A 54,580-nucleotide genomic window follows, 5' to 3' on the forward strand; every position below is an offset into this window, starting at 1 on the left:
TATCTGATGACTGACAGGATCTGGGCCGCTGTGGTTGCACTCTTGTGGTCACCAAGCTGGTCAACACCCTACAAGTCCATGTATGGCTGTGACTGGTTCACTCTCCAGGTGAACTGGCTTCTCTGAGCTGTCTTTGCTGACCTCTGCGTGGCCTTTGTAGACACCTGGGAAATGACCTCCAGTTTGGCCCTGCCTGATCGCATCCACCCAGGGAGGCTCATCATCCACAAGGTGGACTTCCTCCTCTCCATCTGCCACACCTGTGGATAGAGGGCAAGGGGACTGGGACAGTTGTGAAGAGGACCACAGCCCTAATAGGACTTCTGGGATATGGGCCAGGTGCCATCAACTTCTCTCACCTGGAAGACTGCAAAAGCTTCCCAACCACAGCCCATTCAATCCTTGCTCCACTCTAACCTCTTTTCCATTCAGAACAAGAGTGTTTGTTTTAAAACATAAATGAGCCCAGGTCATCGGCCTGCTCAAAAGCCAAGGCTCCGATCTCAGTCACTCTGCAGTTTCATTTATCGCCACTCTTCCAACTCCATGGATTCCTGCTGCACAAGCAGATCAAGGGGTACAGCTTTCTCCTCATTCTGTTCTCTGATCAAACATCATCTCCTCAGAGGCTTTCCCTGACTACCCACCCCTCAGAACCGGATCCCCTTCTCAGCCTGATTTTTTCTCCTATCACTAACCACAACCTGTAGTTATTTGATTTAGTACTATTATTGTTGTTTGCTTGTCTGTCTCAATAGAATGTAATATCCATGAGGGACAGGGAGTTTGCCTGACTCGTTCACTGTTGTATCCCGGTGCTTGAGACATAGCAGGAGTTAAATAACTATCCATTGAATAAATTCATGAATAAGTCAGATGACTGTGGTGTTACTTCCATGCCCTGCACCTTCTCTCAGCAACCTGCAACCTCTTGAGAAATAAGCAACTAGCCAAAAGGTGTCCCGTTTGCTGTTGATTACATTTGCGTAACTGTCACTGTTAATACTTCATCTCCTTACATTTACATGAAGGCACTATGATTTTCAATGTAGTTTCCAATTTTTATTTACATTAAGGCACTATGATTTTCAACGTAGTTTCCAATTTTTATTTGGGAGAACTCTCCCAATCGTCTCCCATTTTGTTAATGAAACCCTCAGAGGTGGCACACAGCTGGTCCGTCCTTGGTCCGAGTTTGGCTGCTAAAATGGTGATATTGGTGACAGCGGTGGCAGAAGCGCTCTGTCCTCGCTGGGAGTGACCTGGCCCCTCCGACTCTGGCTGACTGGTCCTCTCCCAACCTAGACTTCAGTTCCCAGGCCGGGGGCTGGGGCGGGAGGGCCGCCCTCACAGGCGTCCGGCGTCTCCTGGGGCTCCTCGTCTCCTGGGGCGTCCGGCGTCTCCTGGGGCTCCTCGTCTCTGGCCTCGGGGCCCTCTGCCTCTGGATTCCAGGCCTCCCTGACCACCAGGAAGGGGGCTCCGTGGCCGGGCACGACCACGTCGGCTGTGCCCAGGACCCTCTTCCGGCTCCGCTCCTGAGCCGCCGGGTCTTCGCTCAGGGCCTGCCAGAAGCCCTCGTCCCCATCGCGTTCGAACACGTCGCCCACCACGGCCACGGTGCCCAGGGCCGTGCCCGCCACCACCACGCTCACGTCCCGCTGGCCCCCGTGGCCCGGCGTGGCCCACACCTCGAGCCCCGGCCCCAGCCGCAGGGGCCGCTCCTCCCCGAGCCCGTGGGGAAGGAAGCAGCCCCCGGGGAGGCAGAAGTCGTGCGAGACCAACAGAGCGGCCCTTGGGAACAGCCCCAGGTTCCCGATGTGATCCGAGTGTCCGTGGGTTCCCACCACCAGAGTCACGTCGACGGGGGCCACGCCCTGCCCCGCCAGGGCCTCCAGGAGCCTCTCCCGAGCCCAGGGGCCCCCGGTGTCCACGAGGATGGGACCCCGGGCTGCCTCCTCCAGGGCGGTCTTCGCCTCGCCGCCCTCGGACGGAGGCTCTCGGTGGCGGGAGGCGCGGGGCAGGATGAGGGTCACGGAGCCGTCGGCGCGCACGGCGCCGCCCGCCCCCTCGGGCTCCGCGTAGCCCCGAAGTAGAACCACCACGGAGAAGGGGTCGCCAGGCAGCCGCACGGGGGGCTCCCCGCGCAGCGGCTCGGTCCGCACCACACGGCTCATGGCCGGAGAAAGCGGGGCTGTGGGCCAACGTCCGGGCCCTCCGGGTTCCCACACTCGCCGGAGCCTCCGCTAAGTGGCACCTCCAAGTCTCAGTCCTTCCGCCCCCTCACTCTTAAAGTGGTATCGCCTCAGCCCCCTTCCGAGGATGGTCTCGCCCAACCTTTTCTTCCACGTGAAGCAGCGCGTCTTTCAATGTCTTCGGGGCCCCCGCCTTGCCACGCTCTCGTGGTAGGTCCACACTCGTCACCCTCCCAAGGAGGTCCTTTTTAGTTCCTTCTCTATAACCTACGCCGCTCTCTGCCTTGGACCCAGTTTTACGCCTCTAAGGTTCTAAGGGAAGAATGGAAAGCGGAAAAACGCGAAGGATTTTGTCCGCTGCGAGCTCCCATAAGCCCAAATATGGCGGCCGAGCCGACACCGCCCGCGGCGTTCTAACGCGGCCGCGTTCTCCGGCGTGCGCGGATCCGGACCCCGGCCCAAACGCCGTCCTCGGCCTGGGATCCCTGCCACCTGCCTTGGGCTGCAGCATTACCGAGCACCATTAGCTTCTAACGGGACGGCAGCCAGCAGCCCTGTTCGCTGGGCGGGGCGCTGCCACATCAGCCAGCTAGGATGTGTGCACAGGAGTCGCTGGAAATGTTGGTTGCAGCCGATACTTTTAAAAAAAGAAAGCTTCCTAGCGATATAGAAAATTTGGCACCTGTGAAATTATGTGGCGGGCCATCGGTGGAATGAATATAAAGTAGACTAAGTGCCTACTCCGCCTAACTTATCAGCATCACCCCATCCCCATCCAGCGCCCCCTCCGCGGTCACAGTCAGTTGGCACGTAGCCTTCGGAGATGTAAGTCGCAGAGAATGCCCTCTGGCTTCATCCTTGTAAGGGTCTAAACAAGGCCAAGTGACGTCCCCAAGGCCCCCAACTCCTATGCCATTGCTGACCTCTGGGTGGGGGTTGAAGTAGTAGAGATAATTAAAGGGGAAAGCCTTCAATGTCGTCTCCACACCTACAGCTGAGGGAGCTAGATGGCAGGCAGAGGGCTCATCCGTTGGGGTGGGGCTTCCACCTACTGCTCACACCTTTCTCCCCACAGCTATGCCATGCTGTACCATCAGGATTCTGCCTGAGACCAGATGGGAGAGAACAACTACAAGCTTAGGGGTCACACACACACACACACACACACACACACCATTAAAGCTGTGGGGTAGAGGGAGCTCAGGCTTCAGAGCCTCTCCATGACCCCTGCCCTTCCTGGGGACTCAAAAACAAGGGTCAAAGGTCCTCTGGGTCATGCGTGGGGTGGCCTGGTGCGCTAGTCATCTCTTCTTCCTTTTCCTTCTCCTCCTCTTGATCTTGCTCCTCCTCCCCTTCGGTCTTCTCTTGCCCTTCTGTGATCTCCTTTCCAGTCCAAGTTTCCTGTAGACATGCTAATTTGGGTGATAGAAAACAAGTTAGATGTTGGTCCTGGGGGTAGGGGATGTTGTGGCCTGGCAGGGAAGGGACCAGCCCACACACTTACCAGTTTCAGAAGCTGGGAGCACATGACCTTCACAGAGAAAACGCTGCAGGGGCTGCTCCTGATGGTGGAAGTACCAGTCTTCCACGACTTCTTCAAACTCCTCCAGCATTTTCTCACACTGGTCAAGTGGAAGGGTCAGAAGAGTACCTGCTCTGCTGGGCTTTGGGAACCTTCCTCTTTGCTCTTTACTACCTGTCTCCCCACCCCACCTTGGAGAGGCAGATAGCCAGGAGTTTAAACGTGGCTTACTAGCTGTGTGATCCCCATTCATTCAATAAACATTTACTAACACCTCCTCTACTGAGTAGGTTATTAAACTCTTAAGTTTCAGCTCCTTGTCTGTAAGATGGGAAATGGTAATTAGGTGGTTGTGAGGGCAAAATGAGGCAGCAGCTGAAATGTATATGGCTCCAAACTTGCACATGGTTGGTACTCAGTAAGTGGTAATGCATATTATTAGTCTCCATTATTACTTCTTGATATGCTCCGGGTGCATGTCAATCAATGACAGTCCTCACTCTGCCTTCTTCTCCCTGCTCAGAGGTAGACCTCCCTAGGATCTAGTTCCCCTTTCAGGTTCCCTTCTCACCTCCCTGGGCTGTATCCTAACCTACCTGCTTCTTGAGGAATGTGACCTCCACACTGGGCTCGTCCCACAGCTCCAGAGGGATCCCCAGATCCACCTTTACCCCCTTCTGCACCAGGCCTTTCAGCGTTGCCATGGTCTGACTCTGCCCCTGTGAGATGGGAATTTGGGATCAGCCCAGCCCACTACCTCAGCTTCTTCCTGTCCCTTCCCACCATATCAGTTTTGTCAAGCACCAGAGTCGGAAGGGTAAGTTCCATGAGGGTGAGATGTGGGAGTCTAAAGATGAGGAGGGGACACTGAAAGGCTAGAGAAGGGAGGCTCCAGAGGATATAGGCCTGAGCAGTGGGATCCTGCCCCGGGAGGAGTCTGACCTTGGCATATCTCAGTGAGCCCTTGCGCTCAGCATGAACACTGTAATCCAGAACTTGCTCACATAAATTCTCCAAGGCCTCTTCTAGCCTTGTCTCTCTGTGGGAAGAGGGGAAACAAAGACTCCTTGAATACTGTATGAGCTCCCAGAGCTCTTTCGGGGGTTGAAAGGTGGAGGAGCATCAAGGACTCACGAAACGCTGTAAGGGATGTGTCTTTTCCTCTTGCCCGTGTCCAGCACCTGCCCCAGCTCCAGCACCTCTCGAGATCGTCCAGTGCGTCTCAGCTGTTCCTGTAGCTCCAGACTCAGCAGCTTACACACTAGATGTCCAAAGGGACATGAGAGATAAACAAACATGCCAGCAACTCATTCTGCAGATGAGCAAAAGCAGCAGAGCGTGATGGTTTCAAATGCAGACTCTGGAGCCAGCCTGATTTACAGTCCTGACTCAGCCACTTAGTAAGCTGTGTAGCAATCTGCTGTGCCTTGGTTTCTTCACCTCTAAAATGGAGATAATAATAGTACCTCCTCATAGGGGTGTGGTGAGGATTAAATCAATCCATGTAAAGCCTTTACAATAGTGCCAGCACGAAGTGAGCAGTGTATAAGTCTTTGCTGTTGTTAGGCAGTCATTTATTGGGCTCCTTCTGGATGCACAATAGCAATAGAGAGCAATTAAGACCCACCATCCCTATCCATGAAACACTGCCAATGCAGTCGGGGATAGAAAAAAAGATGGCAAAATGGTGTGATGGTTCCTACCCTAGGGATTAAGACCCTAGCTGGCTTGGCTCAGTGGATAGAGCATCAGCCCACGGACTGAAGGGTCCCAGGTTCGATTCCAGTCAAGGGAACATGCCCAGGTTGTGGGCTTGATTGGGCTGGGGCGCCGAAGGAGGTGTGCAGGAGGCAGCTGATCAATGATTCTCTCTCATCACTGATGTTTCTTCCTATCCCTCTCTAAAATCAATAAAAATATATATATTTTTTAAAAAGACCAAGAGACTTAATCTCATTAGGAAATGCAAAATTCATCCAATGGTTACATATTGACTTCCTGCTAGCCTGGGATTTCCTTAAGGGTGAGCATTGTATCTGTTCCACCACTGTCTTTCCAGCACCTAGCATGTGACCTGGCACATTATGGGTCCCAAGAAAGGGAGTGGCCTATACAGAAGTGCCAAGTGAACTAAACACAGGAGCAAGTAACAAAAGTGCCTAAAACATGCCAGATACTGCTCTAAGATCTGGGAGACACAGGTACTCTCTTTCCCTCCACGGGTACAATACAGTGAGAGGAGACAAATACGAAAAGAAGGCTTCCAAAGGAGGTGACATTTAAATTGGATCTTGGAGAACAACATGCAGAAGTGAGAAGGTTATTCCAGGCAAAGGGAGAAGCAGAGGTGGGAAAAGATAAGGCAGGCTCACTAGCTGCTGAGTACAGTGTGGCTTCAGCATGGGCATTTTGGGGGTGGGAGTTTGTGGAAAAGAAAGAAAGGGGGGGGCATAAAACAAAGAAATGTGTGTTCTGCCCTAACAACAATGTTGGCTGTACTCTAATCACTGCAGGAAGCCTGCCCAGGTGTTAAAGCAAGGACTGACAAGATTGGGTCTGTGTTTAGAAATTCTGACAGAGGAGTAGGGGCACAAGTGAAAGGGGAGTAGAGATTAGGTCCAAGTGTTGAGGAACAGCGGTACTGAAATGCAGGTTAAAAGAAAAAGAATCCAGGGAAGAAGAGTCAGGAAGGCAACAAACTAGGGAACCAGTGCACGCAATGGCCCAGTTCTGAAATGCCTTCTCCCTATTATTGCTCTCTATTGCTATTGTGCATCCAGAAGGAGCCCAATAAATAACTGCCTAACACCAGCTGGGACCCACAAATAGTGCAACCACAGAAGATACTGCTTGCTGTAAAATCCATACAGCACACACACACCCTTTGGAAAGCCTCACACCTATGGGGAACCTCTGTGTGGCCTCCTCTTTCATTTATGAGCGTCAAGGGCTGATTTACTCATCCCCAAGCCCCTTCAGGAGAACGCGGGACCTGTAATTTGGGAGTGTCTCTGCCGAGGTGGAGCAGAGGATATCCACAAGGTAAGCCTAACATCCCGCTCCTGCAGGATCTCCAGAATGAGGTCTAGTGGCTTGGGAAAAACACACAGAAGATGCTCAGTAGCGTGGTGGTCCTGGGCGAATAGTCTCTGAACTACAATTCCCACAAACCATTGGGGCCCAAACCAGCCAGAAAAAGCGGGCTCTCTCTGGATGTCTCATGGGAATTGTAGTGCCATAGATTTTGGAAACCACTATAGGTTCCCTCCCTTGATCCCATTCGACTTCCGCGAAACTCCACCAAAACCTCCCTCAGGTCTTTAAGGAGGTTGAGCGACCCACCCATCACGGTCCATTTGGTCCGGCCCAAACAAAGGAGGTGGGGCAGAGGGATGCCAAAAGGGGCTATTCCTTTCAGATACCTTCGCATTTGCTGGGCAAGCGTTCTGTGTCATCGTCCTCCTCCTTCGGCGCCCCAGCCCAAGCTGGGACGCATGCAGTCAAAATGAAAAGCAATATTCCCAACGGCACAGGTCCCATGACAAAGTGCTGTCCACAACTTAACACCCCTTGCCTTCTAACCAACTTCGGGCAGGCAGCGGGCCCTTTTAATTCCGAGGCAACTTTGTCGAGCCCAGCACGGAGGCGCACGCGCAGTGCCGACCCGAAAGGGGGCGGGACCACGTCGCTCCGGCCTTCCCCGCCCGGGATTTGTGGCGCCTCCGGAAGGTCCTGGCCGCCGGGTAGTGAGGGGATACACAGAAGTCAGCGCCACAGAAGTGTTTGCTCCTGACATGTAGCTGTAGACACAGAGTTTTTACATAATTTCAGGCCGTGAGTCTAGACAATTTATTCCTGCTCAGAGAAGGGGTAGGGACTGGCTCCTTTTCTCTGCCAGGACCGGCTCCTTGGAGGGGGCGGGGCCAACATGGCGCCGAGCGCCGGCTGAGCGGGCGCTTTGGCGGCGGTGAGAGTTCTTCGTTCTTGGGGCGCTCGGCTGGCGGGAGGGGGTCGAGGGGTACCCCGGCCTAAACCCCTTGTCGGGCCTGTGCGGGGACCAGGAAGAGGACGGTTGGTGGCGTGTCCGTGCGCGTGGGGACTCTATGTGTTTGCATTGGAGGGATGATGGGGGATGAGGTGGGCTCCCGGCTCCTTCGAGCTGGACCCCCGGCCGGGGGACCGCGGGCCCGTTTTCCTGTTGGCTCTCGCTCAGGTTAGTCCTCGGTGAAGGCTTTCCGCCGACTCCACCGGCCTGAGGGGCTGTCGAGCGCTGTGAGCTCTTCCTGGCAGAGACCGCCGGGTGTTGAAGGATTCGTAGTTCGCCAGGACGCTGGGGCACGACCGCCTCCTGTACCCCGGCTCCAGGCGCAGAGTATGTGTGAATAAGTGTGTTCCCGGCAAATTAGACCAGAGTGGAGGAGGAGAGCTGGATGTGTAGGGAAGAACCAAATTCTCTTGGGTCTCCATCTTCTCACGCCCTCGGCGCGTCCGCCCCAGCCCCACCGACATCCCGCAGTCGCAGTCGGCCCTGAACACTTTTGCATCCGTTTTCCCAATACCAGCTTTACGCGAGCCCCCTTCCTGCTGGCCAGACAGTAGATTCCAAGCTTGGGTCTGTACTTGCTCCTCTGGATAACGCCGGTACCGAATATGTATTGAGCGCTTAGATCTCTCTAATCCTCACAGTTCGTTCGTTTACTCAGCAAATGTGTATTGAATATTTACAGTGTCTCGGGCAACAGTCTGCTGACTTGGAACACATCAGTGAACACAATAGACAAAGCTCTCTGTCCATACGGCGCGGGAGGAGGAGGTGTGGTGATCATCGATAAGAAATGATACAATATGGATTGGATGTTAGATGCCATGGGGAGGAAGAGGGTGGGTGGAGTGTGCTGTTAAATAGGGCGGTGGAAGTAGGCAGTCAGGCTGTCATCTGGGGAAGAGCATTCCAGGCAGAAGGAATAGCAAAGGCCATGAAACAAGAGCATGTCTCTCAGGTTTGAACAGCAAGGAGGGCAGTGGAGCTGGAAGAAGGAAGGAAAGGAGGTCAGAGATGTCATGCAGAGAGGGCCTTGTGGACCATAATAAGAATTTTGGGTTTTTCTGGATGGTAAATGGGGAGCCATTACAGAGTTTGAACAGTGACCCAATCTGACTTATAATTTGACAGGATCACTCTGGCAGCTGTGTTGGGAGTAGAAGTCAAGAGCCAGGTGAAAGCCGGAAGAGCTTCTCCGGGGGCTATTGAAGTTCTCCAGGTGATAGATGATGGGCACCTGCAGTGGGAATGGAGGAATCTGGCTGGATCACCTAGTGCAATGGTCGGCAAACTGCGGCTCGCGAGCCACATGCAGCTCTTTGGCCCCTTGAGTGTGGCTCTTCCTAAGCCGTAGGAGTGCCCTAATTAAGTTAATAACAATGTACCTACCTATATAGTTTAAAAAATTGGGCTCTCAGAAGAAATTTCAGTCGTCGTACTGTTGATATTTGGCTCTGTTGACTAATGAGTCTGCCGACCACTGCTCTAGGACATTCTAACATTAAGCAGGTGAGGAGGAAGAACCAGAAAAGGAAACTGAGGGTAATGGCCAGTGAGGTAGGAGGAAAACCAGAAGTTGGTGCCACAGTGGAGTAAAAAAAAAAGTTTTCAGAAAGTAGTAGTCAGCTATGCTATGTACTGCTTTTGAGGTGAAAGAAGATGAGGACAGTGGGCCTTGGATTTGGCAATGTGAAGTCATCCATGACCTTGAGAGTTTCAGGGACCTAGAGGGACAAAGGCCTGATTGGAGTAGGTTCAAGAGCGGAGAGGAGAATTAGAAACAAAGTTAAAACAACTTTTTGAGGGAGTTTTATTGCAAGGAGGAGAAAAAATGGGGTATATCATATAAAGTGAAATAAAAGATTTGTCTTAATGTTTAATTTGGTAAAATACACATAAAGCCCATCATCTTAACCATTTTTAAGTGTAGTTTAGTGGCATTAAATACATTCACATTGTTGTGTGACCATCACGACAATCCATCTCCAGAACTCTTCACATTGTAAAACTGAAATTCTGTCCCTATTAAACAATAACTTCCCATTCCCCCTCCTCCAGCCCCTAGTAACCACCGTTCTACTTTCTGACTCTGAGTTTGACTACTTTAAGACCCTCACACGAGTGGAATCATACCATATTTGTCCTTTTGTGACTGGCTTATTTCAATCAGCATAATGTCCTCAGGGTTCATTCATGTTGTAGCATGTGTCAGAATTTCCTTCTTTTTAAGGCTGTTTTTAAGCTAGGAAAAATAACTGCATTTTGTCGGCCGATGGAAATGATCTGGTAGGTTGAGAAATTGATGACAGAGGGAGATGGGACAAACACTGGAACAATGTTGGAGGTGGTGTCGGGCATGACCAGTTTCTCTGTAGTAACAGGTGGGAAGGCAGGTATGTGGGTAGAGTGCTACTCGGTGGGTGGACATGGTGAAAGCCTGGGGGTCCCTTCTGATGGTCAGAAGTGGGGAAGGAGAAAGGCTGTCACACAGGACAGAGGGAGACTGAGTCAGTGAGTTACACTATGCTTGTCTGGCAGGATTAAGGGCCCATTTGAAGTTTGTGGCCATGAATTTAAAGTGGCAATTAGCCATGATGGTTGTGTATTTTTCTCATCATATTGAATTGTACAAGCATATAGGGTCAGGGTGTGAGAAGTTGTATTTAACCAGAACTGTATTTGTGTCAAGTAATAATGCAAGAAGGGACAAGAGAGAGGAAAGTATGTGTAAAACAATCTTAGGAAAAAAGGGTCTTCCGTATTTTATGGAAATATGGAAACCCAAAGCAGGGACAGTTGAAGTAACCTGCCCTAGAAACACAGCACAGTAATGCTAGGGCTGGTATTTAAATTGAGGGTCAAGATCATTCCTACTGTGCCTCACGTGTATAGTGCCTGGCATAGAGTCAGAGCTCAATAAATTATGTTGAACTGGATCGAATTGCTACCTCCTTCTGTTACACCCAATGCTGACTCGTGCGGGGATGGACAGAAGGTACCACGAGTTCTTCCCTCCTCACATCCTCATTGTCCTCCGTTTGTTGTGGCCTCTCCTGAGCAGACAGCCCTCTACTTTGGGTCTCACATTTCTTTTTATCTCTTCTGCCCACCCCTTCCCCCCAGGATCTCCCATCTCTCCACCCTGGGGCATCACCCTTCAGGGGAGGGAGGAAGAGCTCCGGAATGGCTGAGGAGAAGAAGCTGAAGCTCAGCAACACTGTGCTGCCTTCGGAGTCCATGAAGGTGGTGGCCGAATCGATGGGCATCGCCCAGATTCAGGAGGAAACCTGTCAGCTGCTGGCAGATGAAGTCAGTTACCGCATCAAGGAGATTGCACAGGTAATCTGGCCCCTCCCCCAGCCCTGCATTGTGTTGAGGAGGATGCCCAGGCCCCTTCCTCGGTGTCTCAGGCTGACATTTGTTCTCCCACCCAGGATGCCTTAAAGTTCATGCACATGGGGAAGCGGCAGAAGCTCACCACCAGTGACATTGACTATGCACTGAAGCTAAAGAACGTGGAGGTGATTGGGACACACAGGACTGAGATGGGCAGGGGGTGAGAACAGGCCTCCCGTGGGCCCCCTTCTCATCCTGCTGTCTTTCTCTCTCTCTCTCCTGAGATAGCCACTGTATGGCTTCCATGCTCAAGAGTTCATTCCTTTCCGGTTCGCCTCTGGTGGGGGCCGGGAACTCTACTTCTATGAGGAGAAGGAGGTTGACCTGAGTGACATCATCAATACCCCTCTGCCCCGGGTGCCCCTGGACGTCTGCCTCAAAGGTTGGGGGAAAGGAGAGCGGGGGGCAGGGGAAGGAAAGGAGGGGCAATGCTTATGGGTTTAAGGAGACTCACAAGGATGAAACACTCAGTGTGAGATCCCTGGTGAGTGGCAGGAAGTGGGAACAGGAAAGAAAACACATGTTTCTTAGTGTGGAGTGACTCCCTAGTATTCATCTGCAGTTCAACTTGATACCTTCCTTCCTCACAGCTCATTGGTTGAGCATTGAAGGCTGCCAGCCAGCTATCCCAGAGAATCCACCTCCAGGTAACCTCCCTGCCCAGAGCCCATCCCTCTGTCTCTCCCCACCCCCACCCCCGCCCCTCCTTCTACCTCAACACTCTTGCAACTGACTGCTTTCCCACCAGCTCCCAAAGAGCAGCAGAAGGCTGAGGCCACAGAACCCCTGAAGTCAGCAAAGCCAGGCCAGGAGGAAGATGGACCCTTGAAAAGCAAAGGTCAAGGGGCTGCTCCAGCTGATGGCAAAGGTCAGTACTGCTAGGCCAGGCCTCTTCGGCGCTTTCCCCAAAGCCAGATAGTCACTGTGAATTGGGTGAGGTCAGCCAGAAAGCCCCAGAAGGGACCAAGCAGCGTAAGGGAAGCCAGGTCTCCCTGGGTAGGTGAGTAGAGGGTCAAGGTTTCTCTGATACTGAGGCCGCTTCTGGAGCTTTCTTTTTCAAGGCCATCTTCCCAATTTACACAGGGAAAGAGAAGAAGGCACCACCCCTCCTGGAGGGGGGCCCTTTTCGATTAAAGCCCCGAAGTATCCATGAGCTGTCTGTGGAGCAGCAACTGTACTACAAGGAGATCACTGAAGCCTGTGTGGGGTCATGTGAAGCCAAGAGAGCGGTGAGGCCCCGCCACCCTGCCTTTACCGCAGACCCTTCTCTTGGAGGCCTCACAGGTTCTCCCCGTGGTGTCTGCCCCACCTCACTCATTCCCCTCCTCCCACAGGAAGCCCTTCAGAGCATCGCAACAGACCCAGGGCTCTATCAGATGCTGCCACGATTCAGCACCTTCATCTCAGAGGGGGTGAGAGGATTCAGACCCCGCCTCTGCTCCCATGTGGTCAAGGCCCTAGAATGAGGTTCCCGGGGGTGAGGAGTTGGCAGGGGAAGCTCATCTAAAGTGTCTCCCTGCCCTGTCACTTCTCCCTCCTATAGGTCCGTGTGAATGTGGTGCAGAACAACCTGGCCCTGCTCATCTATTTGATGCGCATGGTGAAGGCACTGATGGACAACCCTACGCTGTATCTAGAAAAATACGTGAGTGGTCCTGCCTACCCACCTCTTATCCCAGGCTTTGGAGACCTCACCGCCACCAACAGTAAGCCAGTAACCATAATTAGCTGCCTTATCACTTTTCTCTCAGGTGCATGAATTGATTCCAGCTGTGATGACCTGCATCGTGAGCAGACAGTTGTGTCTGAGGCCAGATGTGGACAATCACTGGGCACTCCGGGACTTTGCTGCCCGCCTGGTGGCCCAGATCTGCAAGCATTTCAGCACAACCACTAACAACATCCAGTCCCGGATCACCAAGACCTTCACCAAGGTGAGCCAGAATAAGGATCATAAGCCCTTTCACATCTCTACCTCAGGGTTGTCACCAGGACAATGAGAGCAGTGGTGGTGGGTCAATTGTGGGTGGAAATTGAAAACAAGGGGCAGAGGGCAGAGGGATTGGGAATGGGACTTGAGCCGTATGCCATATATATTTGTAATGTCTTAATGATCTACAAGGAAAGTGTGTTTATGAGACTTGGGTCCTTACCAATTAGGCTTTCAGGCCCATTTACCTGGATTTATTTTCCATCCCCTTACAGAGCTGGGTGGATGAGAAGACTCCATGGACTACACGTTACGGCTCCATTGCAGGCCTGGCCGAGCTGGGACATGATGTCAGTGGGGAAGCACTTGGGAGGGAGGCATCATGAAGTCATAGTGGGCAATAGCCCACCACCTGGGAGACTCTGTGGTGACCCCAGGGCCCTGGCTTCTCCTCTTCCTTTCCAACAGGTGATTAAAACTCTGATTCTGCCACGGCTGCAGCAGGAGGGGGAGCGGATCCGAAGTGTCCTGGATGGCCCTGTGCTGAGCAACATTGACCGAATTGGAGCTGACCACGTGCAGAGCCTCCTCCTGGTGACCAGAGCCCCCTCCCCGCCCCCCTGCTTCTTCCCACTGATCCTCCCTCCCCCCCTCACACTCTCACACGCGCACACACACACACACACACACAGGTACAATGTTTAGCAAGAATGTGGTCTTTTATTCATTTATCCCATCTTTGCCTCATATATTCAGAGCAACCTCAGAGTCCAATACTATTTAGCAGATGGAAAAGACTGAGGCACAAAGGAGTTAAATAAGAAATAAGAGGTCTTAAATCTCAAGGCTTCCAGACTGCACTACCCTTCATGCTTCTGCATCACTTTGGCCCATTCTGTGTACAGCAAATGCCCTATGGACCAAAACTACCTCTCAGATATTACCAGGGTATTTAGCATGTTCTCTGTTCACACCAGTTGGTGCCTATGTTTTCTTATTAAGAAAAACCACAGCATTCCTTATACACACTGCTATGCCAGCAGTTTGGCCTTCAACAAGAACATACTGAAATGGTAATAGCCTTTTTCATGCCTTCACCATGTTTCTGAGAATCCCGACCCTCTTCCTACCTGCCTTTTTTTTTTTTTGCTTTATCTCTACAGAAGCACTGTGCCCCTGTTCTGGCAAAGCTGCGCCCACCACCTGACAATCAGGATGCCTATCGGGCAGAATTTGGGTCCCTTGGGCCCCTCCTCTGCTCCCATGTGGTCAAAGCCCGGGCACAAGCTGCTCTGCAGGCTCAACAGGTCAACAGGACCACTCTGACCATCACTCAGGTCAGTGACAGTCCAGGGAGGAGGAATGAAGAATAACAGGGGCGGGACAGAGCCCCAGTTTGCGTTGGGATGTGGAATTAACGGCATGCCCATGCTGAGCATGAATTTTTTAAAACCCGGGGCCCTCCGAGTCAAAAGTTTTGGAGGCAGCTAAACCCCCACCCCAGTGAGACCAACTCAGGAGCAAGACGAGCCCTTTTTCTTAGATGTTGACATTTTCTTCTTGCGTCTTCCTCCTACAGCCCCGACCCACGCTGACCCTTTCTCAGGCCCCTCAACCTGGCCCTCGGACCCCTGGCTTGCTGAAAGTCCCTGGCTCCATTGCACTGCCCGTCCAGACACTGGTGTCTGCACGAGCTGCTGCTCCACCTCAGCCTTCCCCTCCTCCCACCAAGTTTATTGTAATGTCATCGTCCTCTAGTGCCTCATCCACCCAACAGGTATGTAGAGCCCTATGGGACCAGGGATGATGGGAAGCATGTCACCATGCTGTCCTGAGAGACCCCAGAGTAGAGCCCAGTCACCTCTGGGCCCAAAACAGGAGCTAGAAGGAGCACTTCCCAGGGGCCCCGAAGGCCATAGCTTCTCCCCCTGAGGATGAATCAGAGGATTGATTATTTGGTTGGAGCAAGTGAGGTATTCCCCCAGGCCTGGGGAGCGGTGAGGATGCAAGATAACAGACACTGACTTTACATTCTTCTCCCAGGTCCTGTCCCTCAGCACCTCAGCCCCTGGCTCAGGCTCCACCACCACCTCTCCTGTCACTACCACGGTCCCCAGTGTGCAGCCCATTGTCAAGCTGGTCTCCACTGCCACAGCTGCACCCCCCAGCACTGCCCCCTCTGGCCCCGGCAGTGTCCAGAAGTACATAGTGGTCTCTCTTCCCCCAACAGGGGACGGCAAAGGAGGCCCCCCCACCTCCCACCCTTCCCCAGTCCCTCCCCAGTCCTCAGCCCCTTCCCCACTTGGGGGCAGTGCCCTCTGTGGGGGAAAACAGGAAGCTGGAGATAGCCCTCCTCCAGCTCCAGGGACTCCAAAGGCTAATGGCTCCCAGCCCCCTGGATCTGGCTCGCCTCAGCCTGCCCCTTAATGCTGTCACACATCTGCCAACCTTCTCTTCCCAAGACTCACTCTCTCTCTCTCTCTCTCTCTCTCTCTCTCTCTCTCTCTCTCTCTGCGCGCGCACACACACACACACACACACACACACACACACGCTGGGTGGAAGGAAGTAGTCATCTGCTTCCCTCACCTTAACTTTCTTTTTAGATATTGTACAGCCAGCTCCTCGTAATAAAAGTTTGATTTATAAGTTCTGATTCACCTCAGTCCTTCCTGTGTCCGATACAATGGAAGGATCTAACCTGTTGAGCCCTCGTGGTCTCTAGGACTTGGGTCTCTTCCAGCCAGATCCATAACCACAGGCCAGAAGGATGGAGAAGACAGTATCGTCCTCCTGCTGAAACACAGGCCACCGTCTTTTCTGCCCATGTCCTTGTTTGGGGAGCCTCAGATCCGAATGACATAAGCATCACTGTGGCTTAGGTGTCGCACCCACTTGTGGGGGTTGGCATTGCTGCAGTGTCTGAATGCCAACCTGAGGAAGCGAACCTGGAGGCCGGAGCACGTGTGCCGGGGAAGCTCAAAGGAGAGGCTCGCAGGGCCCAGCCCCAGAGGAGGGGCTGAGGTGGAATGTCCTTGACCAGGAGGCCCGGGCAGACCTGGGACTTCCATCTGTGGGGGACAGAGGCAGAGGGATGAGTGCCGAAGACAGAGAGGAAGGTGGGGAGGGGAGCCGTGGGGCCAGGAAGGTGATTATATTAGTGGGAACAACGCAGCAACTATATTAGGAGACATGAGTTGGGGCTGAAAATGGAGGGAGAAGTGGGCCTTAGAGAATCAGCAGCTGATACCTGGAAAAGGCCTGAGAGCTGAGAGCCTCCTTGCACGCGAGGCAGGTCCCAGCGAAGGGCTCCATCCCACAGCTCTGCCTTCTGCTCTGGGCTACTCAGCTCCTGAGACAGGCTAGAGTTTGGAAAGGTGCTAGGCTCAGCCCGACTGCCTCAGGGGCAGACCACTTCCACCCCCGCAGTATATACTCTCCTCCCCAGTGCCATCCTGTTGTCCAGGGAAGCTGGTAAAACCATAATGCACACACACTAACCTGACCACCCCTCGAGGCAGGGGAAGATGAAGCCTGATATTGAGAGCCTGGCTGCAAACATGAAAGGAACAGAGTCAGCCCCAGAAAGGTAGTGACTTGTCTCCACGCTTCATTAATGTCACAGCTGGAATTCACCACAAGTTCCACCCACCCCCTTCCCAAACTCTCCAGCCTCTAACTAAACTGATTCCTAGGCTGGTGGCTGCATCTGAAAGCCATAGCGACAGGTATCTATCTGGGCCCTTTCTCCTACTCCCTATAGCTGAACTAGTCTTGGCTACCCCCACTCATACCTCTTTGGGGGCAAGTCACATCGTAACTTCAGATAAACCTGGAGCCTGGATGAGAGAATACGACACCGTTACTCTAGCCCAAGCATGTCAAACTCGTGGCCGGCATGCAAACGAGACATGCGGCCTACTGGCCGCGGGTTTGACATGCTTGCTCTAGCCATATCCTACTGGCATCTCACCAGCCCCCATACATGTACTGAAGGAAGGCGAGAAGGGCTGAAATCTACTCAACTCTGTTAGTCACTAGTGTTCACGGGGCTGAGTCCACTTGGAGGGAGGGTGCCTTTTTCTAATTTGTAACCTATACCACTAACCACCATACCTCCACAATAAATCTACCTATTGACGTGGGTTCCAGAGAAATTCTAGAACTGGAAATGGTCTCACCTGCCTGAGCCTCGATCCCACTGCACAGAGGGAAAGAGCCGGAAGGGAAGCGGGGAGGGGAGGTCATCTGAGAGTTGGTACCGCATCACAGTCAGCTAAGATGAGGGAGAAACGGAGATCAGTTTGGTCCCCTCACACCTGAACTGCCTCGCTTCCCTTGGGTAGATGGAATATGCTAGGCCAGCCCATCCTGACCTCGCCCTGAGGTGGCTGCAAGCGGAGTATTCGATGAGACTCAAATTCATCCAGTTGCACCGAGCTGTGAAATGAGACTTCATCCACCCGAATTCCTGGCCCATAACCTAGAAAGAAAGACTCCTCTGCTAAGCCATATTTTGGGAGAGAAGAGCAGGGATGGGATAGGGATCTGTCTCTAACTTCTCTGCATGAAGCTTCTGGTAGGAGAGAAAGACCCACTTTTTTCTCACCTCTCAGTTCCGACTTCCCCACACAAAATTCTTCTGTCAAGCCAATGCGCATCTCTGCCAGAAAAAAAGGACATCAGAAAAGGCCACCAAATACCACCACAAACCCCACCAAGAAGTCTGTCCCACACCCAACCCTAGGCCCACCCTGCAGACTTCTCACCAGAGCCACTGGGAAGAAAGCTCTTGAGTCGGATCTCCCCCTGCACATCCACCTTCAGCAGTGAGCCCTGGAGTGGCAGAGACGTTAGTGCCCAGAGATGACCTCCCCAAATGTGTTTGCCAGATACTACCTGACCCCAGCTCCAGGGCGGGGGGCCCAAACTTACATTAGATGCTATCAGTACGGACAGTCTCTCAACCACATCCAAAAACACTTCATTCTTTTGGCTCTGAGGAAGAGAGGGCATTTGGGTAGTTGGAGGCCGAACAGCCTGTATTCTAAAATGGACAGAGCGGTGGACGCTAGGGCCAGGGTGGGGGACACGAGGTATGGGAAGGGACTGGATTATCCAAATCTAGGAGAGGTGGGAAGATAGGCAGGCATCTTGGACTCTGGGATCCCCTAAAACAGAATCAGAGGGTCTGAACCTGTTTAGCGTCCCTCACCTGGTCAGAACGGCTGGACAGGACGGGGCGGCTGGCTGCACTGCTGGGGGCCACTTTGCTCTGTTGTGTCTCAGCCCCAAACTGCAAAGCACCCGAAGCAATCAGTCCTCCAGGTCTGACACTCCCGGCCGAACCTTCTCCCTCCTGGTCCTCTGTCCCTCTACTCACCAAGCCCACGCTGCTGAGATCGAAGAGGCTGAAGGGTTTGCTGACCACAGCCTCGGTCTGGATGAAGTTCCTCAGCATCTCTGTGGATGTGGTCTGCACATAGCCATAATCCTACCGACGGGGAAGAGCCGTTTTAGGGGGGCCCGTGGAGCAAAGAGGTGAGATGGAGTGGCCTTGGCCTCACCATCAAGGAACAGCTCTTTAGGGAACAGGGCCAACCGAGGACATCTCGGACCCTTACCAACACCTCATCCAGGAGTTCATAGACGAGGGCCACGTTGCGGGAGATGGTCCCCTCTCCCAGGGAGCCGCAGTAATCGCCCAGGAGGGTGGCCAACCTGAGAAAAAGAATGGCGTGTGCCTCTCTTCCTCCTCTCGCCCCCAACACCCAGCTGCCCCGCCCTGCCCTCCTCACCGAGAGAGCAGCTCTAGGAGGCTGAAGGGAGAAATGTTTTCTGAAGTCGTGGCCACCAAGTAGAGACCACTGTGTCTGATGTGAACAAAATGCCGGTCATCGTGGTGCTGAGGCAGAAAAGGGGGGGGGGGGAGAGAAAGCGTCAGGAAGGGAGTTGTGCTTAAGGGCCCACGAGATTTTAGCTGGTACCCCGATTCCCCAACTGCCCAGCAGTGCGACCTCGGGCGAATCAGAAACCTCCCAAGGGCCGTCTCCCCAAGTGTAAAGTGGGGTTCATGAGAGTCCCTTCCTCATGCGAGGAGCTGTGCCTGCTATATCGTTAGCGCTCAATAAACTTTCCTCAATATTATTTGGAGGAATGCACGGCCCCCACCCCAGTGGGAAGCTCTCAAGGACACAGCCCCGAGGGGGAGGAAGCGTCCCCTCCACCCGAACCTGCCAGAATAGCACTCCAACCCCCTGTGGTTACCATGACAACCGGGGACTCTTCTCCAGGCAGTCCCGTCAGCTTCCGGTAGAAGAGCTCGGCCACATCCCGGCCTCCACTGTCCCCGCGGACTGACCGGTTGAAGGACAGCTAAGGAGCCGGAGACACAAGCTAGCTCTGGGACACTACTCCCACCCCAGCCTCCCCCCGTGGACTCGTGGGTCAAGGATACAGTCCTTGTAGATGAGTGGGTCGCCCTTGGAGGACAGGATGAAGAACTGGGAAATCATGGCCGTTCTGCAGAGTGGACAAGGAGAGGAAAGGGACGGCAGCCCCGAACAAAGGGACGCGTGTAGGCTGGCCCTTTAAGACCGACTCTCCTCTGACGCGGGAAATCCGGCGCCTGCCCCACCCCGCCCAACCTGTCTCTTTCATCACCCACGTCGCTTCCCCGTCACTCAGCCCAGGTTCGCCTGGTGATTGGTCCAGGCTGGGCCCGCGGCGAGAGGGCGGGACAGAGGACCTCTTATCGGATTGGCCCATACGCGGCTGCGCCGGTCACGTGTTGGGCGACGTTTCGCGCCAATTTCGGTTGGTCAGCCACAGTCTGCAGCGGGAACGTTCGCTGCTACGGGAGAGTGAGAACCCGAGCGCGTCAACTGCTGCTGCACGGTCCTCAGCAGCGATGGCTCTTAAGGACTACGCGCTGGAGAAAGGTGAGGGTCTGCAAGCTTGGGAGGGACGTCCGGCGCGGGAACTCTCCCGGCCAGCACCTGTTGATGTGAGCTAGGGTCCTGGGGGCCGCTCGGCGCGCGAGGCCAGAGCCGGGGTCCAGAAGCGGCGTGGCTAAGGCACACGGTGCCTGGGAGGCATGTGGAGACCCGAGGTCGGAGAAGAGCTAGTGATGGTGTCCGGGAAAGGAGTGGGGGCGGCGGATAGTCCCGCTGGGGGTTCGAGTGGAGACGATCGCGCCTGGGCGAGACCGGGACCTCGGAAGGCCTTATCTAGGGCGTAGAGTCGGGCCCCGCTCGCCCCGCTACCTTCCGCGCGCTTCGGCACTCCCAAGCAACCGCCTTCTCCCGGGATGTCGAAGCCCCGGGGGCGGGCTGACCCGGGCCGCTGCGCGCGGGGATTGGCCATTTTAGTCCAACCTACAAGCGGAAGTGAAGGCGGGCGGAAGTTGCGCGACGCCTCGGAGGGAGCTCCGTGTGTAAACAGTGTCCTTCCGCGCGGTAGCCTCCGAGAGGGCTGCCGAGAGCGAGGGCGGGCCTGGAATGAAGGGTTTTAGTGCGAATCATAGAGGAGGTAGTATGGGACCAAGAGGGGGACGACGGAGTGCCCTGGACCAGCTGGCCAGTTGCCGGACCGGCTCCCCCGGCGGAGGAATCCCGCGCTGTGAGGCGGCGGCATCTGGGCCCATGTGCTTCTTTGTTTACTAAGAGCGGAAGCAGTGGCGGCCGAGGGGGTGGGGTGGAGGATGGGACTAGTAGTGGCATTGGTTTAGGGCACCGAAAGAAAACGGGGAATGCTAGTTATGGAAGAAAAGCTGAGAACCTTGAGACTTGAGTTTGCTGCTGGGAGTTGGGAGGCCTTTGGGAACGGGCACCGAGATTTCTAACGAAGGCAGACACTGAAATTACCCCAGGAGGAGGGTGTTGGGCAATTTTTCAACTGCCAAGTGCCCCCTTATTCTTTAGATAAAAACAGACTTGTGAAAAGGAGTTCTGCCCAGTTTGGGGAAAATTACGTGGGGTGGGGTGATTTAAATGTTCCTATAACTAATTAGTCACTTAAACAAGAGTGGGTTTCTTAGATTTCTGTCGGGGGTTTGCAAAAAGGTACCTCAAAGAAAGGAAGGTTGATCATCATGGTTTTATATTTACATTATAGAAAAAGTGAAGAAATTCCTACAAGAGTTTTACCAGGATGACGAGTTTGGCAAGAAGCAGTTCAAGTATGGGAACCAGTTGGTAAGTCTAAGATTGGAGGGAATGGCACCTTGAGCTGTAAGGTGGCCTGGCTTATTTCAACACCTCCATCTGTCTGTAAATGACATGTGTTTAGTGCGGTACCTGGTACTTGGTAAGTGATATGGTCCTACATTTGTGATAATTGAGGTGTTTCTAGGAGTTGGGGAGCTGTCTTTTGGGGGGTTAAGAAGTGAGTACTGCTGTCCCACACTATTTCTCCCTTGGGGAGACCTGGAATCTGTCCTGAGCTCACAGTGAAGGGTCCTTGCATGAGCACAGTAAACTTGACTCTGGGGTCTTCCCAACTCTTCCCACCCCAGGTTCGACTGGCTCATCGGGAACAAGTGGCAATGTACATAGACCTAGATGATGTAGCCGAGGAGGACCCTGAGCTGGTAGATTCAATTTGTGAGAACACCAAGCGCTATGCGAGGCTCTTTGCTGATTCTGTTCAAGAGCTGCTGCCTCAGTACAAGGAGAGGGAGGTGAGTGCAAGAAAATTCAGGGCAAAGAACTTTTCTGTTTTCTGAGCTAGCAGGAAGGAGGGATGATTTCTGCCTGCTGACCTTTATGCCCCATCCTGCCCCTCATTCTTCCCATCTTCCTTCCTTTGCCTGTAGGTGGTAAATAAAGATGTCCTGGATGTTTACATTGAGCACCGACTGATGATGGAGCAGCGGAGCCGGGACCCTGGGGCAGCCCGAAGCCCCCAGAACCAGTACCCTCCTGAACTCATGCGCAGATTGTGAGTGATCGCAGTGGGGAAAGGTGTGGGGATTTGTTCTTCAGGACCTTGCTAATGACTATTTTCTCTCTCAGTGAACTGTACTTTCAAGGCCCAAGTAGTAATAAGCCTCGTGTGATCCGGGAAGTGCGGGCTGACTCTGTAGGGAAATTGGTAACTGTACGTGGAATTGTCACTCGTGTCTCTGAAGTTAAACCCAGAATGGTGGTGGCCACTTACACTTGTGACCAGTGTGGGGCAGAGACCTACCAGCCGGTATGTATGAAGTAGGGAACGGGAATGCACTTGTTAGTGTTTTTCGTAAGAATTTCTGTCTATGAGGTTTATTCTTTTCTCCGTTTACTGTAAAATACATCTGTTTTCACCTTTCATTCTTTTTCTGGTATGTAGACCATCCATTTGTGTTTTTGATCCCTGTCAACTGTTATCCCAGAATAGTTCAAGATATTCTTGACAGTTCTGTGATGATAAAACATGATGCAAGTGACTGACTCAGAGTGGTTCATTTTCTTCTGACTTCCTTTGATGCTTTCTTACATCCTAGATCCAGTCTCCCACTTTCATGCCTCTGATTATGTGCCCGAGCCAAGAGTGCCAGACCAACCGTTCAGGAGGGCGACTATATTTACAGACACGTGGCTCCAAATTCATAAAATTCCAGGAGATGAAGATGCAAGAACATGTGAGTTTTGGGGGTGTTGCCCAGGGGAGATGGAGCTTGGGAGTCGATTTGAATACTATAGTCACTCACAAGTGGAAGAAAGAAAGAATAGGAAGAGGAGGAGGTGAGGCAGAGAAGTCACCTAGAGCAGAAGGGATATTTAACTGAAACTTTGAGCTGGGGAGAGGTAAAGGAGATCTCTGCTTCCGTATTCCTGTTGGCTGGTCTGAAGCTAGGGTGGGTCAAGAAGTAGGAGAGTGGGATCCCTAGGCAGGAGCTTAGATCCTAAAGGGCCTTATGTTTCTTTTTCCTTGCCTGTGCACCCTTATCCCCCAGAGTGACCAAGTGCCCGTGGGAAATATCCCTCGTAGCATCACGGTGTTGGTAGAAGGAGAGAACACACGGATTGCCCAGCCTGGGGACCACATCAGTGTCACTGGTATCTTCTTGCCAATCTTGCGCTCTGGGTTCCGACAGGTGGTACAGGTAAGAAAGGGAGTTTGAAGGGAGGGAATGTTCCCTTTTCCCCCTTGCCCTCTCACTCTCACCACACCCACAGAGAAAACTATTAACAGCAAAACAAAATGAACAAAGGGTTTTATCGGGAACTCCTTCCTGAAGGAATAATGTGGGCTTCTTTCATATCATGGTCTTTTCCTGTTCAAGGGTTTACTCTCAGAAACTTACTTGGAAGCCCATCGGATTGTGAAGATGAGTAAGAGTGAGGATGATGAGTCTGGGTCTGGAGAACTGAGCAAGGAGGAGCTGAGGCAAATTGCAGGTGAAGAGCTGGGGGAAAGACCAGGAATGTTTCTTCGTAGCACTTTTTTTCCTAATTTTCACTTTGCCCTCAGAGGAGGATTTCTACGAAAAGCTGGCAGCCTCCATTGCTCCAGAAATATATGGGCATGAAGATGTAAAGAAGGCGCTGCTGCTCCTTCTGGTGGGAGGTGTGGACCAGTCTCCTCGGGGCATGAAAATCAGGGGTAAGAGGAAATGAGGGGGGGGGCTCTGACGAGGGAAGGCAAGACTTGGCATCTTGGCTTCATGGGCACCAGAATGGATCAGAAGAAACGATCCTGAGTATGGGAGCGGGGTGGGCTTCAGAAATATTTTCTCTGTTGGACAACTTGCATTAAGAGAACAGTCGCAGGGGCTTTCTTTTTCCAGGCAACATCAACATCTGCCTGATGGGGGATCCTGGTGTGGCTAAGTCTCAGCTCCTGTCTTACATTGACCGCCTGGCCCCCCGCAGTGAGTAATCAGACTCAGGGAGGGAGGTAAATGTAGAAACAAGAATAGGATCACCACATTTATTCTCTTCTTTGGGGATTTGAAAGGTGGGAGAGGGTTGGGGAAGGGAGATAGATCTTTACCCAAGAAGGCCTGGTTGAGCAAGTAGATTAGATCAGTGCAGGCCTCATTTCATTGTCCCCATTATTTGTGTCCTTGCCTTATTCTTGCTCTTTTCCTTGTTCCTTTCCCTTTTGCTAAACATGTCTGCTTGTTTCCTGTCTTCCTGACCCTGCCATTTAGGCCAGTACACAACAGGTCGCGGCTCCTCTGGCGTGGGGCTTACAGCAGCTGTGCTGAGAGACTCTGTAACTGGAGAACTGACCTTAGAGGGTGGGGCCCTCGTACTGGCTGACCAGGGTGTGTGCTGCATCGATGAGTTTGACAAGATGGCTGAGGCCGACCGCACGGCCATCCATGAGGTCATGGAGCAACAGACTATCTCCATTGCCAAGGCAGGCATTCTAACCACCCTCAATGCCCGTTGCTCCATCTTGGCTGCTGCCAACCCTGCCTATGGGCGCTACAACCCTCGCCGCAGCCTGGAACAGAACATACAGCTTCCTGCCGCACTCCTCTCTCGATTTGACCTTCTCTGGCTAATCCAGGACCGCCCTGACCGAGACAATGACCTACGGTGAATTAAGCTCAACACTCAAAGAGACATATCTTAGAGATGATTGGGAGGGAGGAGAAATTGGAAAGCCCTCAAATTCTCATGAAAATGGTTCCACAATTCTTAGGGAAATGGTGGGTCTGGGCTGAAACTCTTGGTAATGTTTTTCCCTGCCACACTGAGGCAATGGAGCCCAGGGAAGAGGAAGATAAGAGTTGGGGCACAGGGTGCATAGCACCAAAAAGAGTGTTCCTCCTTGCCTCCACTATTCCCAGGTTGGCCCAGCATATCACCTATGTACACCAGCACAGTCGGCAGCCTCCCGCCCAGTTTGAACCTTTGGACATGAAGCTTATGAGGTAGGAGAGCTGACTAAGGAAGGACAGGTCTGCTTCACCTTTGTGGCAGTATCTTGGGCCTTGTGTGTCTCTTGAAAAAAGTTTTCAGTCTTACTACCACCCTGCCTATCCCTTTCTATGTTATGGGTCTGAGAACATTGAATCTAGTCCCCCCCCCCAGGCTGGCCACAGAAGAACACACATCAGAACTAATCTTGCACATCACTGGCCTGTCTTGGATGAGGCAGGTTCAGATTCTAGGCAAGGCTGGGTCCTGCTCCAAGGGTACTTCGTCACAATGTTCTCCACGGGTCTGTGCAAGGGCTCCTAATAGTCCCTCAAGTTTTTCTTCCCTGTTACCTATTCTCTTCAAGTAAACAGTTGTCTTAAAGCAAACAAAATATATTTGTCCCCTTTAGCCATAATCATATTCAGGAGAGGACTTGACCATCTCTAGTTACAAGTGGATTTGTCTTACTCATGCATAAGCCATTTTCCTTAAAAATCGAAATAATTTTAAATGTACCCAAGAAATCTATCAGTGATATTCAAGCCACACAGATAATCCACTATTTTTTTTTCTTCTACTTAAAAATTCCTCCCTAACCCCAAGAGTTTTGTTTGTTTTTCGGGTGTTTCTTTTGTTTATTTTTGTTGATTTCAGAGAGGAAGGGAGAGCGATACAGAAATATCACTGATGAGAGAGAATTATTGATTGGCTGCCTCCAGCACGTCCCCAAGCCCACAACGTGGGCATATGCCCTTGACCGGAATTGAACCCAGGACCTTTCCGTCTGCAGGCTGATCCTCTATCCACTGAGCTAAACCAGCAAGGGCAAGAGTTTTCTTAAATGGGAAATTTACACAGAAAAAGCATACTCTCCCAAATCTCTCTTGCTTTCTCACAGACGATACATAGCTATGTGCCGGGAGAAACAGCCCACAGTGCCAGAGTCTCTGGCCGACTATATCACAGCAGCATACGTGGAGATGAGGCGAGAGGCTTGGGCTAGTAAGGATGCCACCTATACTTCTGCCAGGACTCTGCTGGCTATTCTGCGACTATCCACTGCTCTGGTGAGTGCCCCAGTTCGTATTCTGCTGGAGGGTTATCTGTTTTGACTATTACTGGGCAGCCTGCAGTAACATTGTCCTTTCTCATTGCCTCCTCCCTTCCACTCAGGCCCTGCTGGGGCTAAAGTGCTGACAGTGCAGATAGTGGTCCTCTCGTGCTACCGCACTGTGGGTACTTGCTGCTCCAGCAGGGCATGCACAGCGTCCATGGAGGGAAAGGCCTTTCTGCTCAAACCTCTCTATGGGGGTGGGTGGGGTGAATTTCATTATGTCCTAGATCCTGTGCTAGAAATCTTCATTTCTGTCCTCACATCTTGGACCTTAGTCCTGGGGGCTCCAAAGTGCTGTTCGTGCAGGTAGTGTGAGTACCTGACCTACTGCTGAGCTAGCACTTCCCGAGCCCCAGGGATACCTCTCTGCCAATCGCTTTCTTGGCTGAGCTCCCCAAGCTCCATCTGTCATGGTGGGGAGCCCACTGGAATTCAGAAGGGTCTAGTCTCCCTCGCAGGACAGCTGAACACCGGGACTGGCCAGTGTTGAGAGGCGGAGACTTGGGCAATTGCTGGACGCTGCCCTGGGCATTGCACTTGTCTCGGTCTGACAGTGCCGGCCCCACACTGCGGATGTTTATAGGGGAGGGGAAGGGGCCTCCACTGGTTTTCTGAGTGGGCAACACAGAAGGGGGTTCCCTGACTGTTCCACTCCCCTCCTTCTGTTCCCATCTGTCCCTACCTTCCCCTTAGGCACGTCTGCGAATGGTGGACACAGTAGAAAAGGAAGATGTGAATGAAGCCATAAGGCTAATGGAGATGTCAAAGGACTCACTACTGAGTGACAAGGGACAAACAGCTAGGTGAGTGGTTTAATGGAAGAGGAAAACTTAAGCAGACCACTTAACCTGTGGCTTCTGCAATGACACATGTATGATGGTGGCTTCAGAATTGTAATACCACTGTTCTCTGACATGTTGGGTGCTCTTGTTTGTACCCTGACCTTACACACCAACACTTGTTGCCTTCAGGACCCAAAGACCAGCAGATGTGATATTTGCCACTGTCCGGGAGTTGGTCTCAGAAGGTCGAAGTGTCCGGTTTTCTGAGGCGGAGCAGCGCTGCGTATCTCGTGGTTTCACACCTGCCCAATTCCAGGCAGCTCTAGATGAGTATGAGGAATTAAATGTCTGGCAGGTCAATACTGCCCGGACTCGGATCACTTTTGTCTGATTCCAACCTACTTGTGACGCTAGGGTCTACTCTGCAGTGTGTGTGCAAACGTCCCTCCCCCTTCCTTTAAAGGCCTAAATTGCCCTTGAGGGGAAAAGAGGATCCCTTCTTTTTTCTGAGCTGCACTTGTTTTATTCATTCCTTTAGCTAATAAAGTGTTTGTAGATTGCTGCCTTTTGTTAAAATGAGGTGTTGTGTGTGTTCTAGATGCATATCCTGTTTGCTTTATACTTGTCTTCTTTCATCCACTCCATAAATGCACTGAGTATAAAGTACCTGCCAGGCATCCATGTAGACATGGGATGCAGTGAGATGAGAATCCCACTGTACAGAGACTGTTTTCCCCAGATCTCCTTTGGGCTCAAGTGTATACTGAGGTTACACTCAGGTTCAGAGGATACAGTAGCAATGAAACAGCCTCTCCATTTCTTTCTGAAATGCCTCTACACCTCATTACACCTCCTTAATCCCCAATTCCTACTTGAAAGTCTTATTCAGGGGGTAATGGAAATCAGGGACCTAAAGGAAGGTATGTGAAATGTAATGCCTGGCACAAGTAATTACACAGGACAACACCCATGTTTATATCACCTGGCCTTATCTCTAAAGTATAAACACTAGCACTTCTGCCTCGTCAGGCTGAGGTGCCTATAGGTCAGGCAAATATATACCCAGTGTAGTAAGCATTCAGTAAACTAGCAACAATTGGGAAGCCTCGATAACATTCACTGCCCATAGGATCAAGGCTTTCAGTTGTCCTTGACAGAAATGTGCTTAATATCCCTCATCCTCCCACTCTGTGAAAAAATGAATTAAGTTTGGGAAAGTAGTCCTTTATAGGAAGACATTAAACAACAGATTGCGTAGATGGAAGCAGGCAGCATTCTGCTCAACATAATCCACCTGACCAGACATGGAGTCACTTCAGGTGGCAGTGAACTCCCCAATCACTGAAGAGTATGGAGAAGAGCTGATGATAAAAAGGGACTCCTGCCTTTGCACAAGGCTGGAACCAAGGGTCTCCTTTAAGATGGTTGAGAAACCTGTGGGGTACCTAATAGAGGACAGAGCCACTGAAAGGGGTGCTGAGGAGCTGCTCCCCTTTTATTAACAACAGGTTTCTCTAAAGGGAGTGTCGCACCCCTCCCCTCCGCAACAGTTGTGGCCTACGGAGCACATAGGGACCCCTGTGCATCATCTCTTCAAGTACCCTCTCAGAAGAAGAGCCCCCGCATCCGCCTGCCGATGCCTTGTCGATCATAGAGGACGTTGAACTTGTTCACGAACTGGTTCATGGTGTTGCACGTTTTGGTGATGGTGCCAAGGTAGGCCATGAGCCCCACATCATTGCATTGCTGAGGGAACAGAAAGAACCAGTTCCCCAGGGGATCTAGGTCCCTCACAGCATGCCCAGGGAACAGTTGAGTCCCAGGTCCTGCATGCAGTAATGACAGCATTAAGCCCTACCTCCCCATCCTGGGATTTACTCACATCATAAAAGTCTGTCTTGAACTTGTCTGTGCTGAGTACTGGGAGGCAGTGACACAGAGCATAGGCCTCCCGAAGGATCTCATGGTTAAAGGGGACCTCTCCTAAAGGCACAAAAAATGGCTGCATGAATATATTGTCACTTCACCAGGAAAGAAGAGTGCCAGGGAGACCCCTGTCCTACCTGCTTCAGAGGCCTTGACGTACTCCAAGATGAGCTTGACGCGGCTGTGCAACATCTTGATAGCACTGTGCTGTGCTATCAGGTGTTCAGCTACTGCAGGGGGATAAGGACAGGCCATGGTTGAGAAGGCTTGTGACCATACCTTCCACCCCCACTTCCAAGGACACCCCTCCACCTCAGTTACCAGTAGAGTTCTCTCCACTCCCTGTTGCTGTCATTCGGGCCACATGGTCTACACCAATGCGTTCAGCTTCCTCTGTGGCCAGAGTATAGGTCAGTTCAGCAAACAGCATTGTGGCCTATGGAGCATAAAGGGAAAGTCAAAAGCAGGAAACACCAGGGGCAGGATCTGAGGGTTGAAAGGTAGGGCATTACCTCTCCATTGATTATATCGATGACCGACTCAAAAACACTGACGGGAAGCTGTAAAGAGATGGAGAACAGCTCTCACATTAAATGCACCTGAACCTATACTATGTGCCAAAAAAATGGGCTTGGCCCTTTCACTTTAGATTTTCTCATCAAACCCAATGATGGAGGGATTATTCCCATTTACACATGAGAAAATGCAGGTTAGAGGTTAAATGACCAACCCAAAGTCAAACAGCTCTTAAGTGGCAGAATGGAGATTCAACTCAATAGAGATGTCATACAATAAAAGGCGATGAGGATAAAAGATAAGCATGAGGATAGACAAGCATGACAAAGTGAGCGTGGAGTCAGTGTACTCACATCTGTGTGCTTGGTCATGGGGTTCAACTTCAGGAAGAGGGGGCTCTCGATTATCTCGCACACCTGGAAGAGGAAGACGACAGACAAGAGTGGCAATGCCCACCTCCCCCCATCCTCTCTTCTGGCCCAGCATGCACATGTGTGGGGATGTGTACCTGCTTGTGGACGTGGATGTCGGATGGGTCAGGTGGTCCCCCTGTGGTGTACCAACCCAGAAACTCCAGCTCCTTGAACACCTGTTTAACTGGAGAGGAAGGGGCCAGAGCACAAAGCATTTCTTTAAACCTTCCTTAATTTGAAACTCCTGGTGTATGTTCACCAGCTTCTCTCCCCCCTCAAATCGTGGCTCAGTTTAGAATAATTAACCCCTTTTATGCTTTCATCCTTTACTTTCTTTGGGCAGAATACCTGAGTGTGTCCTTTTTCTAAGATCTCTTCAATTACTCTGTCTTCACTTCTCCACAGTACTCACCCCATGTCCTGTGTATCTCTTCCCAACCTCCTCCATCTTCCCCACTTCACTTTTCTTCCTCCCACTCCTCTGCCCACTTGCATTCCCCTCTCACACTGCTCCTCCTTGGTGTAATAATATTCCTTGTCAATGATAATCTTCTCTTCCACGGTGTGGGACAGCAGCTCAAAGGAGTTCATCACCTCGATGTTCCGGCCCTCCTGCTTCCCGATGAGAGCCCCGATCACTGGGAAGAGGAGGACACACACGGGGAGGGTAAGGGATCCTCAAGCTCCCGAGTCACCCTCTGAGGGCCTGGGGTCAGAGTGAACCAAGTCCTGGGCGAGGGGGAACTGGCTTCAGGAAAGGAGGGAAAATAGGCCATTATCTGGGGGAGACGACCAGAGGAGGTTGTAGAATTCGGCTTAACGCTCACCCTGCACCGGCCGCCCCTCCTGGGAGCGCATGCGAATCCAATGGTCTGAGATGTTGAGGATCACGAGGGGATGAAGAGCGACCGAAACACTCCCTGTCACTCCGGAGGCCATCACGCTGGGGACCACTAAGGGGGGAGGAGGAGGAGAGAAGGTGAGTATCCAGGCCCATGTCCTTCCGCGCGGAGACGGCAGAGCCCGGGCCAGACATCCCTCCCGCCGGTTCCCTCAGGGGCCGATGTCCCGTCCGCCCTCCTGACTTCTCCCAGGACCCAGGAAGGCGGCCTTCACGACCCCGAAGGCCGTCTGTAGGGGCCGCCCCCGCGGGGCCCGTTACCTGCTGCATCCACCTCCATCCCGCTGCTCCCACCCGTCCCGTTCGCCGCAGCCGCCGCCGCCGCCATTTTCCCCCGCGCCCGCCGGCCTCGGCCCCGGCCCCGCCCCCTCCCGGCTTCCGTCCGGCCGCGGCGCATGCGCAGTGCCCCGAGCGCGCGCCTGGCCTGGCGGGGCTGCAGCGGCTCTTCCCCGCCAGGCCTCGGCGGGCCTCGCTCGCAGCTGCAGGAGCCCGAGGCCCGCTTGGCCCCGGAGCCGACGGGTTTTCGTAGACTTCGACCCCACCTCTCGGCTGCGGCTGGCCCTGAGCAAATTGCTGGACCCACCCCACCCGCTTCTTCTTCGTCAGTGACATTGTAACAATACTGCCGAGCTCCCAAGTCTACTGCGGAATGGATGGAGTGTCATGTTATTGCCTCCGAATGAGACTCAAGCTGCTGGCTGCGCCTTGCAAGCCCCTATGTCATCTGGCCCCTGCCTGCCAGCCAGCCGACCCTAGCGTTTACCTTTCTGCCCCCTGGTCCCATGTTTCAGCCACCGGAGCCCTCACATGTGTTCCTTTCACCGCCCCGCTCCCACTGAAGGGCCTTCTGCTGCGTTAACCATTAAACTTGGGCACCTACATAAGTAATTTTTGAATAAATGGGTGAATAGTTTGGGGTGGAGCCTGCTCTTGAGGGGCTTCATCTGCATGTCCTATCTCCTTCTTCCAATCACTGGCATTACCTACCCTGCAAACATCCTCAGCATTTTTAACCCTTCCCACCCTCCCTGCACCCTCCATCCCATGAGTCTCCCCTCTGGCAAAGAGACCTCTCCAACCCTCTCCCTGCTTCTACATGCAACCACGTTGTGTGCACGGCCTTTACCCGGCTCCTGCTGCCCCAACACATCCATCTGTCTGTACCTCACCCAAAGTGCAAGCCCTGTTCCTTAACCCTGCAGAGCCTACTCCAGTGCCCAGAACCAGCAGGTACAGGGAGATGTTTTCCAATGACAATGGTGACTTATGTGAATTAAGCAATCTTTCCATTTAGGAGCCTGGATAAAGGGAAGTTGAAGGGCCAGCGACCCTCAAAGGAAGGGGCCTGAGAAATCCTTCAGGGAGAGAGGTCTTCTGGCCAAGAGAAAGTGAAGAAAAAGTTTATCTCATTCTAATCCCCAGTGAAAAACCTCTCAGCCAACTGAGATACTTATGGAAGAAAAGCATACATGCCTTACTTCTCTTAGGAAAAATGAGGTCAGAAAAATATCTCTCTTTTACATGATAGGCAGCTTCTAAGGAGTATAATGTTTCTCAATTAGATTGAAGGCTAAAAGAAAGGCAAGAATTATTCTGGTGTTAATAAAGTTGATAATTTGTGTTACTGTTTCACACATTAAAGTACTCCTTTGTCTTTTTATTGTTTCAAATGCTTTTAAAACACTGTGCAGGTAATTAAACAACTCATAAAATAGTGGTAATTGTGAAATTCATGGATGACTTTGAAATTGAATCATTGATTGGTTGGGGGCTGGAGATCGAGCCTACAAACGAGGTACAGGCCCTTGACCCGAATCAAATCTGGGACCCTTCAGTCTGCAGGCCTATGCTCTATCTGTTAGGTTAGGTGGCTCAGGAGGCAGCGTAGGAAATAAAGAGAGTCCAGTTAATCAGAAAAGAAAGAAAGGAAAGGCTTTATTCTGTGTCCCTGGGCTGTTGGATATCTGTATATTATTTCAGTCAGTATATGCTTAATTTCTAGTTGGTCTTTTTTCATATCCTCCAGGGTCTCACTAAATTTATTGGCAGTTTCTAGAAAATTCTTGAAAAACCTTATAAGTGTGGTTTTGAACTCTATATCCAGTAGTTTGCTTTCCTTCATTTCTGTCATTTGTGATCTGTTTCTTTGTCTCTGCATTTTTTATGCTTCACTGTGTCGATAGAGTGGCTTTCTGTCCTAGGGGTCCTATAGGGCCCAGTGGCTCAGCCTCCCTAATTACCTGAGGTAGACACTCTTGGTGCACCCCCTTGTGGGCTTTGTGCACAGTCTTGTTGTAGTTAAGCCTTGATTGTTGTAGGTAACACTGGGAGGAATTGACCTCCAGGCCAATTGGCTGTGAGAATCAGCTGTGTCTGCAGTGGGAGAACTTCTGTGCTGGAGACACCCCTCCGGGGCAAGACTTGCTTCAGTGGGGCTTTGGTGCTCACTGAGTGTGTCCTTTATGTATCCGAGGAGCTGCAATCTGGATGGTCCCACTCTGACCACCGGGCACACTGGCTCCTGGATCTCTAAGGAGGTGCTAATCTAGCCTCTTCCTGAGGCTATCCAGCAGGAGCCAGCTGTGAAGCAATGCAAGTTGCCCTGGGGCTTTGGGCCAACTGCAGTTTGTTAGGTAATTATCAGATTGCAAAGGGCCAGGCCTTTCATATGCAAAAGGCTCCTGCATGGCTTGGGCAGGGCGGGGTCTCAGGGGATCAACAGGGCAGAGCGAGCAGTTATGGCTGCTCTCAGTCCTGCCCTCAGAGGCCCCGCTTCTCAGTGTCCCAGCAATCGCTGCAAGCACCCCTGAGAGAAAGCTGCCCTCGAGTTCCGACTGATGCCAGACAGTCCAGTTTCTCCCATATGAGTCTGGGTCCCCAGAGACTCACCCAGAACTGGAGTTCAGAGCAGTCAGGAGCTTGAGACTCCCTCCCGATTGCAAAAGACAACCGTGTCCTCAGCCACCAGTCCACTCCGCATGCGCCTCGGTACCTTACTTCTGCACCACACCTCCTCTGAGTCTCGGTATGCTTTTCTCTTTCCTTCTAGTTGTAGAATTTCCACTCAGCCAGCCTTCCTGTGGTTCTGGATGATGTCCATTCTGTCTTTTAGTTGTATTTTTTTAAAATATATTTTATTGATTTTTTACAGAGAGGAAGGGAGAGGGATAGAGGAGTTAGAAACATCAATGAGAGAGAAACATCGATCAGCTACCTCCTGCACACTCCCCACTGGGGACGCGCCCGCAACCAAGGTACATGCCCTTGACCGGAATCGAACCTGGGACCCTTGAGTCCGCAGGCCGATGCTCTATCCACTGAGCCAAACCGGTCAGGGCCTTTTAGTTGTATTTTTGAAGTGGTTATGCGAGGCAGCAATCTCCGGTGTTTATCTATGCCGCCAACTTGGTTTTTCTAGGGGGGCGCTTTTTTTATACAGCTGTTCAGTGATGGCAGGGGAGCATGAGCTGTGGGAGTTCCCGCCGCAGGGGTCATCATGGTTTCCAGGTGTCGTCATCTGCCTGGTAGCTGACCTGTTAGGAATTCCAGGGTGGGACTGGTATCTGCGTCACCATTTGTCTGGTTCACTGGCCTGTTACGAATTCTAGGAAGGGCCCAGTATCTGTGTCACCATCTGCCTGGCGGAGGCATGCATCAGCTCCTGGACCCCCTTTCGACCTAACACTATCCACTGAGCCAAACCACCTAGGGCTTACTAAGCATTTCTTAAAAGTGCATTATATTAAAAACTACCAAAAAAAATTCAAGTTGTGATTGTGTTAAAACAACTATCTCGCCATTCTCTTCCTACCTTCCAACAAAACTAAAATGCAACGCATCACTTTGTTGTTAACTTTCCTTCCACAGGGTGGAGTTAATGACTGGTGGGGGGTATCTGTTCAGAGAATCTGCAAAGAAAAGATACTGAGGACTGAAGTGAGAGCCCTCCAGGAAATAATCTAGACTGGCTCACCAATTACTTTGAGTCAGTGGTGTTGTCAAATTATCCATCCATCCATCCATCCATCCATCCATCCATCCATCATTCATTTACTTAACAAAAACGGATATTTAGGAGTGCCTACTATGCAGCAGGCATGATTCTAGGTGCTGGGGATACAGCACTATATAAAACAAAGTTTTGCCGAAGCCGGTTTGGATCAGTGGATAGAGCGTCGGCCTGCGGACTGAGGGGTCCCAGGTTCGATTCCGGTCGAGGGCATGTACCTGGGTTGCGGGCACATCCCCAGTGGGAGATGTGCAGGAGGCAGCTGATCGATGTTTCTCTCTCATCGATGTTTCTGGCTCTCTATCTCTCTTCCTTCCTCTCTGTAAAGAATCAATAAAAAATATATTTTAAATAAATAAATAAAACAAAGTTTTGACTTCGTAAAGCTCACATTCTAGTTATAAGAAACAGACAATGAGCACATGCCAGGATATTAAGAGGGATTGGAGGGGCGGAATTTTACATGGAAGGGAAGACTGAAATGGAATTAGGGAGTAAGATATGAGGCTAAATGGAGGAAAAGTATTCCAGAGGGAGTAATTGCAAAGGTCTTCAGGCAGGAAACTGCTTGGTGTGTTCCAAGAATAACAAAAAAGTCAATGACCAGAACTGAGTGAGGGAGAAAATAATAAGAGATGAAATCTGAGAGGTGACAGAGTCTCCTGGGCCATTAATTATTGGGACTTAGGGTTTCAGACTGAATCAGAAGGATCTGCTTTGACTCAAGGCTGTAGCAGCGGTTCTCAACCTGTGGGTCACGACCCCTGAAAATACATCCTGCATATCAGATATCTACATTACGACTCATAACAGTAGCAAAATTACAGTTATGAATTAGCAACGAAAATAATTTTATGGTTGGGGGTCACCACAACATGAGGAACTGTATTAAAGGGTCAAGGCATTAGGATGGTTGAGAACCACTGCAAGGGTCACCCAGGCTGATGCATGGAGGTTAAGATGGTAGGAGGCATAGAAGCATGGAAGTGGAGCTATTGTCCTAATCCAGGTGAGAGATGACCACAGCTTGGACCTGAGCAGTAAGAGGTAGCAGTGGGAGATGACTCAGGCCTGCAGCTACATGTCCCTGTGCATGGTTAGAAAAAGAGTTTGTAGTCTGGCGACTATACGTAACGATGCTGTGTTGCATATTTGAAAGTTGATAAGAGAGTAAATCTTATAAATTCTCAAAGGAAAAAGGATGTCCCTTCTGGGGCTCAGGCTGACTTTCAGTTCCCACTTGCCCCCTCACCCAGCTGCCCCGGACAGGGAACAGCCTGTCCAGGATTCCTCCTGTGAGGGCATAGAAGTGAGTGAACACGAAGCCTTGCCCTCATTCCCTAAAGCATTTTACAACATGCAGTGGGTCCTCCTGTTTTCTTGGATCAGTAACTTCCCCAAGTCTTTTCTGCTGTCATCCCTTGTGCAGGTTTGTCTGCACCTGAACTCCCTGATGGGCTGGAATGTTTTCTTCAAATTTTAATATTTACGGGGGCACTTTTACATGGAACTGTTGGGGAGGGGGGGATAGCATGTCCCCAACCCCCATACCACCCCTCTACCCTTCTTGAGTTTTTACAACTGGACTAACAATAAAATGAACATAAGGCCAGATTCACAGGAGAAAAACCAATTTAAAATGTGGGCATGGGAAATCATAGGTGATGGTTTGAGAAAGGATAGGCTGGTCATCTTTTTATACTTCTTAAACAAACAATAAATTTGTGAAGAGTCAACAGGACAGGTTTGGATGCTTGTTGGTGAGGAATCTAATCTAAACCAAGTTTGGGCTTGAACAGTTACCTAGTAACAAGGTTTTTACCTTAAGCTTCTCCCCTCTCCCCCGCCTCTGGGTTCCCTAACTCGAGCGATCAGAAGGGCACCTTTCACATGGGGGTCTTGATCTCCTGCTTCCTGGGGGACAGGAGAGAGGCCAGAAAGTTCTTGCATTGGCAGTTTCTTAAGTAACTTTAATTCAAAATAATATGTATTGTGGGATATTTTGCGGCGGCCTGCCCTGTTCCCATACAACACAAACGGAAAACTTTGGAAACATAAACTTAATTTATTTGGAAATGGCAAATAAGGCTGATTTTTTCACATTGATGCATCCTTCCAAAGTTTGCCACAGCTCCGCTGGGGACCCGGGTCGCTCAGAGGCACTGGGCGCTCTCCTCCGCCGATGGCCGCCCCTCGGGAGACCGTGCGTGGAGCGAAAGCTAATCCTCTCCGCTCCACCCTTCCCCGCCCCATCTCGCACCCTGAACCGGGCCAGCGGCGCCTGGGCATGCGCGAGGCATAGGCGCGCGGCGGGCGGGGCGGAGGCCCGAACGCCCCGTCAGTAAACCACCGAGAGGCGGAGACATCCCAGTTTCCTAGAGGAGACAGGTGTGTGCGGGGCGGGCAAGGGGTAGTGGGGGCAAGAAAAGAGGACCGACCCGGAAGCGAAACGGAGGCGCTTCCGTTCTTTGTTCTGTCCCTGGTGTGTGAGTCTGTGACAGTGTCCAGCGGGGCCTGGTTTGTGTCCGGACCCCCCAAGTCTTCCGTCCCTGCCTCCAGGGTGAGTCCGGCCGCCCTCGGGGCTCGCGGGGAGACGGAGGCGGTGGTCGCCGGGGAAGGACGTGGTGTCCGCGCCTCTGCGGCCCGTGGGGTCCCCGAGCCCGCCCGGAGCAGGGTGCCGAGGGCGCCGGTCCCCGACGCCGCTTCCCCGGGGACGCCCTTCCCCTGGGCGGTACCCGGCGAGGGAGGGGAGAAAGGGGCTGCGGTTCTGGCTTTGTGACTTAGCGCCTCGCTCGAGCGCTTCAAGGTCCGCTGTGGCTGTAGAAGGGTCCCTGCCTTTAAATCGCTGATGACAGCGACGCTCACTTGGCAGTTCTCCGAGACGCTTTTCATGGAGGTCTGCACCGTTCTTCGCGCCTGCGGCAGGAGAGGAGGTCTGATTTTACTTCCCTGGGTTTTAGGGTTAGAGAACAAGTTCTTCGAAGTGTGTGCATCCTTAGAACTAGGTCTGGGAGCGAGTGCAGACTCCGATTATGGGCGTCATTCTCTGGCGTCCAGTAAGTCGAGTCTTTTATGGTGAGTCGTACCACTCTTTGGCCCCCATTTGCAACTGTATTGGATACGCTTTTGGCGTGGGATGGAACAGAGATCCGGTGTTTACACTCGGAAGGGCATGTGTAAACTTCCAGAGGACGATCGATGCACGTGAAACTTAGGGACTAATTAGAGAAACTATAGGTATTTATCCCCAAGAAGAGATGTTTGTGGAGAGTGGGCATCCTTCGGTTTTGAACAATTGGGTGGAAGAAGATTCTATCGCTGAAGCTCCACGGGGCACGAGGCCTCTGTAAGGTGAAGGTCCAAGGGCCTGGGTTTTCAGCTTACCGTCTGGTGGCTAAGCTGTGCAGCCGTGGAACAGAAGGCACCCTTGCTGAAGTATTGAGAGTATCTAGCAAGTTAGCTGACAACGTTAGGAACTTTAGGAGACGTTCCTCACACTGAATGGGAGGTAGACCTGGAGAACTTTCAGTTCCCTTTCCACTTTCTTTAGCCGTGCAACACAAATACCAGTTGTGGTCTTAATTAGTATATTTTTAGCATGCATCTCCCCCCCCCCCCCTTATCTGTAAATACTTAGATTAGAAGTGGAGTTTATGTGAGTGTTTAAAATTCTTTTTTTCTTTTTTCCCCGTAATCGTACAGCATTGGCATCAACTAAAGTCAGAATTCCCAGGAACTTGAACAGAGGCTCCCAGTAATTGCTGCGGAGAGATAACTCCAAAGAAGGTGGGAAAGAATACAGCAGGTAAAGCTCTCCATGGCTCGTTTTCACCACCAGGTCATCTTTCTCAGTTCCCAGAAGCAGCTCCAGGGAGAGGAGTTGGCAGTGGAGCAGGGGAAGGGCCCTGCCTGCACCTGAAGCTGTGGGAGCACAATGGAGATTTATTTTTTTTTCTCTGTGAGAAGCATTGTTTACTGCTCTAGACACTGGGGACTTGTTCTCAACAATATGCCTTTGAGTTCCAGCTTTGGTTAACCCAGCTGCGAGAAGGGAGCATTGCCTTTTCTCTCTGGAGTCAGAGCCTCTGATTTTCTTTCTAAGGAGGGTTTGGATGGAGAGCTGGTTTACTGGGGATGTGTGCTTATAAACAGTCCTGGAAATTGTAAAGTTGGTTGATAGGAACAAAGAGATAGCTGGCTCTGAGACATTGTTTAAAGGGACCTAGCTGGGAGAGTGTTAGTGGTAAGAGGGTAGTTATCCACCTTGAGCTGGTGGGCCTGGCTCATACCTGATTCAATGCTTTTCAACCTGACTGGTGTGGATCAGTGGTTGAGCGTGGACCTATGAACTGGGAGGTCAGGACCCATGCCAGATTGTAGGGGCGTGCAGGTTTCTCTCATCATTGATGTTTCTATATCTCCCTCTCCCTTCCTCTCTGGAATCAATAAAAATATATATTTTTTAAAAATGCTTTTCACTGTGTAATGGTGTTGGTAGTGAACATTTTATACCCCTTTGTTGCCCAAAGACTAGAGTTCTCTGAACTCTCAGTGGCTCTCAGACCAGGCCCCTCCCCCCACTTAAAAAAATATATATTGATTTTTTTTTTTTTTTACAGAGAGGAAGGGAGAGGGATAGAGAGTTAGAAACATCAATGAGAGAGAAACATTGATCAGCTGCCTCCTGCACACCCCCTACTGGGGATGTGCCTGCAACCAAGGTACATGCCCTTGACTGGAATTGAACCTGAGACCCTTCAGTCCACAGGCCAATGCTCTATCCACTAAGCCAAACCAGTTAGGGCGGGCCCCTCCTCTTTTTATGCCTATGTGAATGCAGCAGTCTGTGATGATACAGCAAATATTGTTCCTGGCTTTTTACTCCTTTTAGTAGAGCTTTGCAATATAGTTGGCACTCAGCTTTGTTGTTATATGAGCAAGTAAGTAAAGAGATGGGGGGTAAACAAAATCCAGAGTGTTGTGTGTGTTTTTTCCTTACTTGAGGATAAGGATGCTCGGGTGGCTACTGCATCTATTCTAGATCTGTTTCTTTATTTATTTGAAAGAGACAGAGGAAGGGGGAAGGAGAGAAACATTGATTTGTTGTTCCACTTATTTATACATTCATTGGTTGCTTCTTGTATGTGCCCTGACCGTGGATCAAATCTGCAACCTTGGTGTATTAGGATGGCATTCTAACTCACTGAGCTACCCGGTCAGGGTCTAGATCTGTTGATTCTTGCCACTGTATTCAGTGAAGTGGAAACTTTTACCTGAGGTCACACCTTAGATTAGGTGTTAATGTTACATTTTATTCGCTAGGGCCAGAGAAAAGATCTATATTGCTTGTTGTAGTATCTGTGTATTGGGGACATTAGTAAGGATAAAAACAGAGTAATCAGTAATCGTATTTTTAAAAAAGTATTGGTCCCTGCTTCAGGGATTTATATTCTGACCCAAGGAAATGTATTAGGAGAGAAGGGAGATAAAAAGAAAGTTGGCTGCTACCATCTCAGTGAGAGGAAACAGCAACTAGGACTAGTCTTTTATTTACTTACTAGTGGCCCGGTGCACGGATTCATGCACATTGAAAGGAAATTAATTAGAAGAAATATTTCAATATCGCTATTCACCCTTTCTCTATAATAGAAGTGTCAACCAAATTCACAGTCAGCAGTGACAGATCAAAACAAGCATGTGATTGGTGCCAGCGAGAGCTTTATATGTATTGTGCATGCGTGAGTCACCTTAGCCTTTTACATATATAGAAAGTAAACTTGCTTAATTAGACCTGCTTTCTGATGTAGCTAAACTTTTTCCAGCCCAGTGAAGCACCCCAACTTCTCTTTCAGGTCATTGTCAGCAACACAGCAGTAAACATCAACATGAAGCACGTTATTATAGATCACACAGGGAGAACAAAGGGTAAAATATTTAACTGCAGCAGTGTTTGACTATATTCTGCGCAGTGAGAAAACCTGAAGTCATTTTCAAGGTCCACCATTTCTTCTTTTCAGTCGGGTCAAGTTTCTAAACTTTCTAGATCTCCATTTTCTAACTAATGAAAAGAAAATAGGATTCCACCGAGTCTCCTATCTACCTACTCCAAGACTTCTGTGAGGATCAAGTGAGATGAGGCATGGAAAAACACTTCACAGACATTTGGTTAAAGTGTGAAATGTTTGTACCTGGCTATAAAGCAAATCATGTTCCTGGGCTAAAGAAACTGTAAGGAGGCTAGTCGTCACTAGGGAGAGGAAGCCAGGCATTGCTATGTGATGCCATTACCTGGACAGTTCGACACTTAACATATTAGCCTTTTATATATGTAGATTTTTATTATTATTATTATTATTATTATTATTCTTTAGTCCTCACTCAAGGGTATTTTTTTTCCAGATTTTCAAACAGAATGGAAGGGCGAGTGGAAGGGGGTAGGGGAGAGAGAAACATCCACGTGAGAGAGACACATTGATCGGTTGCCTCCCACATGCTCCCCGACTGGACAGGGGATCAATCCACAACTGAGGTACATACCCTTAGCCAGGAATTGAACCCTGAACCCGTTGGTCCAATGCTCTAACCACTGAGCCAAAGCAACCAGGGCTGGGACTAGTCTTTTAGATTCGGGTGAATATATACACCCAGTCCCTGTAATGAGATTCAGGAAGACCACAAAAAGGGCTCAAATTCTTCGACAGTATTCTACCTATGACTGGGACTGAAAGCAGAAAACCATTTTAGAAAGAAAGGGGAGGAAGAATTTACCTCATTTAATTTAATAGAGCTGTTTGACCTAGTTCTGTGAAACAGGTGTTGTTTCCCCAGGTTTTTTAAAATGAGAGAGAGTACTCATTAAGTTTCTCTGATCTCTGTTATTTGGGTGCTCTTTCATGGTCCCTTTTCCTCTAATTATGACAGCTAAATTTAATATAACAGCTAGAAACCTAATAAAGTGTTTTTTTTCTCCTGCCAATTCTAGTGTTTATTTATTTATTTATTATTAATTGAATCTTTATTCAGATTATCACAGTTGTTCCTCTTTCCCCCCCCCCCATAACTCCCCTCCACCCAGTACCCACCCCACCCTCCTCCCTCACTCCCCATCCACTGTCCTCATCCATAGGTGCACGATTTTTGTCCAATCTCTTCCCTCTCCCCTCACCCCTTTCCCCCGCAAGAATAGCCAGTCCACTCCCTTTCTATGCCCCTGATTCTATTATAATCACCAGTTCATTCTGTTCATCAGATTATTCACTTGATTTTCAGATTCACTTGTTGATAGATGTGTATTTGTTGTTCATAATTTGTATCTTTACCTTTTTCTTCTTCCTCTTCTTAAAGGATACCTTTCAGCATTTCATATAATACTGGTTTGGTGGTGATGAACTCCTTTAGCTTTTCCTTATCTGTGAAGCTCGTTATCTGACCTTCAGTTCTGAATGATAGCTTTGCTGGATAAAGTAATCTTGGTTGTAGGTTCTTGGCATTCATCACTTTGAATATTTCTTGCCACTCCCTTCTGGCCTGCAAAGTTTCTGTTGAGAAATCAGCTGACATTCGTATGGGTACTCCCTTGTAGGTGACTGACTTTCTTTCTCTTGCTGCTTTTAAGATTCTCTCTTTGTCTTTTGCTCTTGGCATTTTAATTATGTTGTGTCTTGGTGTGGTCCTCTTTGGATTCCTTTTGTTTGGGGTTCTCTGCGCTTCCTGGACTTGTAAGTCTATTTCTTTCACCAGGTAGGGGAAGTTTTCTGTCAATATTTCTTCAAATAGGTTTTCAATATCTTGCTCTCTCTCTTCTTCTGGCACCCCTATAATTCTGATGTTGGTATGTTTGAAGCTGTCCCAGAGGCTCCTTACACTATCTTCGTATTTTTGGATTCTTTTTTCATTTTGCTTTTCTGGTTGGGTGTTTTTTGCTTCTTTGTATTTCAAATCGTTGACTTGATTCTTGCGATTCTCTGGTCTGCTGTTGGGAGTCTGTATAATATTCTTTATTTCAGTCAGTGTATGCTTAATTTCTAGTTGGTCCTTTATCACAACATCGAGGGTCTTATTAGATTTCTTGTAGATCTCATTAAGTTTATCGGCAGTTTCTACAAAATTCTTGAAAAACGTTAAAAGTGTGGTTTTGAACTCTATATCCAGTAGTTTGCTTTCCTCCATTTCTGTCATTTGTGTCCTTTTTCTTTGTCTCCGCATTTTTTATGCTTCCCTGTGTTGATAAAGTGGTTTTCTGTGCTAAGTGTCCTCTAGGGCCCAGTGGTTCAGCCTCCCCGATTACCTGAAGAGGACACTCTTGGTGCACCCCCTTGTGGTCTTTGTGTAGTCTTGTTGTAGTTAAGCCTTGATTGTTGTAGATATCACTGGGAGGAATTGACCTCCAGGCCAATTGGCTGTGAGAATCAGCTGTGTCTGCAGTGGGAGAACTTCTGTGCTGGAGACATGCCTCTGGGGCAAGACTTGTTTCAATGGGGCTTTGGTGCTCACTGAGTCTGCCCCCTGAGTATGTCCTTTATGGTTCCATGGAGCTGTAAACTGGATGGTCCCACTCTGACCTCTGGGTTTCCTGGCTCCTGGATCTCTAGGGAGGTGCTAATCTAGCCTCTGCCTTAGGCTATCCAGCAAAAGCCTCCCTGCAGGGTTTGGGCTGGGTGGGTCCCACAGGATCAACAGGGCGGGGCTAGCAGTTATGGCTGCTCTCAGTCCTGCTCTCAGAGGCCCTGCTTCTCAATGTCCCGGTAATGGCTGCAAGCCCCTCCGAGAGAAAGCTGCCCTTGAGTTCCGACCGATGCCAGAGAGTCCCGCTTCTCCCGTATGAGTCTGGGTCCCTAGAGACTCGCCCGGAACTGGAGGTCAGAGCCTGAGACTCCCTCCCGATTGAAAACAAGAACCGTGCCCTCAGCCGCCAGCCCGCTCTGCATGCACCTCCGCACCTTAGTATTTTACTTCCGCACTGTGCCTCCTCTGAGTCTCGGTATGCTTTTCTCTTTCCTTCTAGTTGTAGAATTTCCACTCAGCCAGCCTTCCTGTGGTTCTGGATGATGTCTGTTCTGTCTTTTGTATTTTTGAAGTGGTTGTTTGAGGCAGCAAACTCCTGTGTTCACCTATGCCGCCATCTTGGTTTCTCCAATTCTAGTGTTTATGAGGGTTTTTCTCTCTCTCTTCTATAAACAAATAGCTTTCTCCATTATCCCAAATATTTTTTTAAGTATATTTTTATTTCAGAGTGGAAGGGAGAGAGAAAGAAACATTGATGAGAGAGAATCATTGATCAGCTGCCTCTTGCATGCCCACACTGGGGAATCCAGCCAGCAACCTGGGCATGTGCCTGACTGGGATCAGACTATGACCTTCCGGTTTATAGGTCCATGCTCAACCACTGAGCCATACCGGTTGGGCCCAAATATTCTTCCTACCCCCCCACCCCCAAATATTCTTAAAATGTGTATGATGCTTACACATTTTGCAATCTGTATGTGTACTTTTTTTTCACTTTACTCTGATATTTTTCATTTGGATAGTTGCTTAGTATTTCATTCCATTAATATCATTATTTGGCACTGGTATTCTCCGTTTTTTGTTGTTATAAATATCCCTCACTTTCTGTGCAGAGCCAAAGGTAGGATATTGTCAAGGAACTTTTAGTGATTCTCCTGTAATCTCAGTACAGGGAGTAGGAGTAAGTATATTCACCAAGGTCTTAAAGACTAGCCCCAGTTGCTGCATTTTCTCTCATTGTTCTTGGGTACTAACTAAAATGCTAGTTCCCCTCTCTGTATTCAGGAGGTGGGTTGTGTGTGTTTTTAAATCTTTTAACCTTGAACTTTTGCTTCTGCAGTGCTTCCTCTTTCTCATTCAGAAAACCTATTTCCTGCTGAGTCTGCAAATAGGAGACCAGAGACAGGAGCTTCTGGCCTTACCCATGGAAACTCAGGCTGATCATGCATCTCAGGAACCTCAGTCCCTGCTTGAGAGTGGTATGGAATAGGGGATTCATTTATTCTTTTATTCAGTCATTCAACAGTCATCTATTGAAATTTCAGGTACTAGGATAACTGTTAGAATCCTGATATGATTAAGGTCTGTGGGTTCCTTGTGCAAGATTACGAAAACTGTGACAGTCACCAAATTCCATTTTCTAGGGGCTTTGTAGCAGCCAACAGTGTTTTGGGATTTGTAGATCCTGGGGGATGGAGTGTTATGTCTTCAGTTAGGAATGGGGTGAAGCTCCTAGTTTTCCTCTGGTCTAAGAGAACTTCATGCGGTAGTTTGAATTCAGTGATGTGGCGAATGATGGAAGGGATATGAGCAGGACAGCCTGTGTTTCTGGCCAAGTTTGGGAGAATGGACAAGAACATATTCATCACTAATTATAGGACTGGGCAACTTTCATTGAGAGTAGAGTGACTGGAGAGGAGGAAGGGACTGAGGGCAGAGCAGAGAGCAAGAATCAATAAGGCTTTAGACATCTCTCTTTAGGATGTGCCCACACTAATTGTGCCTGTTATAAGCACCCTTAGTAGCTGCAGAGGAAGTGAGCTTAAAAATGTCAGAGGAATGGGTCCGAGGTTGTCCCAGGACCCTATGAGTTTTCTATAAGTTGGGAGGCCAGACAGCAGCAGATAGACTCTCTCATAGGCCCTTTTATTGTCCTCAGGGCTTCCTTCCTCAAAAGTTCCCACATTTTCCAACAAGGACAGTCTGGGGGATGAGATGCTGGCAGCTGCACTCCTAAAGGCCAAGTCCCAGGTAAGCTGTGGTCCCCTTACCTTCTTTTCCGTTCCCATTTTATGGACATTTTTGGTACAGCAACATCCCAGGCAATGCCCCAACCGCAATTCACTCCATCAGGACTGTGGGCCTTTCCTGCAGAGTAAGACTTTCTTTCTTGGACTGTCATCGCTCTTCACCCTAATTACCTTTCCCCAGATTCCCAAATATTATTCAGCCCCATCTCAAATTATTTTTTTGGTGCTGCCAGTCCTACTCCTGAAATTGCATGCAGGAATGTGTTGTTTCAGGAGTTGGTGACATTTGAGGATGTGGCTGTGTACTTTATCCGGAAGGAGTGGAAGCGTTTGGAGCCTGCTCAGAGGGATCTCTATAGAGATGTGATGCTGGAGAATTATGGGAATGTATTCTCATTGGGTAAGGAGTTAATGCTTTTTCAATAAAACTCCCTTGGCATTTCTTTGCTTCCTTATTTGCTAATAACAGTTGAGTCAGTGAAAATAATTAACTAAGGACTGACTTAGTCTCAGAAAATTCTAACAGTAATTATAGTAACTCCCATTTGTATAGTACTTTGCAGTTTATAAAGAGGTTCCGTATATATATTCTCTTACTTAATCTTCACAGTAATAGCCGTGGAAGTAGCAAGAATTATCCTCATTTTATAGGTGAGGAAAGGGAGGTCAGAGGTCTTAAGTGTTTTACACATGGTCCTATAGCTGGTTGGTGGCAGCTCAAGCCCTGGTCTTTTAAGTCCAAATATGATGCTTTTTCCCTTGCTATTCTTAGAATTTAACATATAATCCAGAGACTTTTCCAAAAGATTAGCATATTGGGATCCCTGAACTTGTGAAGTACTGGTCTGTGCCCAAGTGAACATTCTGGAACTCTGTCTATCTCCTTCCCTTGTCTGTTGAACTGCCTCAAGGGACTTGTTGGTTTGTTCATGATCTAATGCAACTGCTGCTCTGGTAGAAATTTTAATTTGGTATAGGGAGCAGTAATCTTTTTAACCTTTAGTCTGTAGACTGTTAATTCCTTGTCTCTTTCCTACTTTCAGTGAAAACACTTTCCTGAGCAGTGCCAGGTCTTCCCAACTCCTAATTGAGACCTCCCTGACATTTCCTTTCTGTGCCCTGCAGATCCTAGGTCTGGGATTGAGCTCTGGGCCTGCTTGATATGAGCAGGATAAAATCTTGTTCCATGTTTTTTCCCATGAGCAGTATTCCCATTTCTGTGTTGTTGTGTTGTGTTTTTTTTTTAATCTTCATCCGAGGAATGAGGATATTTTTTCCATTGATCTTTTTTTTTTTTTTAATATGTTTTATTGATTTTCTACAGAGAGGAAGGGAGAGGGATAGAGAGTTAGAAACATCGATGAGAGAGAAACATTGATCAGCCGCCTCCTGCATGCCCCCCACTGGGGATGTGCCTGCAACCAAGGTACATGCCCTTGACCGGAATCGAACCCGGGACCCTTGAGTCCGCAGGCCGACGCTCTATCCACTGAGCCAAACCGGTTCTGGCCATTGATCTTTTTTTAGACCATATGGAAGGGAGGGGGGCAAGGGAGGAGAGAGAGAGAAACAGCGATGTGAGAGAGATACATTGATTGGTTGCTTCCCAAACACGCCCTGATTGGGGCTGGGGATCGAACCTGCAACCCAGGTATGTGCCCTTGACTGGGCATCAAACCTGAGATCCTCTGGTGTGCAGGCTGATGCTCTAACCACTGAGCTTGCCAACCAGGGCTTCTGTTTCTGTATTTTGACATATCTAGGGTGAGGAAGAGCTGAGGGTCCTGGATTTGAAGGGAATTAAAAACAGAGAGATTCTGAAAGGTACCTGTTCAGGTGAGGGAGGAATAGCTATTTCTGTTCCTAACACTTTTTTATTGACAGCCTAAAAATGCTAATATCTAGACCCTTTATAGTTATTTTCTGTGTGTGAAGTTCCCTTTATTTCTAAGACAGTGAAAATAGAGCAATCAAATATGGAAATTGTTTACGTATTCTCATATCATAGCGTAGCCTTCTAGGCCTAAGGCCCAGAAATGGACTTTTGCCTGTTTCCTGAATTTGACATATGTGGCACAGCTACAAACAAGTATTCTTTTCACCTAGGGCTGTAGGGGGTCACTAATGACGTCAAACTTGGTGTTCCTTCCTGCTCTGCTACTGTTTCTCAACACCTTCCCCACTTTTCTTAAACAGTTCTGGTAGTCACCATCTCCCAAATTATATCTATAGTCTTTAACCCCTCCGAGGACTTTCTCACTTCATTAAACAACATGTTCCTCCCTGCCTCTACCTGATCCATTCTCTCCTTACAATCCAATTTTCTCTATACTTCTAGCTGTTATCTCATTTTTGCTTCCTGCCTTTCTCCTTCCCTGTTTCCTCTTCTCTTATTTTGCCTTAGCTACACACAGCCTGGGCAGATAAGAGGCATGCCCATGATTATCCTGTCCTCTGGTTTTGATTTTTCCACAAGGAACCAGTGATGTTTGTATTTTGTATTGTGCCAGATGGTGAGACCAGAACTGAGCATGACCAAGAAATTTCTGAAGATACAGAATCAGATGGGTTGCTATTGGGAAGATTCCAAAAGGATATTTCTCAGGGTCTTAAGTTTGAAGAAGCCTATGAAAAAGAAGTCAGTCTCAAGAGGCAGCTGGGGAACTCTTCTGGAGAAAAACTGCATAGGAAGATACAAGATTTTGGTCAAGTGACAGTTGAAGAAAAGCTAACCCCCATGATAGAGAGAAGTGAGAAATATAATGATTTTGGGAACAGCTTCACTGTGAGTTCCAACCTTATTTCACATCAGAGACTTTCTGTGGGAGACAGACCCCATAAGTGTGATGAATGTAGCAAGAGCTTTAATCGAACTTCAGACCTTATTCAACATCAGAGAATTCACACTGGGGAAAAACCCTATGAATGTAGTGAATGTGGGAAGGCTTTCAGCCAGAGCTCACATCTGATTCAGCATCAGAGAATCCACACTGGAGAGAAACCTTATGAATGTAATGATTGTGGGAAGACCTTCAGTTGTAGCTCTGCTCTCATTCTACATAGAAGGATCCACACTGGAGAAAAACCTTATGAATGTAACGAGTGTGGGAAAACCTTTAGCTGGAGCTCCACCCTTACTCATCATCAGAGAATCCACACTGGAGAGAAACCGTATGCTTGTAATGAATGTGGGAAAGCCTTCAGTAGAAGCTCTACCCTCATTCATCACCAGAGAATCCACACTGGAGAGAAGCCCTATGAATGTAATGAGTGTGGGAAGGCCTTCAGCCAGAGCTCACACCTCTACCAGCACCAGAGAATCCACACTGGAGAGAAGCCCTATGAATGTATGGAATGTGGAGGAAAGTTTACCTATAGTTCAGGCCTTATTCAGCATCAAAGAATTCACACAGGGGAGAATCCCTATGAATGTAACGAGTGTGGGAAAGCCTTTAGGTATAGTTCAGCTCTTGTTCGCCATCAGAGAATTCACACTGGAGAGAAGCCTTTGAATGTAATGGGAATGAGCAAAAGTTCTCTCAGAGTTACTGCTGAATTAAATATCAGAGAGTCAACTTGAAAGAGAGCCACACACCTGTTTTTCTCACTTCCTCTGCGCCTGAAGACCCCCTGCCTTACTATAAAAGTATGAACAACTTAGGATGTGTCCCTTCTGATGCGAATCTTCCACCTTAGAGAATGGGGAAAATTGGGCAAGTCATCCTGGCACAGTGATTAGCAGCCTGGTCAGTTTCCCCAGGAACAATACCAGCCTTAAAAAATTAGGAGGCAAGCAGCAGATTAAGTGCTGGAAATGGAGGGAAGCTCTGGGACCAATTACCTTCCGTTACGGAAGGGAGTTTGCACTAGACCGTATTTCTCATACCAAGGGAGCCTTTCTTACCAAGGTGAGGGTGGAAGCACAGTAGGAGTAAAATTCTAAGGATTCCTCTATTGGAGTCAGTATAGTCAGCACAGATGGCAGTGGGAAGAATGTTCTGGGTCCTGTTACTTACTGAGAAAGGGGAAAGGAATTTCAAATGCGTTGAAGTAACTACAAGCTGTTAAAAAAAGAAATAGAAAGGGGAAAGGATGCTGTACGTGGAAGCCACTGTTACTAATCCAGCTTTAAGTTTTGATAAGGAAATAGGGTGATGAGGGATTTGTTATTTGATTGGGGGTGAGGAGTTTCTGAAAGCATTCTGGCAATTTTGTTGGAGAACCCAGGACTAACTGGGAAATACAACTAATCAGTGAGTCTAACATGAGGAAATGGATCAAAAGCATTTAGCATTAGTCTTTGTTTTCTTTCCTCTTCTCTCCCTCTTCCTCACCACTCCTGTGATAAAAAGTTATTTAATTAAAACCCTAGTGACTAAGGATGCTTTTAAGGAGCTTGCTCAGCCAGCTTGCCCTGCCCTCTGTCACCTATGACCTGTGACATCTGGCCCAGCAGCCAAACTTCTGACCCCACCTCTGACTTCAACAGCAGAGAATGAATGCAAACAAAGCAAAGCCCAGAGAAGGAAGGCTCTGGCCTGTGCCTGGTGGCAGGGCTCCTTGCTGGGTTAAGATGGAGCTCCTGAATTTACCAGCTGAAGGGATGACCTCATGATGTTTTCCCGATCCTGCTCATCCTGTAGCATAAATGAAGTGCACTATTAAACAGAATAGTTTTTCAGAAGGAGGGCTTGAGTGTGTTTTTGTGTAGGGGCCAAGTTTATTTTAGTTTAAACAGTGACTGTAAATGGAATCTAAAAATTAACCTTAAAAAATTTTTATAGCCAACCATTTCTCTCTTAATCACAAACATGTGACCTCTTTCCCTCAGGACTCCCATTATATTCCTCTAGATCAGTGGTTCTCAACCTGTGGGCCGTGACCCCTTTGGGGGTCAAACGACCCTTTCACAGGGGTCGCCTAAGACCATCAGAAAACACATATATAATTACATATTGTTTTTGTGATTAATTACTATGTTTTAATAATGTTCAATTTGTAACAATGAAAATACATCCTGCATATCAGATATTTACATTATGATTCATAACAGTAGCAAAATTACAGTTATGAAGTAGCAACGAAAATAATTTTATGGTTGGGGGTCACCACAACATGAGGAACTCTATTAAAGGGTCGCCGCATTAGGAAGGTTGAGAACCACTGCTCTAGATACTATAGACTATTCCATCATTTACACAATTTCTCCCACCTTTATATCCACATACAGGTTTCCTTGTGCTGCATATCATTCTGTGTGGTATGATACTTAAAATCAGCAACTAAAGCTAGAAGGGTTACTGGGCGTTGGATCCCTGATAAGAGCTTACTTGGATGTTCGGTAGCAATGGGCATATTTAGATTTTAAGTTTATTGTTGAAAGTATTGCAGATGTCCCCTTTATTTCCCCCCATTGACCTCTTCCTCACTCCTTCCCCCTCTCTAAGCCTTCACTGCAGTATGCATGGGTTTTGCATATATGCATATAAGTTCTTTGGTTAATCCCTTCCCACTCCACCCCCCCCCTCCCCTTCCCTCTGCGAATCCTCAGTCTGTTGCATGCTAACAAAAAAGTCTAATGGAGAGGATGTGGAAATGTTTGGAACTCTATGAAAAATGTTGGATCATGTATTATGATCACCTAATGTGTTTTAAATTTCTTTCCCTTTCTGTGGGACCTGAGACTGATTGCGGGCCATTACATGAAAAATGTTTTTTAAAAATGTCTCGAACTATTTTCATAACATTTTATTCACCTCATTTCCCTGATTATTCCTATTCCCATCAATTCCTCTTAATCCTAACTGAGCAATCCTTAATGTATATGATACCCGTTTGTGTCGGTGAGCCCATTTATTTCCAAGGCCTCCACTGTTCGACGCAAGTAAGTTTTAAATCTGCAGGTGTGGTACTGGTCTCTCCCAAACTCCAGTCTTGGGTCTCCGGCAGACTGCAAGGCATTTACACTTGGATCTTTTAAAAAGTTTCAAATGATGTGTTTCAAATTAGATATGTCTTCCCCATCAATGCCCCCTCTCAAAATTTTTTCAAACCTCTCAGAGTCATAACTTCTGAGTTTTTATTTTTAAATATATATTTTTACTGATTTCAGAGAGGGAGAGAGAGATAGAAACATAAATGATAAGAGAGAATCGTTGATCGGCTGCCTCCTGCACGCCCCCTACTGGGGATGGAGCCCACGACCTGGGCATGTGCCCTTGACCGGAATCGAACCCTGCACCCTTCAGTCCGAAGGCTGACGCTCTATCCACTGAGCCAAACCAGCTAGGGCACTCCTGTGTTTTTAAATTATTTGTATTCTTCATCTAACCAACATCAATCCTGTGCAGGTTCAGTGAGCATGCAGTAGAAAGATAAGAGATTATCAGAGGGGAAGTTTTCAGAGTTGAGATCATGGAGGAAGTGGGATTTCCAAGTGATGGTAATAATAGATGACATATGCATATACTGTACCTGGCCCCTTTCCAAATGTTTTTCATGTATTAAATTATTTAATCCTCACTGTGACCTGTGTGTAAGACAGTTGTTAGTATGATCCCATTTTACAGACGAAACAATTGGACTTGCCCAGTGAGATATAACAATGAGCTCAGGGTTCTACTTAGTGGAGGCTGGGCCTCAGGTAGATGGCTTGGATGTGAGATGGGGAGGCACCCACCTCTGAAGAGAACCTTATCTAGACAATGATCTTGTCCTGCCAGTTATGATTCTACAATCTCCATAGTTCGTCCTCTTCATTTCCATTGCTGTTAACTTGAGTTCAGGTCTTCATTCCCCCCTGAATTATATAGTCTCCTAATGGATTGATATCTTCATTTTCTCTCACTACAAATCACTCCCCAAAGCACTATACCCAATTTTTCACTTCTTTATCAAAATGTTTCAGTGGCTGCTCTTCTTACAGAATAAAATTCAAACCCTTTATGTAGCTTTATGTAGTCAAGGCTTTCCTTGAGCTGGTTGCCACATAAATGTATGGTCTTAATTCTTAGTGCTCCTCTTCACACATCTGAAAATCAAATGTGTGAAAAGCCAGAGCTGGCAGAGGAGTAAAAACATATTTTAGTCAGAACGATTGCAATAGGGGGAAAGAGACCTCCATAAGAATCGGGCCCTGCCCTCTCCAGGTGGCTCAGTTGGTTGGAACATCATCCTGTGCCCCAAAGGGTTTTGGGTTCGATCCCTATTCAGGGCAAGTAGGAGAGGTACCGATCAATGTTTCTCCCCTGCTCCCCATTCCTCTTTCTAACATCAATTAGAAAAGACACAAAAACATGTCCTTGGGTGAGGATAAAAACAAAAGAACTGGCCTAATTCTGAATCCAGCATGGCCAAGTGGGATTTATAGCTAAGGAGCAAGGGTGGGGGTCAGTGGATGACCATTTTCTAAGAGGAAACATTCAGGGGTGAGAGGGGTTTGGGCTAAACTGACCTAATAGGATCCTTGCTGAAGACAGGCCAGGTTGGTTAGACGTTGCTATGAACTGATCTGGAGGATGGGGGACTTGCTAAAGTGAGCGTAGAAGGTTCAGGATCCTGAGTAAGATTTAGTTAAGCAAAGAATCTTGTCACATCAAATAGCAAGATTATAACAAGGCCACATACAAACTTACGTTCATGACCATGAACTTGTTTGCTCAACAGTGTACCCATTATCTTGCTCCAGTTCCTCACATGCAATCAATAAAAATCGGAGTCCAATGCCCTACCCGGTTTGGCTCAGTGGATAGAGCGTCGGCCTGCAGACTGAAGGGTCCCAGGTTCGATTCCGGTCAAGGGCATGTACCTTGGTTGCGGGCACATCCCCAGTAGGGGCTGTGCAAAAGGCAGCTGATCGATGTTTCTCTCTCATCGATGTTTCTAACCCTCTATCCCTTTCTCTTCCTCTCTGTAAAAAATCAATAAAATATTAAAAAAAAAATCGGAGTCCAAGAGGGCCTGAGAAACCATTTTCAATCTCCCACTCTGCAGAAACTTTCAACAGTACTGACAGATGACGATTCATTCTCTATTGTAATATTTTCAGGGAAAAGAGGCTCGTTGCACCAGGCAAAAGCAGGCAATTCCACTGTTAAGCATTCTGGAAATTAAGTAAAACCGAATTCTGTCTTCTTGTAAGCTTCTGCCTTACAGTTAGCTTGTGGTTTTGTATTATCTGTGAAATGAGGATGGGCAAGATTTCCAAGGACCCATCAGTCATAGCAAAAGCAATTTCATTCCTAACTACCCCCACGCACCCCAAGTCATAACTGTTCTTTGAGATCCAACTCAGTAATTCTGAGAAAGGATATTATGTGATAAGTTTCCAAGTAAGGGAAAAGCCTGGTTTTATCTGAACATTCCAGCTGATAGAAGTGTAAGCTACTGAGTGTTGATGGAGAAAAACTTCTTTTTTTTAATAATTTTATTTTACGTGGGATATATTACATATACATACTTTAATATGTTATTTTTTTAAAAAATATATTTTATTGATTTTTTACAGAGAGGAAGGGAGAGAGATAGAGAATTAGAAACATTGATGAGAGAGAAACATCGATCAGCTGCCTCCTGCACATCTCCCACTGGGGATATGCCCGCAACCCAGGTACATGCCCTTGACCGGAATCGAACCTGGGACCTTTCAGTCCGCAGGCCGACGCTCTATCCACTGAGCCAAACCGGTTTCGGCTGTTATTTTTTGTTTAATCTTATATTCATGCCCTTGTTTCCATGACAAATACTCTTTTTAAAAATCTTTTATATTTATTTGTAAAATGTATTTTTATTGATTTCAGAGAGGAAGGGAGAAGGAGAGAGAGAGAGAGAGAGAAACATCAATGATGAGAGAGAATCATGGATCAGCTACCTTCTGCACACTCCCTACTGGGGATTAAGACCGCAACCCCAGCATGTGCCCTTGACCGAAACTGAACCTGGGACTTTTCAGTAAGCAGGCCCACGCTCTATCCACTGAGCCAAACTGGCTAGGGCTTAACGAATTGTGTGGGGTTTTTAAAAATTAAATGAGTGGAGTTTTTTTAAGCTCTCCAAAGATATTTTCTTTTTCTTTTAAGTTGTTTATAAAGTTTAAATTTTTTCTACTTTAAAAAATGAAAATTTTCAGTCAGGTGCACTATTTTAAATATGTCAGCAAAGAACTGAAGATTTTGAAATGAATCAAAAATTATATGGACTATATTCTTTCTTTTTTCCTTTTTTAAA

The 54,580-nt window shown here is 49.1% G+C and overlaps 7 protein-coding genes across 20 annotated transcripts; 3 read left to right on the forward strand and 4 right to left on the reverse strand.

The window, feature by feature from the left end:
- Positions 1 to 1,049: 1,049 nt before the first annotated feature.
- MBLAC1 (metallo-beta-lactamase domain containing 1) lies at positions 1,050 to 2,182 on the reverse strand. The gene has a single exon (XM_059693710.1). The coding sequence runs from the start codon at positions 2,172 to 2,174 to the stop codon at positions 1,302 to 1,304; it is 873 nt and encodes a 290-aa protein (XP_059549693.1). The 5' UTR covers positions 2,175 to 2,182; the 3' UTR covers positions 1,050 to 1,301.
- A 1,267-nt stretch (positions 2,183 to 3,449) lies between these two features.
- On the reverse strand, positions 3,450 to 7,375 carry CNPY4 (canopy FGF signaling regulator 4). Its single transcript, XM_059693711.1, has 6 exons — positions 7,137 to 7,375; positions 4,849 to 4,975; positions 4,657 to 4,753; positions 4,311 to 4,433; positions 3,697 to 3,814; positions 3,450 to 3,604 (listed from the first exon to the last, which is right to left on the reverse strand). The coding sequence occupies exons 1-6, from the start codon at positions 7,252 to 7,254 to the stop codon at positions 3,450 to 3,452; spliced, it is 738 nt and encodes a 245-aa protein (XP_059549694.1). The 5' UTR covers positions 7,255 to 7,375.
- A 25-nt stretch (positions 7,376 to 7,400) lies between these two features.
- Positions 7,401 to 15,735, forward strand: TAF6 (TATA-box binding protein associated factor 6). Of its 8 annotated transcripts, XM_059693699.1 has the most exons (18): positions 7,618 to 7,785; positions 8,442 to 8,527; positions 8,888 to 8,975; positions 10,880 to 11,095; positions 11,191 to 11,277; positions 11,381 to 11,534; positions 11,743 to 11,799; positions 11,901 to 12,020; positions 12,236 to 12,381; positions 12,487 to 12,564; positions 12,696 to 12,797; positions 12,904 to 13,086; positions 13,358 to 13,432; positions 13,551 to 13,676; positions 14,246 to 14,419; positions 14,662 to 14,859; positions 15,126 to 15,555; positions 15,610 to 15,735. In XM_059693699.1, exons 4-17 carry the CDS (start codon positions 10,940 to 10,942, stop codon positions 15,507 to 15,509), a joined length of 2,040 nt encoding a protein of 679 aa, XP_059549682.1. In that variant the 5' UTR covers positions 7,618 to 7,785; positions 8,442 to 8,527; positions 8,888 to 8,975; positions 10,880 to 10,939; the 3' UTR covers positions 15,510 to 15,555; positions 15,610 to 15,735. The 8 variants fall into 8 exon arrangements, with proteins under 8 accessions (XP_059549684.1, XP_059549687.1, XP_059549682.1 ...); XM_059693700.1 differs by lacking the exon at positions 8,442 to 8,527; XM_059693701.1 differs by lacking the exons at positions 7,618 to 7,785; positions 8,442 to 8,527; positions 8,888 to 8,975 and adding an exon at positions 7,401 to 7,548.
- AP4M1 (adaptor related protein complex 4 subunit mu 1) lies at positions 15,708 to 19,743 on the reverse strand. The gene is made up of 15 exons (XM_059693708.1): positions 19,540 to 19,743; positions 19,350 to 19,438; positions 18,881 to 18,987; positions 18,707 to 18,803; positions 18,466 to 18,576; positions 18,298 to 18,378; positions 18,018 to 18,080; positions 17,852 to 17,918; positions 17,692 to 17,745; positions 17,459 to 17,565; positions 17,264 to 17,358; positions 16,877 to 16,921; positions 16,584 to 16,634; positions 16,333 to 16,444; positions 15,708 to 16,153 (listed from the first exon to the last, which is right to left on the reverse strand). Exons 1-15 carry the CDS (start codon positions 19,595 to 19,597, stop codon positions 15,929 to 15,931), a joined length of 1,362 nt encoding a protein of 453 aa, XP_059549691.1. The 5' UTR covers positions 19,598 to 19,743; the 3' UTR covers positions 15,708 to 15,928.
- A 125-nt stretch (positions 19,744 to 19,868) lies between these two features.
- Positions 19,869 to 27,398, forward strand: MCM7 (minichromosome maintenance complex component 7). Of its 3 annotated transcripts, none has more exons than XM_059693705.1 (15): positions 19,869 to 20,023; positions 21,198 to 21,277; positions 21,598 to 21,762; positions 21,898 to 22,022; positions 22,097 to 22,277; positions 22,567 to 22,704; positions 23,020 to 23,169; positions 23,350 to 23,464; positions 23,538 to 23,669; positions 23,854 to 23,937; positions 24,220 to 24,613; positions 24,868 to 24,951; positions 25,839 to 26,007; positions 26,748 to 26,857; positions 27,026 to 27,398. In XM_059693705.1, exons 1-15 carry the CDS (start codon positions 19,993 to 19,995, stop codon positions 27,225 to 27,227), a joined length of 2,160 nt encoding a protein of 719 aa, XP_059549688.1. In that variant the 5' UTR covers positions 19,869 to 19,992; the 3' UTR covers positions 27,228 to 27,398. The 3 variants fall into 3 exon arrangements, with proteins under 3 accessions (XP_059549688.1, XP_059549689.1, XP_059549690.1); XM_059693706.1 differs by lacking the exon at positions 19,869 to 20,023 and adding an exon at positions 20,616 to 20,727; XM_059693707.1 differs by lacking the exon at positions 19,869 to 20,023 and adding an exon at positions 20,631 to 20,702.
- A 646-nt stretch (positions 27,399 to 28,044) lies between these two features.
- COPS6 (COP9 signalosome subunit 6) lies at positions 28,045 to 30,997 on the reverse strand. The gene is made up of 10 exons (XM_059693709.1): positions 30,854 to 30,997; positions 30,519 to 30,644; positions 30,198 to 30,329; positions 29,787 to 29,875; positions 29,632 to 29,694; positions 29,275 to 29,322; positions 29,084 to 29,198; positions 28,900 to 28,992; positions 28,719 to 28,819; positions 28,045 to 28,582 (listed from the first exon to the last, which is right to left on the reverse strand). Exons 1-10 carry the CDS (start codon positions 30,987 to 30,989, stop codon positions 28,442 to 28,444), a joined length of 1,044 nt encoding a protein of 347 aa, XP_059549692.1. The 5' UTR covers positions 30,990 to 30,997; the 3' UTR covers positions 28,045 to 28,441.
- Positions 30,998 to 37,006: 6,009 nt separating this feature from the next.
- ZNF3 (zinc finger protein 3) lies at positions 37,007 to 50,039 on the forward strand. 5 transcript variants are annotated; one of them, XM_059691776.1, is made up of 7 exons: positions 37,040 to 37,161; positions 37,562 to 37,676; positions 38,304 to 38,406; positions 44,467 to 44,584; positions 45,265 to 45,356; positions 45,629 to 45,755; positions 47,866 to 50,039. In XM_059691776.1, exons 4-7 carry the CDS (start codon positions 44,530 to 44,532, stop codon positions 48,933 to 48,935), a joined length of 1,344 nt encoding a protein of 447 aa, XP_059547759.1. In that variant the 5' UTR covers positions 37,040 to 37,161; positions 37,562 to 37,676; positions 38,304 to 38,406; positions 44,467 to 44,529; the 3' UTR covers positions 48,936 to 50,039. The 5 variants fall into 5 exon arrangements, with proteins under 5 accessions (XP_059547754.1, XP_059547758.1, XP_059547759.1 ...); XM_059691773.1 differs by having other exon boundaries at positions 37,041 to 37,161; positions 44,446 to 44,584; XM_059691771.1 differs by lacking the exon at positions 37,562 to 37,676 and having other exon boundaries at positions 37,007 to 37,161; positions 44,446 to 44,584.
- The last annotated feature ends 4,541 nt before the right edge of the window (positions 50,040 to 54,580 follow it).

The sequence above is a fragment of the Myotis daubentonii genome, chromosome 4 (genome assembly GCF_963259705.1).
Source record: "Myotis daubentonii chromosome 4, mMyoDau2.1, whole genome shotgun sequence".
Classification (NCBI taxonomy): Eukaryota; Metazoa; Chordata; class Mammalia; order Chiroptera; family Vespertilionidae; genus Myotis; species Myotis daubentonii.

Coding starts and splice junctions, on each gene's coding strand:
- CNPY4 (XM_059693711.1), bottom strand. CDS start 7,254: ATGGGACCTGTGCCGTTGGGAATATTGCTTTTCATTTTGACTGCATGC. Junction 4,434..4,656: donor GCTCACTGAGATATGCCAAG/GTCAGACTCCTC, acceptor CCCATCTCACAG/GGGCAGAGTCAGACCATGGC. Junction 3,815..4,310: donor TCACATTCCTCAAGAAGCAG/GTAGGTTAGGAT, acceptor CCACTTGACCAG/TGTGAGAAAATGCTGGAGGA.
- COPS6 (XM_059693709.1), bottom strand. CDS start 30,989: ATGCGCCGCGGCCGGACGGAAGCCGGGAGGGGGCGGGGCCGGGGCCGA. Junction 29,876..30,197: donor TTACACCAAGGAGGAGCAGT/GTGAGAGGGGAA, acceptor CTTCCTCTCCAG/TTAAACAGGTGTTCAAGGAG. Junction 29,199..29,274: donor TCGATATAATCAATGGAGAG/GTAATGCCCTAC, acceptor TATGCTCCATAG/GCCACAATGCTGTTTGCTGA.
- TAF6 (XM_059693701.1), top strand. CDS start 10,940: ATGGCTGAGGAGAAGAAGCTGAAGCTCAGCAACACTGTGCTGCCTTCG. Junction 13,433..13,550: donor TGGCCGAGCTGGGACATGAT/GTCAGTGGGGAA, acceptor CCTTTCCAACAG/GTGATTAAAACTCTGATTCT. Junction 13,677..14,245: donor ACGTGCAGAGCCTCCTCCTG/GTGACCAGAGCC, acceptor TTATCTCTACAG/AAGCACTGTGCCCCTGTTCT.
- MCM7 (XM_059693705.1), top strand. CDS start 19,993: ATGGCTCTTAAGGACTACGCGCTGGAGAAAG. Junction 21,763..21,897: donor CTCAGTACAAGGAGAGGGAG/GTGAGTGCAAGA, acceptor CTTTGCCTGTAG/GTGGTAAATAAAGATGTCCT. Junction 23,938..24,219: donor TGACCGCCTGGCCCCCCGCA/GTGAGTAATCAG, acceptor CCTGCCATTTAG/GCCAGTACACAACAGGTCGC.
- ZNF3 (XM_059691771.1), top strand. CDS start 44,530: ATGGAAACTCAGGCTGATCATGCATCTCAGGAACCTCAGTCCCTGCTT. Junction 45,357..45,628: donor TCCTAAAGGCCAAGTCCCAG/GTAAGCTGTGGT, acceptor GTGTTGTTTCAG/GAGTTGGTGACATTTGAGGA. Junction 45,756..47,865: donor TGGGAATGTATTCTCATTGG/GTAAGGAGTTAA, acceptor GTATTGTGCCAG/ATGGTGAGACCAGAACTGAG.
- AP4M1 (XM_059693708.1), bottom strand. CDS start 19,597: ATGATTTCCCAGTTCTTCATCCTGTCCTCCAAGGGCGACCCACTCATC. Junction 18,577..18,706: donor AACTCCTGGATGAGGTGTTG/GTAAGGGTCCGA, acceptor CCCCGTCGGTAG/GATTATGGCTATGTGCAGAC. Junction 17,919..18,017: donor CCGTACTGATAGCATCTAAT/GTAAGTTTGGGC, acceptor CTGCCACTCCAG/GGCTCACTGCTGAAGGTGGA.
- MBLAC1 (XM_059693710.1), bottom strand. CDS start 2,174: ATGAGCCGTGTGGTGCGGACCGAGCCGCTGCGCGGGGAGCCCCCCGTG.